Here is a 72,089-nt window from a genome sequence, read left to right on the forward strand (position 1 = left end):
AAATTTATATAACGAAATACAAATTTCAAGAAGAGCAAACACGGACCTCTAAAAAATAGAGATGAGGGCAGGTGCCTTTGAGGAGTTTACATCCCCTGTCGACAGTTTGTATCTGCAGTGTATTTATTGCCATGATCATGTTAAGATACAATTTGCCCTTTTATTTTTTATCCTTGGATGTCATCACTTCCGAACAATTCTTTAAAGTTGAATGACATCATACAACTTGCTGAAGACCAACGATTGCTCATTAGACATTATAACTATTTGTTCTCAATATTTCGATTGTTTTATTATTATGTTAAATTTTCAAAAATAGTCTTTATTTACACACCGTCAACATGTGGGCTTTTTCTTGCCATCGGGAGATTGTCAGGATGATGAAAGAAAAACAAATTTAAACCTTACTAAAACAAGTTATTATCGTTCTTATTTTGCATTGTTTGATTCTGCTTCTATATTTTTAATTTAAAAGAAAATTAAACCATAGCGTTAAAAGAAATCGGAATTGAATCACTTCAATTTTTGGATCCATATAAATCTCTATTCTTCACTAGTAGGTTAGGAAAGCACATTGGCAACCTGCGATCTTATCCTGACAGAAATATACACAATTGTAAGATGAATTTATTTTTTTAAACCAGACCAACAATTTGGTATTTTCCTCAACATATATGTATATATAATTGCTTTAAATTAACGTATTACATTTATACTACTTCGGTGCATTATCACGTGATAAATGAATAGCTTACGTATATTTCTCGACACAAAATGAGATAGAACAACACTACCCTGAGGTTTTATAAAACAATAAACATATCAAGTAAAGATAAAACATTTAAGTAAAAAAATACAGCTTAAATCCTTTATTTTCCTCGGTCAAAATTTATTCAGCCGGTTCTTTTGTGACGTCATATGTACTTTAAAATCATGTGACGGGCAAATCCGAATGTTGCAAATGATCTTTTTAGATTGTATCGGCGCAGGTAATTAATGACATTAAATCATAAATATTTTTAAGAAAAATCCTCTATCATGTCATATACTTTGAAGTTGTTGCTTGGGTTTGAAAAAGATATTTCGTTTATAAAGGTATTGTTGAAACATTCCACCACATCATCACAATAATGCACATTTTTACTAATCAAAAGCGATTTACAAAATATTGGGATAAATGGGTAGATTTCCCAAGCACGATTCAAATTGGTACTTATGTTTTCTACCAATTTTACGTAAAATATTCCAAAATTGTATTGATCTTTCACCTGCGCCAAGTTGGTTTTTACATGCAGTAACATTTCTTCATTCAGTTGTTTACACTTAGCAGGGAAAGTCCCCAAACCACTATATTATAAAAAGTCTTTTACTTAAAACGAAGCTTTTAAACTGCCGATTTTTTAAAAACTGGTTTTTAATATAAATGATTTCTGTAAGTCTAGCATCTATGTAAAGGAAACATGCGGTTTTATACTGGTTTGATATAATTCACATATAACGTTAAGATATTTTCCCTGAGAACTATCGACAGGTATGCAGATCATGACGTCAAAGTTACTTATGACGTCATATCGTATGAAGTACAGACAAGTGACATTCTACACATCGCTGTAAAATCAATCGGGAAACCTTAACATGCCCGCGCATCTATTTCATGATTCACTTGCTCAATTCCCAATAAATCTTTTTATTAAAATTCTCAGATTTCCTATATTTTAAATCTGCCTGTATAATGCTTACGGGTCAATTTTACATGACATTCAAGTCTCATGACATCATCTATGCGATAATGAACATAATGCAATCTAATTTATGAGAGAAACTGTTCAACTGTTGACTTTTTATGGGTAGTTGGTTTACGTCTTCTTTTCGTTGTCATACTTTTTATAAAGCTATACAGAAACTACGTTTTATTGTGCAGAATTACATATAACTTAAACACAGCATGCTTCAGTAACACCCCTATGTTTGTAATTTTGTGGTATTTTTCTATTATTCATTGACGTATCATCCATACCCCTAACTTTATCTACAGAACATGTGTTAAATTTTCTTCAAAGAATATATAAAAAAATATTTCTTATATTCAGTAGTGTATTCTCACTATATAACTCTGTATAGACGATTAATCAATAACTGTAATATTAGCTCGTCCAAAAAGTATTGACCGGTTAGGAATAATATTTAGGGAATAATCCTTCTATTCCAATTAATCGCTTCTGATTTGTTGATTCCTAAATGATGACTTAAAAGAACTCTTCGCGACTCCAAAACAAGGTGACGTCAGAATAGACAGCCAGTCAATGCAAGTTAACAATGGACGCGCAATGCAACAGTGTGCTATAATAACGGATATAAAGATTTACGAATTACTGTGAATTAAAATCCGGTAGAACATCTGTATGTTAATTCTAAGGGGCGGCTTAATATCACCAGTGACCGTTTGATGCTGAGGATATTTTGTATATGGACTTTGCACGAAATTGATTTCGTGAATTCTTTGTTGAGCTGAGAAAATCACGGAGATCTGTTTCGAAACTACTTTCTTAAATTTTGGTTTGTTTCTTCATGTAAAAAAAAAAATTGTTGACTGTGTTTTCGGGTCGGGTCCCTCAAGGGCTAATATAATCAATGTTGCCCTCAACACCAGTCAATATTTTTATATATAATTTTTGGAATAAATTTTACTTTTGCTTCACACAGGACATGAAATTGTTATTTTCTAAGCAACACTCTTTTAACGTTGCTTGTTTGTACAAATTACAACACAGGACAAATCGGAAGATTTCATATAGCACTTGCTTGTTTATGTTGGCATTTTGGTCGTGTAGAAAAGAAATCCTTTTATGAAATTTATATAAAATTGTTTGAATTATCACTATTCGTTAGTAATTTTGCAAGCAAATAATTCAAGAAAATAAACTAAATTCAAAATGGGAAAAGTAATAAAACCAGCCCAAAAAGAAATACATATGTACTTTATATTATGTTACATAGTAGCATGTTGTTATCAATACGGGACAAAATTCCCTTTTTAATTGCTAGAGAACTGTTACATTATAAAAAAGGAAAGTACAGTCCTGCTCTAGTATACACACATATGAAGAGGAAAAAATGCACACACATGTTGATATACATTTTGTTTGAATAAAATGCCAAGCGGATAATATAGACATAGACGCAAAACAACAATTTTATTTAAAGACTCATATTTAAAAGCCGTTTCCTGTTAATTGGAAAAAAGTATGTTGCGTGGTGTTTTAGTGCTTTGTTTTTTCTTTGGTTCTTTTCCTTGGTTTATGTGTGCATCTGTAATCAAAGTGAAATAATTTTATGCAAACAAATTATTTATATTTTGTTCCTTGCTCTCTTTCTCTCTTTTTCTCTCTTTCCATCTTTTTGTTTCTCTTTTTGTTTCTCTTTTTGTTTCTCTCTCTCTCTTCTCTCTCTCTCTCTCTCTCTCTCTCTCTCTCTCTCTCTGTCGTCTGACTCTTTTTTTCTTTCTTTCTTTTTTCTCTCTCTCTAATATATTAGTTTTGCACATTTAACACTTTTTGTCTCCATTATTCTTTTTTTGTAAAGAATGTTGAAAAAATTAAATATATATATATTTTCCTCTTCCTGATTGTATCACTTACCGCAAAACTGTTACATGTCTTCAGAGGAAGTTTTAGATTTGATATGGTGAACGTTTCCCTATATCGTACTTTAATGCGGATAGCCTCAGTTACAGAGCCATAGTTGGTACGTGCATATATGCGGCCATGAAAAGGACCAACGACATCTTGATTATACTGAAAAGTAAGAAACAGATAATTCGAATAATTAAATACATTAAATTAGATTGATATGCTTATTACCCATGAACAATTTATAACATTTTACTGAACTTGTTTTAAAATTAGTATGATTTTATGCATATATTTAACTAGTAATGTGTATGTTATAAAAAAGAATAAACTCCAAACTTCGTATGTATATATATTTTGCAAAATTCGATGCATTAAATTTAGAATGTCTTTTTTTCTTACAGAAAATAATATTTTGTTATATTCCAATTTATAATCTGAAAATTAAATTGGTAAACGTTACATTTTGATTGGTGCGTTCTATTTTGTAGGATACTGTACACAGGCAACACGCAATGCTGAATATACCATCGAACGTTTAACATACACGTACTAAAATTATCGTCTTGCTCAATAATATGCACCATTGACTATTTTCATCAATAAATATATATGTATATATACATAGATTTGTGATATTCAACATATATATCTGCGCGTATAATATGGTTTACGCAGCCCATGCACAAAAAAGATAATAAAATCAAGAAAAAGTGAAAAAATCTAACAAAAAGCAAACAGACATTAAGAAGGATTTTTTCAGTGAACAAGCAAAAACAACAAAATCACATATCATTTAAGCATAATACTAATTAGTTCTTGTGTAAAACTTACCTCAGTCTTTTCCATTTTGTCTGAGAGAAACAATACATCGAAATGTTCAGCTTTAACAATGGACATATGCAAGTAAGCTAGGTCGGATGCTTGCTTTGGCAACGCGATGTATATATACACCACCCGGAGCCGTCCTTTGGAAGGAAACGTGAGTCCGTCCGCCGAATATATAGCATTGTAGTCAGTACTAATAATTGTACTGTTTGGTGAAATACTAATTGATGCAGAAGCACTACAAACGACTGTTAAAGAAAAAAAAACAGTGTATGTATATTATATCTATACACCGACATAAAGTAAACACTTTTAAATTCGTTACAATGACCTAAAAACAAGTAATATAATAAAAAAAAGTTCAGATTATATTTTTCAACGTCCATAAGCATACATTAGTTCTTTTAGTTTTAACGACTTTATCAAAACAAATAAATATGAATTTTATTTAAATAAATTTATAGAAGAACGTTGCATTATCTAACCAATAACAACAAAGAACTATCAGGAAAGGAACAGCTTAAATAATATCGCCAATATAATCAAAATAATATCAAGAAGGTAGGGCCTTGATAAATGATGAATCTAACCAATATCATCAAAATACTATCAGTAAGGTAGAGCCTTGATGAATCTGACCAATATACACAAAATATTATCCGGAAAGTAGAGCCTTTATGAATCTTACCGATATAAACAAAATACTATCAGTAAGGTAGAGCCTTGATGAAATTACCCATTGTAATTGAAATACTATCAGGATGGTAGACCCTTCATGTATTTAACAAATCAAATCAAAATATTATCAGGAGGTAGAACCTTGATAAATCTTACCAATATACACAAAATACTATCAGTAAGGTAGAGCCTTGATGAATCTTACCAATATACACAAAATACTATCATTAAGGTAGAGCCTTGATGAATCTTACCAATATACACAAAATACTATCAGTAAGGTAGATCCTTGATGAATCTTACCAATATAAACAAAATACCATCAGTTAAGTAGAGCCTTGATGAATCTTACCAATATGATAAAAATACTATCAGAAAAATAGAGTCCTGACTTATAATTCGTATTAAAAAAAAGCTATGATTAAATGGAGCTGTTATCATCTAGCATCTTGAAATATCTTACCAATATAATCAAAATACTATCAGGAAGGTAGAGCCTTGATGAATCTTACCAATATAAACAAAATACTATCAGGAAGGTAGAGCCTTGATGAATCTTACCAATATAAACAAAATACTATCAGGAAGGTAGAGCCTTGATGAATCTTACCAATATAAACAAAATACTATCAGGATGGTAGACCCTTGATGAATTTAACCTATCAAATCAAAATATTATCAGGAAGATAGAACCTTAATGAATCTTACCAATCAAATCAAAATACTATCAGGAAGGTAGAACCTTGATGAATCTAACCAATATAAACAAAAACCATGGGGAAAATAGAACCTAAGATTAATAAACCAACAAAAACTATCATGAAAAGAGAGTCTTAAATTTTCTAGCCAATAAAAACCAAAGATATCTTTAAATTGGATCCTTGAATCATTAAGCAGGTATAAAACAATAATAAAGTAGAGTCTCCAATTATCTAACCAACATAAACAAAAAGAGGAAAGTAGTCGTCAATTAGCTAACAAATATAAACAAAGAGTTACAGGAAAAGTAAAACTTTGAATTATCCAACAAATATTTACTTAATAATATCAGTAAATAGAGCTTTAAAGAATCTAATCAATATAAAACACATAAATAAAAAGCAGAAAAAACTAAAATCATCTAATCTATATAAAAAAAATCGTTCAGGAAAGTAGAGCCTTGGATTTACAAATATAAAAAAGGACTATCATAAAAATATAACCATGAATAATCTAAATAATTTAAACTTAATACTATTAGGGGTAAAAATACACTTAAGGTTCACCTTAATTATAAAACCTTGATTTATTTAACTAACATCTCAAAGGACTATCAGGAAAGGAAAACCCTCATGCTAGATTTACCTTAGCTATGAACCTTTTTAACCGGTATCAGTAATATCTACAAGGGAAGTAACGTACGCTTGGTATATCTGTCCTGATTATGAACTATGTATTATCTAACCAATATAATTAAACATTAATCAAGAAACTGAACTACACGAGGCATGTTTACCCAAACTATGAACCCTCTATCATCTAATAATCTTGATTATTATTGACAAACTTGAATTTAAATAAATATTAACTATCAGGAAACTGACATCTGCTCTTACCAGGCTCACATTCAGTCCCTTGGTAGCCATGTTTGCATTTTTGACAGACCCCTGTACCTGGGTAACATTGTTCACAGTTAGATGAGCAGGGACGAGTACACTGTGGCTCGGCTTTCACAGGGGCAGGGCAACCTGGGATAAAATTTATTAAAATAACAAATATTTGTATTTTAGTAAATACATTCTAATTTCTTCCTCAAAGTTTTCATCTCCACTACGTTTTCTTAGATAATGACTAAATGATAACTCCAGGTTGGGGACAAATAGTTGAAAGGTCTACTTTTAAAAAGAAAATCAAAGCTTATTCACCTTAACAAGATGAAATAGACGGCTGAAAATCCTAAAGAGGTAACATATTGTCACTACTTTCATTATTTGTTTAGATGGTTCATGGTTTGTTATGATTATGTTTTCATTGACAGAAATAAAATATGTTTTTCATTTTTTTTCTATCAAAGACAACTATAGGCTGCACATGTACGTTATTTAGCATCGCTTTACAAAACAAAAAAATAAAAAAATAAAGGGCATCGGCATCATCAACAGTCCATATTCCTAATAAAACCATGAACTGTACTAAGTTAATGTTCCCTTATAATCCAAATGTAATGCAAACATACCGTAAACTTCAACTTCACACAAATCAGCAAAGGCATATCGGGAATAATTTGCAGGGTAGGCAACTCCTTCTTTTCGTTCATTGTAGTAGATGACGTGTCGACCTTTAAATGGGCAGCTGATGTTCATTACGTCAGGGAGATTGTAGATTGTGTGCGCATGCTCGTGATAACAAAGAACACCGTCGTGTCTATCCGTTGTGTTAGAAATATATAAGTAGAACCCCAGAGGCGACGCTCTTTCAGAGTTGTGCTCATCTGTACAATATTATTTTAAATTGTCACAAAAGATGTCGATAGAAATATTCAATATATGATTTGATATATAATGATCAGCTATCTCAGATGTGAGAAAAGCAAACAATGTTTCAAAACTGTTTGAGCAAATAACTTGCATGTTTTGGTATTGTGTTTAAAAAAAAATGACGTGCGTAAGAGAGTTTTTACATTCTCTTTTAAAGTCCAGACGATCAAAATAAGCAAAATAAGACAATTTTTCAGAATAGAAAACATCGCTAACTCATCTTACTCCATGTTTGGTTCTCTGTCCTGAAATATATCGTGATCTGATCTATCCAATAAAGATTTTTTAAATCAACTCGCCAATATGCTTGAGTTTTGTTGTTTAAAGTAGCTGAACATTGACCACTGCGAAACGTCCGATCAGATTTCTGGTTATCAACTGCCTTCTCTGAAGCGGAAGCGCCGGATCTCGTGGAAGACTGAAATGTTGGTTTCCAGAGAGCTAAATTTTCCTGATCTAACGAGAAAGACAAACATCAGTAATCATATTGAATAAAACTTTGTTGGGAATAATAGAGCATTTGTTTGATATGCAGTCAGCCGCTTTTTTGAGAAAAAAATAGTAATCAACACAAAATGACAATCACTAAGAACAAATCAAATGACTAAATAAGACCAATAGTAGCCTATTTTATTTAATACCAGTTGAATGAACATTTAAGATAAATGTTAGATAAAAAAGTAAACAGCAATAGGTCTTTAAACTGAAAAAAAATGAAATAACCTGCTTGAAAAAAAATCAATTCTAAAAGGTCTTACAATTTTTGCAGATAGAGAAGCAAGGGACAGCACAATGCGGACCGTCAAATCCCGGAATAGGACAACCTGGATACAGAGAAAGACAAAGTATCGCTAGTTTTATATTTAAAAATGCCACTTGGTCGACAACGTAAGAAAAATTGAAAATAATGCTACAAAAAACGAAAATTTAAACAATAACTACCATACACTTCGACTTCACACAGAGCTGACTGGGCGTATTGACTGTACCCAGCTGGGTATGTAGTGTTTGGGAGTCTTTCATTGAAATACGAGACATATTGACCAATCACAGGGCAGCTTATATCGAATGAGAAAGGTATAGTTGACCTTGTATGGTCTGTGTCTTTGTAGCAGACGACACCGTCGTTTTGATTGGTTGTGTTAGAAACTTTTAATGAAAAACCTAAAAGTATCCCTGTAAAATTGTTGTTCTCATCTACAAATAAAAAAGAACCATTCTTAGTTAACACTATTCCGTTCTGTTTACAAGACTACAATTGAATAATCCTAGAAAAAAAAGTGAATTTTCCAAACAAAGTTTGTTCCAAACAAAGTACTGGTTAATTTATTGAAACTAAAGGAAAGGTACGTATTTTCTAAGTGATTACTAGAACATGACTAAATTACTTCTAAAAAATGAGTAACTGAGTACTAAACATAAAGGCATTATCACTAGAACATGACTGAATAGATGCATTGAATTTATGATCCAAGAACAAAACTTATATTATTGGTTGATTGAATTATAAGGAGTTATTCGTACATCTAAACAAAAACTTACGTTTATGTCAATAAAACTCAAATTATTTTGAAGAGGAAAAAAACGTTATGCATACGTATAGTATTGTGGCGAATGACAGTTATGTGGTGCATATTTGAGTTTGTTAAGTTAATCATATCGCGTACCTAAATTATGCACATATATAAAAAACCATGGTACACAAAATCACTAACCCCATATCGAACTAGAAGTCAAGGCGTATACGGTTAACCTTTCAATTTTTCGCTTTTGTAAGAGGTCGACTCTCCAAAGAGCGTAGTTTTGGTGTTCTGCAGTCACAGCGCATTGACCCGAATACAAATTAAGGTCAGCCCTTTGACCATCAACAGCCTTCTTACTTTCGGTAGAAATGAAAAATTGCGATGATTGGAAGGTCGGTTTCTGCAGCGCCATATTTCCTAAAAGCAATTTGTAAAGATATATCAAAATTGTTTTGAATAAAAATTATTTGAAAACAATAGAGTTAAATTACTGATCTTTTCTCCACTTTATTCTATGAGTAAGGGTATAACATACATGGAATCAAATTCTGTGAATGTTACAAGCAATCATAAACAAAACTAGACTCTTGTTGCTATAGCAACAAAAAGGTCTTCCGTTCCTCATGTATTAATCTGTTAAGTCCATTTCTCATGTAAACAGAAAATGGATATAACATATACTGAAAAAGAATTCCAAAGAAATAAAAAAAAACAAAAAGACAAAATGTCAATTTTTGAGTACTTTTTGTGACGACCGGAAGCTACGCCGGATCATACAGTACATAGTAAACATATCTTCATACATTGTTTTGTCTTTCCTCGAGGTTTTGATGTTCAAGTTTTTGTAAGTTATAATATCTCTTTGAAAAAAGGTTTTTAGTTTCGGTACCGGAAACGAACAAACGGAAGTGATTTAAGAAATTAAAAGTAGATATTTTAGTACATTTACCTACGGTACGTTTCTGTTCATCAAATTAAGTAAAATATTAAAACAAATCTAAAGTTAAAAAAAAAAACTTCTATTCCTTGAACGCTTCAATTGAGAACCGGAAATGACGTACGACCAAATGAAACCCGTTAAACACATGTTCAATCAAATGTTAATTATACATATAAATTTTGTTTCTTGATCTCTCACAGTTTCTGAGATCTTGTGGGTACTTTGTTTTTTTAAACAGAAGGCTACCTGAGGTATTTGAGATGTCTCACCGGAAGTAGAACTTTTTGTTTTTTATTTATGATGTATATATGAACTTTTGTATTTCTATAGCTTAAATGTTACTTCCATGCTAATTAACCAAATATTTTTAAAAAATCAAAATTGGGTGTACTTCCTGTGACGACCGGAAGTTACGCCGAACAAAACAAACTAATGTGAACCCATGTACATACATAGATCTATCATCCCACAATGTTTGGTTGTTCAAATTGTTACCGTTTTTAAGATCTCGTCGAAATAAGGTTTTTTGTCTCGGGACAGGAAACGGACAGACGGAAGTGCGCATTGTAAATTGTATTAAATATTTCTTGTATACTTGCCTTTTGTACATAATTGTTCATTAAAATAAATTAAAATATCAAAAGAAAACAGTTAAACTTATAAACAGCTTGATTTATTTTAACTCTTCCTGTGTTGACCGGAAGTGACGGAAGACAAGATGAAACTGGTTAAACATATCTTCAATCAAATGTCTATCATTCATAAAAGTTTCATGATTTGATCATTTATAGTTTCTGAGATCTCGCGGGTACAAAAAGTGTTTTAAAAAAGCTACCTGAGATAATTGAGATATCTCACCGGAAGTAGAATTTTTTTGTTGATATAACATCGCATAGATAACTTATGTATAGAATTATAGTTCTATGTTTATTCTATGGAAAAGAAATTCAATGCGTAAAAATAATTTTTTTGAAGTGCTTCCGGTGACGACCGGAAGTTACGACGAACAAAACAAAACAGTTTAAACACATCTACAACTATAGGTCTATCATCGTACAAAGTTTGGTTGTTCAAGTCTTTACCGTTTTTGAGATCTCGAGGTGACAAGCTTTTTCGTTGCGGGACAGGAAACGGACGACCGGAAATGATTTTTGAAAAAATGAAAAAAACACCTAGAGATATTATCATTCTCTTTCATTCCAGAAAATTTCAAAAAAATCTATCCGGCCATCTCTGAGAAATCTTGTGGACAAAAAAAGGAAAAAAAAAAATAATAATAATAATAAAAAACCTTACAATCACTATAAGGTCTTCCGTTGGAAACGGAAGACCTTAATAATAACTAGACTCTTGTTGCTATAGCAACAAAAAGGTCTTCCGTTCCTCATGTATTAATCTGCACAAAAAATCCAGTTATCTTGTTAACAGAAAATGGATATCATATATTTATAAGCTTTGTGTCTTGATCTATCACAGTTTCTGAGATCTTATTTATACTTTGTTTTTAAAAAAGAAGGCTATCTTATATATGAGATGTCTCACCGGAAGTAGAACTTTTTTTTACCATGTGTAGATGACTTTTTGTATTTCTATAGCTAAAATGTTACTTCAATGCTAAATAACCAAAATATTTTTAAAAAATCAAAATTGGGTGTACTTCCTGTGATGACCGGAAGTTACGCCGGATGAAACAAAATAGTGTTAACACGTGTCCATACACAGGTCTATAATCCTACAAAGTTTGGTTGTTGAAGTCGTTACCGTTTTTGAGATCTCATCGATATAAGGTTTTTTGTCTCGGGACAGGAAACGGACAAACGGAAGTGTTCAACGTAAATTGTATTAAATATTTCTTGTATACTTGCCTTTTGTACATTATTTTTCATTTATCTAACTAAAAATATCAAAGGAAAACAGTTAAACTGATAAACAGCTTGATTTGTTTGAACTCTTCCAGTGTGGACCGGAAGTGACGGAAGACAAAATGAAACCGGTTAAACACATCTTCAATCAAATGTCCATCATCCATAAAAGTTTCGTGTCTTGATCACTTATAGGTTCTGAGATCTCGCGGGTACAAAATATGTTTTAAAAAAAGCTACCTGAGATGATTGAAATGTCTCACCGGAAGTAGAATTTTTTTGTTGATTTAACATCGCATAGATGACATAAGTAAGGATCTATACTAATATCTTTATTTTACGGAAAATAAATTAAATACGTAAAAACAAAAAAAATTGAGGTGCTTCCGGTGACGACCGGAAGTTACGCCGAACAAAACAAAAATGTTTAAACACATCTACAACTATAGGTCTATCATCCACCAAAGTTTGGATGTTCAAGTCTTTATCGTTTCTGACATCTCGATGTGACAAGCTTTTTCTCACGGGACAGGAAACGGACGAACGGAAGTGAATTTAGAAAATCTTTTACAAAAAACCTCTAGATGTTTATATTTTCAGTCATTCCTGAAAATTTTATAAGTATTCATCAAGACATCTCTGAGAAATTCATAAGACAAAAAGGGGAAAAAAATAATAATAATAATAAAAAGAAACATTACAATCACTATAAGGTCTTCCGTTGGAAACAGAAGACCTTAAAAATAAAACTTTGTAACAAAAGAAATACTTCTATCGTAATATTTGCACTTGTCTCCATAATATCCCGGGTTACAGGCTCCAATACATTCCCCGGTCTGCGGGTTACAGTAATGACATTTTTTCGGACATGGTTCGTTACAATTCCGTCCTTTAAAGCCAAGTTTTGGACATCCTTATTGAAATTAAGAATACATTTTCATATTTACTATTAATTTGATAAATGAGCAATATGTTTTGATTTTACTTAATACCATGAACGGTAAGTTTAAATGAAATATGGTGCATTTTTCACGCATGTTAATGACAAAAATTTTCACCCCAATTTATATGTAGTTAACACATTTTTGCAAAAGTCAGATATGATTATAGACAAAAGTGTTCGGTTATGAAAAAACTTGACATTTTTATGTGTATATCAACTTACCAAACACCTCAACTTCACACAGTTCAATATACGCTTCCTTTGAATAAGTGGGCTTCTGGGAGAGCTTGCCCTCTCTCGTGTTGTAATATATCACGTACCGGCCTACAACTTGACAGTCGATGTTTATAACGCTTTGTATGGAGCTGGCATCATTGTTTGCGTCATGATAACAGAGAAACCCGTTTCCTTTGTTTGTTGTGTTGGATACGTAAACAGAAAAACCCAGGAATCTGCTCGCATACTTGCTGGATTCTAGATCAATCAATTAAATATGTTTACCATAACTATTTGAAAATGTTTGTTTTTATTATAAGTACATACGCGATCTTATGTATCTAATAATACTTATGCTATTACAACTGATAATGATAACAATAATTATAACATCAGAAAACTCACTCCACGTTTTACCCTCTGTCCTGTAATATATCACGATGTTGTGTATAACTTGAATAGATTGGAGATCCACCATCCAAGTGGCGCCGTGTGGTGTCCCGTCAGAAATAGCACATTGGTTACCCGCCGCCGAGCGGTTGGACTTTAAATTATCTACCGCCCTATCTGGAGGATAAATGCTGATGCTTGGTATTTGCCAGGTTGGTTTTTTGTAGGCCAGGTTATCTACAATGATAAAAAGCAAAAATCGTGCATCTTAAAAACTAACTGTTGTTTTTTAACTTGATTATTATATCAAAAACTGTCGGTAAAAACACCAAACTGATTTCGTGTGAATGTAGAATTTCAAGCAATAAGTAATACTTACAAATGCATTCTGTCAATGAAATCAATGTTAGAACGAGGGTGAAAAATACAGTTGTCCGTGTACCCATCGTTTTGATATATTCAAAGAAAATGGCAAAACATCGACATTTACCTCAATCTTTCTAAATACATTTTTTTTCGTTATGAATATGGATGCAAAATATGTCTTGCTAGCTAACATTTTGTGAATTAAATTCTGATGTTTACCGTTTGAAGTTGTTTATTTCATTTTAACCAGTACGTGTTTACAACCTCCGAATTTAACGAACAATTTTATGAAAACCCTTCTCTTGTTTATGTTGTATTGATGTTGTTTTTACAGTTATTTTATTTCTATCTTTATATTCTAGGTGTCTTCGAGGCGCCACTATTTTATATTGAAACCATAATACCTAAAAATATTTTTTTTTGCCAACGCACTTCTTTTATTTCTATTTGAAATTTAAAAAAAACCCATTTCTTTAATCAAAAAAGATGTATCATATTGTGTCCTAACAACTGAACGATATAGGAAAATAATAGAAATCCGTATTTATATAGTCATATCCAAAGTAGCATATATATATATATACAACTTTTAGATGGGGGGGGGGGGGGGGACTTCATTGCTGGCACGGATCTAGAAAAATAAATCAGGATGAATCCGAGCGATATATAACCGTGACGTGTTATCTGGGGAGGGGGGGGGCGAAACTTAAACTATAAAATTTAATAAATCTTTTTACAATACATTAAACAAAAAGTGACAAAACAAAGTTCTGGGTTTTTTTCAAAGATGAAATATGCAAGATTCTGTTTAATATCAATATATGAATATTGCTGCATACCTAAATATACCATTAGCTAACAGATATAATAATCAAGGAATAAAGAACACTATGTTTGTTATGTTCTATTTAAAATTAATTAAACAAATAAAATCTTTGTACAGGCGAGATTTGTAAGCAAAATAAAAATAATACTTCATAAACCCTAACAGCACGTTTTGACAACATCACAATCAGTGAATTAACACTGTCAGAAATATATATGAAAAGGAAAATATTAATCTTATCAACAAAAACCGGCTATCTTAACCAATTGTCCATTTTTTAAAAATATAATTGAAATAGTATTATTTTACAACCATAATGTATCATTATTCTTTTGCAAATATCTGGATTATTTTCACGAAAACTATTTAAAACTATTTCAGTTTCAGTTTTCTATGTCGAAATGAAATTATACAATCTTTTTTTCTCTTACGTTTCTTCATAACACACGAAATTACTGTACCATTTTAAAGACTTTTTTCTTTTATATAGGTACCACATACCAACATAGTTCATAACAATATTTTTATTAGTAAACAACATATGAAAACAAACTACATGTATTTAAAATCATAGTTGTTTCGAATTTTAAAAAATTGACATGAAACGGACGCATGCTTTTTGAATATTCATGTGCACTTTAATATCAAACTTTCATGTAAACAACAACTCAGTACAAAAAAACATTAAATTATACATGTCCTTTTAACATATAATTGATGTCTGTTATCATGGTTTTTCTACCATTTTTTTTATTAAAAAATAATAAAGCAAATAGTAAACAAAATACTGATTTTGCACAATTTGAGAAAAAAAAAGTAAAAAACAACAAAGAACAACACTTGAAACGTGATAATAAATCAGCTGATCTTTTCGTATGTTATGGAAGATTATTTCTATTTCTTTTTTATAATGAGGTATATGCAAGTGCAATCTAGCACATTATTTCTTCTAATTGTTGTTTTGAAAAAAAAATATAATAAGGACACTTGCAAAACAAAATCATTGATCATCGATTTGCCAAAATAATTTTCATGAAAAAGTCTATGCAAGAGGCAATTCACACTCAAAAAGTTGTGATAATGAATCCATTTTGATTTTTTAAAACAATTACACAAATTTTACCGGAAACAGATGATTGCTTGATCAAATTCATTGAAAGGGCATGGTCAGGATTTTGGTAAAACATTATTTTTACTATTCTAATGTTTAGAATTCTTCACTAAGGCATGTTTCATAGTCAACCAAGAATTTAAGTGTATTTCGTTGGTTATAAGCGAGTTACAGAGCTTACAGTTCTTTGCTATATAAAGAAAGCTTTTGTTGACCTTTTGAGTGTTGAAGTGAAATTTCCAGTTTTATACTAAAATAAATGTGCTCAACATTACAAACTGTTCATTTATGCTTAAATTGAATAAAACGATATACAAAACAGCCTCAATAGATTTTTACTGGTATAATGTACATAATTTAACAAAAACAGGACACGAGCCTTCGTGGGCATGTCAAGGCTTCCCGATGGATTTTACAGCGATATGTAGAAAGTCACTTGTCTGTACTTCATACGATATGAAGTCATAATTAACTTCGACGTCACGATCTGCATTCCTGTCGATAGTTCTCAGAGAATGTATCTTAACATAAAAAATGAATTATATCAAACCAGTATAATACTGCATGTTCCCTTAACATAGATGATACCGTTAATGCTAGACGTGCAAAATTCATACATATTAAAAACCAGTATCAAATAATCGGAAGTTTTAAAGCTTCGTCTTAAGTAAATGACTATCTATAAACTATTGGTTTGGAGACTCCCCCTGGTACATGTAAACAACTGAATGAATAAATTTAAATGCACGTAAAACCAGCTTGGCACAGGTGAAAGATCAATACAATGTTCGAATATTTTACGCAAAATTGGTAGAGAGTATAAGTACCAATGTGAAAAGTGCTTAGGAAACCTACGGATTAACCCCAATGTTCTGTAAATCGCTTTTGATTAGTAAAAATGTACATTATTTTGATGATTTTGTGGAATGTTTCAACAATATCTTCAATAAACAAAATATATATTTCTTTCCCAAGCAAGAACTTCAAAGTATATAACTTAACAAAGGATTTTTCTTAAAATTATGTATGATTTAATGTCATTAATCACCTGCGCCGATGCGATTTAAATAGATCATTTGCAATATTAGGATTCGCCCGTCATGTGATTAAAAAGTACACATGGCGTCACAAAAATGCATCAAATATTATGCTTAACATCGGTGTCATAAATGTAACACAAATTTTAAGAAATACTCCCGGTCCAAGTATTTTTGCAATGATTCAAATAATATCGTTTTCCAGCAGTATTTTAGCATCGGGACGCCTTAACATTGCTGCGTTGTTTACATGACAAAGAATTATGCTCTTTGTATCTTGTATATAACTCTACGACTGACTCTCAAATTTAATTTGATCATTAGAAATGCATTCCTAAGACATTGTAGATAATAAAAACAGAAAATAAGAATTTGACCAAAATTTCATTTTATATATTTTGGAGATTGTGTTTAGTATGATTTATTGTTTTTTACTTATAAAGTAAAGACGATACAACAAATTGCGTATCATAATTTACAAATGCCACAAAGGGCAAAACTTGCTATTGTATCTACATTCTAAGCGTTACTGTAATTTACGCATAATTTATATTGTTGTTTCTTCATCAAAGCTCAAATATAGACGAGACCTGTTGCATACTAGTATATCAAATTGCTAATTGGTCTCGATGCATGCATGCTATTAGACGTTTTGTGTGTATTTCAAAAAGACAACATCAATGATTTATTGAATAAAATGAAATATTTAACATTAATCTTCCTTCCTGATTATGTGTATGTGTTATATAATTGATCTCCTGCATAAAGTTTTATTCTGAAATATCACATGCCCAACCCTCTATTTGTTAAAATTCATACTTTTCTGATTTAAGTGGTATACTCAACCTGATATATTGATATCATAGTCCAAGGTCTACGCTTAAATGTGTCTCGCTTCCATTTTATGAAAAGGGTGTGCATTCCAATTTAAATGATGAAAATCTCAATTCTACACAATTACCAATTATTGTGTTACATACATTTCTATTTTTATTAAATTTGTTTTACATAATATACCATCAAGTTTGTTATGATTTTTAACAGATGGAGGGTTGGGCATGTGATATTTCAGTGTGTTAAAAATCTTAAATATCTTTTATTCGGAGGATAAATGTACTGTCTTTCAAATATAAAGACTCTTTACTGAACATTTTTGGTAAAAAAAAGGATGTAAGAATAAAAAAAATATTATGCACAAATAAACAGACGCTGGCAAAAATGCTCAGACCCGCTGCTTTGTAGAAATCACTCAACTCAGTTTCCAATTCAAATTATTTAAAGAAAAATTAATAACTTTAATGGCAACACAATACTTGGGGATAAGGATTGACTTTATGAAACTTGCTGACATCGGGACAAGGTAAGCTAAAAACCATAAAGAGGAGTACTTTTCTTATCTGCACTTTTTAATGGAGTGTTTATCCATAAATATTGACTAAGGTGCATATTATACACTGTATATTAACAGAAGAGTGATAAAATATATAGCAGTGCAACTTTGTGCAATTTGAAAGCACTTTATGATAATATTGAACAATTACAAAAAACACATTAAAAATTATAAACTAATTTATATTTTTCTGATGATCAGTAAGGTTAATTAACCATAACTGCCATTTCAAACTATTTTATTTTAACCTTTTAAGTACGCTGAAAAATATAACTATTTTTATAATATAACTACTAGTCAATGTTAAACGCAACACTTTTGTCTCTTAGGACACAAGTTATCAATTGATGATAAATTGGTGCAATGCATAACAGACATAAAAAAATGACTGAAGAGCTTAATTCATTAAATGTTAGTTTTAATAGTTCTTCACATCGTATTTCCAGATAATATTATTGCTGTTCTCCATATTATGTTGTCGATTTTCTCCTTAATTCAGCCCATGGCTGTTCGTCTGTAATACAAAGAAACAGACACATTAGAATACATTTCTGTATCTTTCCAATTGTGTTTCTTAAATACTCTTTTTTAGCTCTTTTTTTTCTATATTTCTATTTTTGCTCTTGGTTTACAATTCTGAATCACCGATATATTGATCGTTTGGTTCACATACTTACCGTATTTAGATAACATGTTCGTAAATGAAGTTTCAGATCGGATATGGTTAACAACTGTTTGTATTGAACTTTTATGCGGATTGCGTGAGTTTTAGAGTTGAATTTAGCACGTGCAGTGAACCGTTCACGGAAAGGACCTACGACCGCCCGATCAAACTGCAAATAAGACAGAAATTAATGGTTAATATTTCAGAAGGCATTACTAACAAATTATGTACATATTACAAAATAAACTCATAAAACTACGCATGCAGTTCTGTTGCGTGGGGTAATATACACAAAATATGTGATTAAAAATCCTGCTAGGTAAAGGTGTAAAGACGAATAATTAATTGTTTCAAATCAATTGTAAATGTTCATAAAAAAACCCGTAACTTTTTTTTTGGCATAGAATCAATCGTTCTATTTAAAAAAACCCTATAATTGTGTTTATTACATATAATTAATCGTCAGGTCACCATAAATGGGTGCTATTAGGTTCACAAGAATGTGAGGGAGTATATTGAAAACTTGATATATCCAACTAATTCAAGTCATAAACTAAAACACGATATCTACTGGTAATAATACCTCATAAAATCGAAAGGTAAAACAATAAACAACAAGGTGTATATAACCCTACCTCAGTGTACCCCGTCTCGTCCGACAAAAACAACACACTGAATTTTACAGCATTAACAATGGACATATACAAGTAGGACAGATCTGAAGACTGTTCTGACAAAGAAAGATAGATAGACGCCACATGGAGCTCTCCGTCAGACGGTAGTGTTAGCCCTCCGGCTGAATATATGGCTCCGTTATTAGTACCGGTAACTACAGAGCTTGGAGATACTGTTATGGTTGCAGCAGCATGACACACTATTAAAAAAATGTTTTCATTTTTCAGTGTCTCTTTCTGTGATAACACAATAAATAGATTTTGTAATATTCAGTCCAATAAATTTAAATGACGTATTATCGGGTTGCAATTGGACTATTGCATATTAAAAATAAATGAAAATCACATTAATGTGCAATAGTCCAATATTTAATCGTATAAATGCTTAATTTTTAAGCATAAAAAAGGAATCATTCTTTGAATAATATTATAACCTCATAATGCTCAAAAAAGATTCTTCATTCCTTAAATACAGTTATTTATTTTACATTAGACTATCAAAGTTTGCTTGTTGTTTCCTTAATTAATAGCACTTTTTGGGATTGTAAACTGAAAAAAAAACTGGAGTATTTTGTTTATGTGTTAAAAAGATTGCTTTCTAGCCTAAGGTTTGATCATTCAAAAGTTGTTTTTTAAACCAAGCACCATGCCGAGCATCTGTATAGTTATATCATACGTTGGAAATCATGTGTCCACAGTCAGTTTTGCTCGACAAACAAAGTAAGAGATACATCAAAGATATCGGGTTTTACTTACCAAGTTGACACGCCATGCCTTTGTACCCTTCATGACATTTTTTGCAGACCCCTGTTTCTGGATAGCACTGTTCACAGTTTTCAGGTCAATTACGACTGCATTGCGGAAATTCGACGACCGGGGTAGGACAGCCTGATACTGAACAAAGTACATGTAAGCGTGGCTTTTTTTATCTTTAATCTTTATTTTTTTAATGAAATATGAAGTTTTTATATAGAAATAGTTTGATTATACTGTCTACCTTCACTATATTGTGGTTTGTTTGATATGGACTTAATTTTCATTAAAATACAGTTTTTCAAATGCACTCTGTCATTTGTAACAATAACTGAATCTTTTCAGTCCAAGTCTTTGTCTAATCACCTAATCAGGTCTACTATAGAAACGATGGGTCACCGGTCAAGGTAATATAATACAATGTGTGCGGGCTTTTTTATAAGACACTGCAAAGTTTGAAATAACAAAAAAGTTTTCATTTGAAGACAATGTTTTTTGTAGGTTCTGCGAAATTGACATTGACTAACCATGCCATATGTTGTTACCTACTTCGATTAATCACAAATATATCCCTTACCGTAAACTTCCACTTCACACAAGTCTGCAAGTGCATGCTCGGAGTAACTTGTAGGATAAGTAACCCCTGCTTTCCGTTCAACACGATAGATGATATATTGTCCATAGTACGGGCAGCTTACATTCATCACATCAGGAAGAGTGTGAATTGTGTGTGCATGTTCGTGGAAACATAGGACAGCGTTAAGTGTGCTGGAAGTGTTTGAGATGTATAAGTAGAAGCCAAGTGGCATACCTCGGAGTTCGTTGTGTTCATCTACAAAAGTGACACCCATTTCTATATGAATGCCGCATATTACATCCACCTCAGTCCTGTATTGATAAATTTTTACTATATTTCAAGTTTTCCTTAATTTAATCCTAACAATCACAATTACCTGCTACATTCATATTTGGTCAATAGTGTATTTGTTTCGGACTTATAAAATCATACAATAAATTGAATCTATAGCTTTTAATGTACATGTATTCCACGGGTCATTGCAATTGATATTAAGTCGGAAATTGGTAAGTTGTAATGTTTGTTACAAATCTTTACATAACAACTAACCCCAAGGCTTGTCATCTGTCCTAAAATAGATGAGAATGTGATCTATCCAATGCATTCCTCCCAGATTGACGCCCCACGAGGCTTCAGTCGACGGTAGAGTTGATGTACACTGGCCTCCGTCAGCGGTCCGTATAGTCTTCTTGTTATCAACCGCATTGCCTGACACTGAAGTAGGCAAGTTTATTAAAGACTGCCACGTAGGTTTTAAGACGGCAAGATTTTCCAGATCTGAATATCAACATCTAGACTCAGTATTATACTGGATTGTATTGTAGGTAAACAACAAAATCAACCTTTCTGAAACATGTCATAATTCCGCAGTAGCATGTTGCAATGCTAGGGTAGAACCATTTTTTTCATCCAAGGAAGAATAAATAATGTAATAGCCACTTATCTGCAAAATATTAACTTACAATTTCGGCACATCTTCAAGCAAGGCACATTACAACTCAGGCCGGTAAACTCGGGTATTGGACAACCTCCAAACAGAAGTAAATAACCAGACATATTACGCAAGGTTAGAAATAATGTGGCTGTACATTACTGCAATTTTTAATCATAAGTTTTGTTACAATTATTGGGGTTATTTTATCACGGTTTTTTTTTTGTTTGTTTGGTTTTTTGGTTGTTTTTCTCATAACCTGTATTGTCATATTCATAATTCTTAATGCCGTTGTTTTGCATTTTCAATAGTTTAAATAAAAAACCACTTAGCAACAATACATATATAATAGAAATATGAAAGATGATGCAATTTTTAAAAAATTTCCATCAATCAACCGAACGCAGCCAATTGGACATTTGAAAACATAAAATTTGTATAATAAACGCAGCTTAAAAGTATAAACATAGTTTTTGGTTAAATTGTAGACTCTGTGTCATTTTTACATGCAATGAATTTAAAAAAAAAATAAATTTGAGTACTGAGAAAAACAAAAAGAGCTCCTGTTTAAAATAATTAAAATGAAATTTACCATAAACTTCGATCTCACATACAGCAAACTGGGCATGCTGGCTGTAACCTGCTGGATATGTAGATCCTGGGAGTCGTTCGTTGTAGTACATAACATATTGACCAATCACAGGACACCTTATATCGAACGAAGCCGGTATTGTCCATTTTGTATGGTGCGTGTCTTTGTAGCAGACGACACCTTTGTTACGGTCTGTTGTGTTTGAAACTACCAAGGAGTATCCAAGAAGTTTCTCCGTGTTCGGGTTACTTTCAGCTATGATAAAACAAAGGAACAATAAGTTGTATGTTCATAATATACTCTTTCTTTATCAGTACATTTTTCATTTTTCGTTTCTAGTTTTATATTATATAATTTGCATTTATTTGTTTTATTACAACGTATGGTTGTAAAATATTTCATCGAATTTATTAACATTAGTCTTTTGAAATACACTGTATTGTTTTTCTTTAAAATAATGTATTTAAAACTAAAGGTATGGTATGTTTACTACAACTTGTTTATAATCGGCTTAAATTTTTATTCGAATTTATTTTTTAAAAATTCTAATTAACACTCATTGTACGTATTTGTTTTATATTCAGTTTGCTAACTCCAATTAAGGTTTGAAGTCATGGGGTAGAGGGTTATCCTCTCGATGTAACGTTGCTGCATTAAATCTACTCTCCATAAAGCGTAGGGTTGTAACAACGCGGTGTACGAACAGTGGCCTGAATCAGTGCTGGAGTCACTTTTGAGTCCGTCAACAGCGTTTTCACTTTTAGTTGAATGTACATAAGTCGACGATTGGTATGTTGGTTTATTAAGTGCCAGGTTTTCGAAGCAAAAACAGGTCAGAAACAAACAAAATAAATCATTAGGGCGGATAAGGTTAGGACGCAAGCGTTCTTAAATCAAATGAGAATTATGAATATCTTTATGAATTATTAACGTTTAGTGAGTGACAATGTATAGTCAGTTCTTTAAGGAAGAGAAACACGTATCTTAAAATAAAGCATGTTTACGATTTTGTGCAAAATTCATATATTTTTATTAATGTTTACAACGCTCGATTGATTAGTAAAAATGCATTACTAAAGCATTGTACATAATGAAAATAGAAGAAAAAACAACCGTGAACTTTCCCCTTTAAGGATATATTTCTTTAAAAAAGTATCTACTATATATGGTTCACACAAGTATCTACTATATATGGTTCACACATTATCTACATTGTAAAGAATAATCTTGTTAAACTAATATTAACTAGAAGAAACATGTAAACAGTTAAGATATTAAACAGTACCTTTTACCGCTTTTATTTAACAAGTGAACAGTACCATTTGTTATATATATATATATTTTTCAAAGTGCAGATAAATCTTACTTCTATTGTAGAATTTGCATTGGTTCCCATAAAAGCCTGGGTTGCAGGCTCCAAGACATTCCCCGCTATATAAGTGACAGTGTTGGCAGTTTTCTGGACAAGGTTCATTACACAATTGACCTTTGTAACCGAGAACCGGGCAACCTTATAGGATGAAAACAAAATAAATAAGTTTGCAACAGTTAAGAGGTATCGAGGATCAATATCATTTCTATGTTGTTTTGATCTCAATTGTAAGAGGGGCTTTGTATCTTCACCTTATTGTAAAATCGTTATTGTTGACAGCTATGTTCAGGGTCGTGATAATGTATTTTAAATTTTTCATCAAAATTGTTTTTATTTATATAACATAATGACCTAGTGCATTAGAAAAAAAGTCTTGTAAATATCATGGTTACTTAGGCTTTTTAGATATTATCTGTGTATGGATGAAAGAAGTAGACGATTTAACTTGAGTAATTGTGAATATGAACAATAAACAAACATATACCATGTTTTCGAAAACAATATTGTGTCATATCCTTTAAGAAAGAATTGTTTATAGAAGTATTACGACAAATATATTTGGTTTTTTCTCCTTCTTATTATTGAGAAATTGTTTTGCAATTATCTTATAGGGGTAAATTTAAACAGAAGTTTTTGAAAATTGAATGAATTCATGAACATTTTAAAGGTTTTTGTACTATTAAATATTCCTGTAGATTTTATGCTTATTGCCTTATTACAAAAATTGATACATAACAAACTTTGCGTAAATGAAATTTCTTTTACATCTGTTGTTTATGTAGTAATATTTCAGTTAAAACGCTGGAAACTGCTAATTAATTAGGGACCGTAAAATATCTACGCATGTATTAGTAAACTTGGTACAATTATAAAATAATAGTTGTCACTTCAGCTAAGCCTGATTTACAACATATACATCTGTGCCACGAACTCTTAGTTAGAAAACAAGTGTTCAAGAACAACATTTTACATACATGAGCTTACCATATACCTCCACCTCACAGAGTTCTATGTACGCCTCTGGGGAATAGGTCGGGATATGAGATATATTACCCTCCCTTGTGTTGTAGTATATCACGTAGCGCCCACTAACTGGACAACTGATATTCATAGAACTTGGTATGGATCCGGCATTATAAGCAGTATCATGGAAACAGAGGATTCCATCTTCTTTTTTCGTTGTGTTGGAGACATAGAGAGAAAACCCCAAGAATCTGCTTGCATAAACGCTGTTTTCTAAAAATAGAATTAGCACATTTAAACAAAATTTCACATAACGATATTGTTTATGCTTAATGATATTAATACAAACTGTTCGCACTACAAATTATTCCTAAAACGAAAGGAAAAACAGTTGGTGAAATTTTCACTTTGAAGGGGATCGAGTGTCACCACCTTAAGGGAATAGATCTCTTCAAACATATCTCGTCGTTTGGTTAAAATACATACGATCAAATTAAGAATAAACGAAGTATTACTCCATGTTATGTCTTCTGTCCTATAATAAATCATTACGTTGTTTATAACTTGAATAGACTGGAGGTCCACCATTCAAATGGCGCCGTGTGGTGTCCCGTCAGAAAAAGCACATTGGTTACCGGCCGCCGAGCGGTTAGACTTCTGATTATCTACGACTCTCTCTGAAGGATAGATGCTGATGCTTGGCATTTGCCATGTTGGTCTCTTGGAGGTGAGATTATCTGGAGAAATAATAAACAGACAAGCATATGTATTAAATGACGAGAATTATATTTCCTGTTGATAATGAGAGAATAAACTCATAAATCCTTGTGAGTCGATGCGTACTGAAAATATTTTGCTCATGTGACGATGAAGTTGGAAAATATGTATAAATCAAGCTCCACAGAACAACGCTAGCAGCTTTTTAACCGGTTGCAATTGCATTATTTTGTTTTCAAACGGGTCTTTTATGCGATATTTTTTTGAGTACGTTATATAACAAGAATATCTTGTGGAGTATACTGTGTTGTGTTTATTCACGACCGTTCATGTGGAATGTTTTGTATTGGAAGCACTTATGCTTTTGTTTATCATCTGTAAATAATATGGTAACGATACAATTTTTTCGGCCAATGATCAAATTTTGCAAAAATTACAACCGTTTGCCTGTAGTTAAAAGAAACAGGTTTGTAAATCTAAAAGTTCTAAACACTATCTAGTACATTACTATTACATTGTCGTTATTCAATAAAAAATTCCAACAAGAATGTTCTTTAGTTTACCATTTAAATTCTTTAAATTTAAAATCACTCAAATTCAGCCTGACCAGGTGTCGATGGGAACATAATCTTTAAATTTATAAATGTCTGATGGACTACTACTTGTTTTTACACCGTTGGGTGAGAAATTGTGCTATACTACGAGAAAAAGCAGCTCAGACAAAACTGATACTTACATATGCACTCGGTCATCGAGATCAATGGATTAACAAGGGAGAAAAACAGGGTCCCTTGGACTCCATTCATTTCGACTGCTTTCAAGAAATGTGCTATAATAAATTTCGCCTCTCCTTATGTACCAAACACTTTGTCATAAAACGTATCAATATTTTTAGTTGCAATGAAGCAAGAATAATTTGTTGTTTAATATATATATTTTTATATATATATATATATATATATATATATATATATATATATATATATATATATATATATATATATATATATATATATATATATCAACAACAATAATATTCAACTTGTAAAGATATCCAGGTTTGTTTTCAAAATTGATGAGTTTATGTTTCCAATCGATCTGTGTATTTGATATATTATAACTGTATATGGCTTTACCTGTATCAATTTTGCGCCATTTATTGAAATCAAACACGTGATGTATTTTCTACAATAAATTTTAATAGTCATTATTTGACTACCGAACATTTTATGGTTTATGTACAAGTGTACAGAGCTCCAGCAGGCCGCTGAAACGAAATGAAGTGATTTTTCAATGTTTATGAATTAAATAAGCCAAACAGTTATACAATGTGACAGCAAACCGGTTTATTTGTGTGAGCATTATCTATAATCCATTTGTCAACCCTGAATTGATTAACACTACCTTTCCAGGGAGATGGAAGTACTTAATGTGCAATACTTTGCCAAAAAATGACTAAGTTCAACAGTTAGTTTTGTTCATAAATTATCAGAAATCAAACCCTAGCAATATGCACACTTCTGACATATGTCCAATTAATCTGCAAAAGAACAACTGCCTACCTTGAAAACTGTAGGAGAATCTCATCCGCACAAAAGAGGTACCAAATATGCAATATTTCGCCAAACAATGACTAAGTTCAACAGCTGGTTTTTTTTATATTTATGACTCTTCAGAAATAAAATTCCTAGCAATATGCACACCTTTGATAAGTCCAATTGATCTGCAAAGGAACAACTTTTATTTTCACCATTTTGATAACCAGATTTTTCCGTTGGAAAACCCGCTTAAAAATGACGTGTTTAAAACAAACAGCTTCGTTAAATTCATTCTATAATTTCAACAATAGACAACACATCAGTGGTAGTTCTAAGGGGCAAATACTTCGTAAAAATTGACGTTTTTTTACAAGAAAAAAATGATTTCCCGAACTTATCTTACATTTTCAACAGTAGAAAAATCATCTCTTGGAATATGTTTAAGGAAGTCGTATAGATGTGCAATAAGTTTTTGAAATTGCAATTTTGTCCTGGGGGTCATTTAGAGGCCGAAAAATTACATTTTAAAACCCAATTTCAGGGTTAGGGTTAGGGTCAACATTTTTTTGCAGTACCTGTATGATCTACAAAATATGATTGGGGTGTGATTTTGATGTTTTATCAAGTTTCATTTTTTTACCACGGGGTTGGTGGTGTAAATTTAAACATAACGGAAAGATTATCATTTTATATCAACACAACATTCAGAAAGAAAATCCACCTTTAATTTGGGAAACAAACAAGTTTAGGGACGAAACTTTTTTTTTTTTCGTGCAGAAGGTTTTTTATACGAAAATGACAGAAACAAGCAATTTTATGAATGTTCAATATATTTTCTTTTTATTATACTTTAATCAGTATTCACAGCGAGCCTTGCTGCCGGGTAATGCGAATACTCTAGAGCACACCATGTGTACACATCATAGGCATGTTGTATCAATAAGGAGAGGGGGTGGCTGCCTCCCCCTATTTTTTTTGCAGCAAATACTTAGGAAAATAAGGATTTCTAGTTGAATCGAATAAGGATTTTGAGAGATTTTAGATTTCCCTTTTTTTAATTGCTTGTCAAGATGTTTTGGATAAAGCACCCCTAGCTCCCCCACAGACTTTTTAGATAACGATTGTAAGTGCTTGCATATCCTTATTTATATCCTTCGGTGGGAATATTGGACTTTGATTTGCATCTTAATATACAAAAATGCAATTATTATTTAAATATGCACGTTTCGTTTATGAAATTATCAACTGCAAAAATCATATTTCATTTGTTATAAGATTTGACAATTAAGCGGAGGTTTAATGACGCAGAAACCTTGCAAAGTTATCAGGTTGTCCCTGATATGCCCTTGCTTTGTACATCGCCATGATTACAGAGGTTGTCCTTGATATGCCCTTACTCTGTACATCGCCCTGATTACAGAAGATACATCAACGTGATTACAGAGATTACAGCACCGTGAACACAGAGGGTACATCACCGTGATTACAGAGAGTGTCATCGATATGCCCTTGTACTGTACATCGCCATGATTACAGAGTTTGTCTTTGATATGCCCTTGCTCTGTACATCGCCGTGATTACAGATATTGTCCTTGATATGCCCTTGGTTTGTACATTGCTGTGATTACGAAGGGTACATCACCGTGTTTACAGAGGTACATCACCGTGTTTACAGAGGGTACATCACCGTGATTACAGAGGTTGTCCCTGATATGCCCTTGCTCTGTACATCGCCATGATTACAGAGGGTACATTACCGTGATTTCAGAGGGACTATCACCGTGATTAAAGAGAGTACATCAACGTGATTACAAAGGGACCATCACCGTGATTACAGAGGGTACATCACCGTGATTACAGAGGGTGCATCACCATGGTTACAGAGGGGCCATCAACGTGGTTACAGAGGGTGCATCACCGTGGTTACAGAGGAACCATCAACGTGACTACAGAGGGTACTCACATTGATTACAGAGAGTACATCACCTTGATTACAGAGGGTACACACCCTGCTAACAGAGATTGTCCTTGATATGCCCTTGTACTTTACATCGCCATGATAATAGAGGTTGTCCTTGATATGCCCTTGCTCTGTACATCGCAATGATTACAGAAGGTACATTACCGTAGTTACAGAGAGTGTATCACCGTCATTACAGAGGGTACATCGACGTGATTACAGAGGGTAAATTACCGTTGTTACAGAGGGTATATCACCGTGTTTAAGGAGGGTATATTTACGTGGTTACAGATGATACATCACTTAGATTACAAAGGGACCATCACCATGATTACAGAGGGACCATCATCGTAATTACAAAAAGACAATCACCGTGATTACACAGGATACATTACCCGTGTTTACAGAAGGTAAATCACCTTGGTTACAGAGGGACCATCAACGTGATTACAGAGGGTCCACACCATGATTACAGAGAGTACATCACAATGATTAAAAAGGTTGTCCTTCTACGACCTTGATCTGTACATCGCGATGCTTTCAGAGGTTGTCCTTGATATGCCCTTGCTCTTTTTATCCCCATGATTACAGAGGTTATCATTGATATGCCCTTGCTCTGTACATGGCCGTTATTATAGAGGGTACATCATCGTATTTACACAGGGTCAATCACCGTGGTTACAAAGGGTAAATCATCGTGGATACAGGGGGTACATTAACGTGATTACAGAGGGAACATCACCGCGATTACAGAGGGTACATCACCGTAATTACAGAGGTTGTCCTTGATATTACCTTGTTCTGTACATCGCCGTGAATACAGAGGGTACGTCACTTTGATTACAGAGGGAAGCTCCCGTATCCTCTGGCATCACCTTGTTCTTGTTTCATAATCGACATTTATTGTTTGATTGAAGTCAATACTCATTTGGATGATGGGGAACCAGTGTAGGTTCTGTCTGATACTGTAACGGCACCATTGCTACAGGGTGTAACAAAGCGAAAGGGTTCGTTTTTCTTGCACGCCAAGGGGGTGGAAGTGTTTTTCGAGAAAGGGGGGGGGGGGTGAGAGGAATAGATTGTATTTGCCAAAAGGGGTCGGAATCCTTTGTTTCGGTTTTTCATTCGACTTTGATAGAAAGTGATGATCTTAAATCATTTCCCTGAGATACTTTATAATAAATTCAATGACTGTAAATGCACAATATCAACACATTTTGAGGAGGATTACTTTGCATTTATTTATTTGGTTTTAAATTTAAATGTATATATCTTGATAATCTCCCTGTGGTGATTTCTTTTTTTTTACCTTCTAAAAATTACAATTTTTATATACTGCATGTACACGTAATTGTTAGTTCAAACATCCTTAAAAGGCGTAAAAGAGTTCTGTTTGTTGATTTTTTTAAACAGGAAACGCAGTGATTTAGTAAGCAGTGATTTAAATGGGTCCATAGACACAGGGATATTTATTTAACACAAAGCCAGAGGTTTGTTTTGAGATCATTGTAGACATTTAATTCAAAAGGTCTGTATTTGGTTAAAACTATACACCTTTTAAATAAAATTAATCATACTCGGTAGATGGTAAATATGTGTTCATATTTTCACCCATTAATGATGATTTCCTTTGTTTCGTAAGGAAGTGTATTGTAATAAATCTGTAGAAATTGAAAGGACTTAAGTTTTCACGCCCAGTTTTATCGATTGATCAAAACCTTCAGCAATCAAGCAACAATCTCGGACTGCACGAAATGTTCATGATAATGTAAAACTCGAATTTCCATTGGAGGCGGTTTGGCCGGGTTTTTTTGTTAGCTAATGTACCGATGTACATCAACAGTTTATGTGATTTAGCTTATTTTACTGACATGTAGATATACTTTTTACAATACATTTCTAAATTTGTTAAAAGAAAGACGTAAATATTAAAAAAAAATTCTTTGTTTTTCTAATGATTCGGTGTGGTTTCATATAAAGTACCTAAAAAAGCATTTTATTGTTTAAATAATATTCTAATTGCGGAACCATAAGCTCCTGCGATAATCAACGGGACGTGAAAATATTAACTTTCAATCAGTCAACAAAATAAATACCAGATCAATAAAAAGGTAAGCTTTTCATTGAAATTTAATGTAAATGTTTAAAACTCTCCAGGTAAAATATAAAACAACATAATAAAACATAATATTTGCAAACTTGTTTGTTTAAAAAAAAAAAAAAAAAAAAAAACGTTGTACAATGTAATCCACTTAAAATTACAACATAGTAAAACGTTTTTGAAAAGAACTAATTTTTCATTCCATTAAGTATCTATACACAAGTTATGTCAGATGCAAAAATTGTATGATGCATCCTAAACGGCGGACGTAGTTTCTCAGACACAGGTAATGTCAGGCATGTACATGTTTTTTGAACACAGAAAATGGCAGACATGTATATGTTTCTTGAACGCATGTAATGGTGGACACGTACACGTTTCTATAACACAGGTAATGACGGACATGTACAAGTTTCTTGAACACAGGTTTTGGCGTACACATACAAGTTTCTTGAACAAAGGTAATGGCGTACACATACATGTTTCTTGAACAAAGGTATTTGCTAACACATAGACGTTTCTTGAACACAGGTAATGGCGGAAACATAGACGTTTTTTGAACGCAGGTAATGGCAGACACGTAGAAGTTTCTTGAACACAGGTTAATGGCGGACACGTACACGTTTCTTGAACACAGGTAATGACGGACACGTACAAGTTTCATTACCACATGTCATGTCAGACACATAAAAGATAAAAGTCAAATGCACTACCGGTTGTCTTATGCTGAACAAATAGGAATAGCAAATGACGATCCACTAATCCAGGTCTGCTTCAGCTATCGAAAGGTTTGAATCCGTCTTATCTCTGAAATAAATTAAGTTTTCATTAGATCTAACAAATAAAATATCAATATAACCAAAATTGCATTTTAGATAATCAAAAAAGTAAGTGCTAGTTATATTCTTTTATTTACATATAAAGTTTCCATTTTAATAATGCATAGGTATGCATAAATAAATATTCTGCAGACTTTTAAACACATCATTAAGGATGATTAAAATGTAAGCATTTCATTTCCAACAAAAAACTCAAAAATTGTTCCGAACTATTTTATTAAAGTATACGTACACACAAGTGTGATATTACTCCACCTATTACAAAATAAATGTGCATGAAATGTTATTATTTTTATTTATGCACAAATCTGTTCAGTGAAAAATAAACCAACCTACACCGTGATGAGATTTGAGACTCACGTAGTGAAGCCTTGTTTTAGATCGATCTGTAAAGAAAATTATCTATAGTACATGTATATCATCTGTCATTTTCTCTCTTTATATTCAATACTCATCTATTTTTGCATGGTATACATGTTTCTATTGCGTAATCATACTACGGCTACATACATACAACAAGAATAGTATGGCGTAGTATATTATTAAGGGAATCAACAGTGTCCTATTTGGATAGGTAACCTCTCCAGAGAATGTCGGTACTCATGTAGGTCATTTATTCCTTTTTTCTGTAACAGAATTATTAAAAAGAAATACTAAATATATGCAATATTTAAACTTTGCAAATTAAATATGCTTGCAAATATGTATAAAATACATTATAATTTGTGAAATACATGTAAAAAAAAAAACCAGTTTGGTATTAAAGGCGATATATTTACATGCTAAAATGTACTCACGTTTTAAACTAAACTCCGTTGAGCAGGGGGTGTCTATTATGAATTAAATCCAAATATAAATATTTATATATAGGAGAAATAACCTGAAGTTATAGAAAAACAAAACATGACGGAAGTAATACATGATACCACCTTATTATATGCAAACAGTGTTTTAAAAACAATCATAATTTTAAAAAAAAACTATTAATCTTACAAATAATCTAACACATATATTCCGCACCATCGAAGCATGATGACCTGGCTCTTCGTCTGTTAACCGTTAAAGTGTTTAACTTAACTAATGGGCACGCCACATTTAAACTCAAGATTTTGAAGATTAGTGAAAATATGTTTCAAAAAAATATAATTATTGTTTTATTATTTGAAGAAAATAATTATATGGCATATTGCTTCAGAAACTAAAACATCGGGCTTATATTTTATAATAACTTTTTTAATGAGTGTTCCAATGGTTACTGTCCTTGAATTTAGGAGATATTAATCTTCAAATTAATTTACTTTTTTTGTTTTTGTTTTTGTTGTTGTTTTTTTTTTCAAACCATTATCACAATCATTGTTTTCAAGATTTGAACAGCAATTCAAACGTCTGAAAATTCGTAAAAGAGAAAAAAAATTATTTTAAAATTATTAGGAACACTTAAGGTTTAACAATCACGGTACAGATTTAATTCTTCAACATTGACTAAGTTTGTTAAATAGATAATTGCAACTGAATAGTTACACATATTAAATCTGTAGGATTTTTAAATTTGAGAGATGAAACATTTACTTTATAACTAAATACGAAATGGTCTTGGTTCATATATTCCACAGACAAAGTTTCAACACTTACCCATGATGCATCGCGTGTATTATTTCCTGTTGTTTCATACATACCAGAACTCTCCATAAAATAACGCGATGTCGCACATAAAAATGCGCATGCAATGCGCATACATATAAGTTTCAAAATTATAAATGGTTATTCGAATTTTTCGTCTAATATTCGTTTTCATATTTTTGAAAAAGCTGCTGCAGATGTATACACCTACTTAATATTTCAAGGTCATGTAATGCATCATACATAAAAATAAAAACTCCACCACACTGGCATTGTTTTATTATAACATTTTAGCCCGATAAATATTTATTTTCACGCAAATTCAGAGTGTGTTCCTTGAATGTTATATGATTATAATAATGTATCGTTTGTAATTTGTTAGTCTGTTTGTGTTTGTCTCCCTTGTAAAATAAAATAAAATGTAAACACTTACCTAAGAACATATTATTGGCTTCTGATGTACTCAATTCACTAACGTCTAGGTACAGTTGTTTTTAATTTAACCATTAGCATTTTTAAACAATATAAATAACCTATTAAAGTTTGTCCCCCCATAAAATTAATAAAAAAAATAACAAATAATACAATAAAAAAAAATCTTAGTTTTTTCGTCTTCTATGAAATTCATGTTTTCCTATCTGTTAAAAATAATAATGGATGATACTCTTTTTTTCCAATCTCAAAATTAAATGAAAATATGTGTGTATGTAAGATTCCTACTTTTTTGACAGAAGTATCCTATCCAGCCAGGACGGCAGCCATAATCACATGAACCACTGACATCGTTACATCCATCACATGTGTAACTGTTGATACATGTCTCCGAACAGTCTTCTCCAAAATATCCAACGGGGCAAGCTGACATGGACAGAATTTATAATATCAGTACCTACTAAATCATTTTAATTACATGTAAAATACAGGTATTATATATCTATTTTTTCTATGCTATATTTAATACATATCTACTCACGAGTTTTACACAAGTCTCCTTGATAGTCAGCATCACATCCTGTCGAACACGTCCCATTAATATTGGAACAATGGTCTACGTCACGACAATGTCCACATGTTTCATTGCATTCAGAACCATACGACCCTCTGTCACATGCTGCGAAAAAGCATTCAATCACAAAAGGTTTATGGGTTAAGAATTGCTATTCAATTTAAATGTTTTAAAATCATAAAAGCATATTTGCTTTCCAAACACAGTAAAAAAAACAAACAAACAAACAAACGTCTTCTTCTTTAGTTCGATAAAACAGCAGTAATATGTATTCAGAAAATTTATAGTGTTGATCTAGAAATCAGATTACACGGCAACATTATTATTATTATGTTAAGGTAATGACAGCTATGTTTTTCTTTATTTAAATGTATATCATACGACAAAACACTTACATGTTTTACACAAGTCTCCTTGATAACCAGGGTCACATCCCGTCAGACACCATCCATTGACGTTGGAACACTGGCTTACGTCACGACAATGTCCACATGTTTCTTTGCAGGAGTAGCCATACGACCCTCTGTCACAAGCTAAAAATCAATTCAGTTTAATATGTAAAAATAATTGTATTAATACATTTTTTCTAATGTGAAGTTAAAGAGTTTTTAAACTTATAAACACATCATTTTATACAACTTCGTGTGGTTAATTTATTAGAACGACAATCTTATCCAAATAGCTAGGACATGTCAAATTGACAGAATCATTCAATCAATTCATTTTAAAACATTGAGGCACCCGGTCTCTTCTTCTGGACACAAAAAGATAGTTGTATGAAATGGAAATAAACAGAACAAAAGCTTTCACTTTAGCTTTAATTATTAAAGGAACTATACAAAAACAGCTGGTATGTTATGCACAGCTTTCTTTCAAAAGTTTTGAAAGGTGTAGGTCGTGAGTTTATTAGCTCTATGTAAATAAATCGACATGATAATTTCTATGTGATTTCAATATCATTCTGACATGAAAAACACTTGATATGAGTATGATATGTGGCGAGATCGCCTATGAAGTTGACAATAGTGCATCTTATGTGCAGTTCCTGCTACGCTCTCCCTATCAGTATACTACTCCTTAAAACACATTGGTTTACTTAATGTGTTGATCTATCTTCACACTTACCTGTTTTACACAAGTCTTCTTTAAAACCAGCATCACACCCAGTTAAGCAAGTCCCATTGTTGATGGAGCACTGGTTTCCGTCACGACAGCGTCCACATGTTTCTTTGCAACCAGCACCATAGGTTCCCCTTTCACAAGCTATCAATACAAACCCATTTCATATTGAACATGATCAACCTAACTTTTTTTAATTTTAAAACGTTACTGTATTCTAACCTGTAAAACAAATACAAAGATATATAATAATATGATATAGCTTTGTTCATTAGAATGTTACTGTAGTTATACAACATATGAAAAGCACTTAATATGAGTATGATTTGTGGCTAGATCGCCTATGAAGTTGACAATAATGAATCTAATGTACAGTTCATGCTACGCTCTCCATATCAGTCTACTACTCCTTAAAACACATTCGTTTACTTAATGTGTTTATCTATCCTCACACTTACTAGTTTTACACACGTCTCCTTTAAAACCAGCATCACACCCAGTTAAGCAAGTCCCATTGTTGATGGAGCACTGGTTTACATCACGACAATGTCCACATGTTTCTTTGCAGTCGTAGCCATACGACCCTCTGTCACAAGCTATAAAATCAATTCAGTTTAATATGTAAAAATAAATGTATTAATACATTTTTTCTAATCTGAAGTTAAAGAGTTTTTAAACTTATAAACATATCATTTTATACAACTTCGTGTGGTTAATTTATTAGAACGACAATCTTATCCAAATAGCTAGGACATGTCAAATTAACAGAATCATTTAATCAATTCATTCTAAAAAATTGAGGTACCCGGTCTCTTTTTCTGGACACAAAAAGATAGTTGCATGGAATGGAAATAACCAAAACAAAAGCTTTCACTTTAGCTTTAATTATTAAAGGAACTATACAAAAACAGCTGGCATGTTATGCACAGTTTTCTTTCAACAGTTTTGAAAGGTGTAGGTCGTGAGTTTTATAGCTCTATGTAAATAAATCGACATGATAATTTTTATGTGATTTCAAATATCATTCTGATATGAAAAGCACTTAATATGAGTATGATATGTTGCGAGATCGCCTATGAACTTGACAATAGTGTATCTTATGTGCAGTTCCTGCTACGCTCTCCCTATCAGTATACTACTCCTTAAAACACATTCGTTTACTTAATGTGTTGATCTATCTTCACACTTACCCGTTTTACACAAGTCTCCTTTAAAACCAGCATCACATCCAGTTAAGCAAGTCCCATTGTTGATGGAGCACTGGTTTACGTCACGGCAGTGTCCACATGTTTCTTTGCAGCCAGCAGCATACGTTCCCCTTTCACAAGCTATCGATACAAACCAATTTTATATTGAACATGATCAACCTGACCTTTTTTTTATTTTACAAATTTACTGTATTCTTACCCAGACTGTAAAAACTAACACAAAGATTTATAATATGATGTAGTTATGTTCATTAGAATGTAACTGTAGCTATACGACATCTTAATCCATTTTCCCGTAAAATTTCAGATCTGTAGCCTTACTGATTTCACATCGGTGACCTTTGTATCCAGGTTTACAGCCCTGACAGGTGCCCGTCTCTATGTGACAGTACTGACAGTTGACGTCTGTACAGGGAACGGAACAGTTGGACCCAAAATATCCGGTAGCAGGACATCCTTCAATTTATGCAATGGTACTGACTTAGTTATACTTCTAAAAAGTTCTTAATTACTTCATGAGTAGAATGGCATACTTTGCTTATGCATAACTAGGCATGTGTTTCATCATGGTAATTTAATAATGCATATGCATCGAGTACTAATTATCTATGTTGATATGGTTCATGTTAAACTTGTATGTAGCAATGAGTGAGGACACTATTGGGGAAAACACAATCATCATATGTAAATGGCATCATTGTCCAATTTATCTACAATTAAATCAAATTGTTTGAAATAATGGTAATTGTAGCATGAAAATTAACACGCTTATATCGATCAAAAACACAGCATACAAGTCACATACTAAAGTTAGTCAATTTAAAAGATGTTGGCAGAACCACGGTACCGTGTACTATGTTTTAATTACAGATATTGAATTGAAAATAAAGTACACCCACCGTACACCTCCACTTCACAGAGGTATATACACCAGTCACATACTAAAGTTAAGATCAATATTAAAGATGTTGTATACTATGTTTTAATTGCACATATTGAATTGAAGATAAGGTACACTCACCATACACCTCCACTTCACAGAGGGCAGTGTAAACAGTGTCAGAGTAATCCCTAGGGTAGGTAACTCCTGGTAGTCTCTCGTTGTAGTAGATGACGTACTGTCCGTGTACAGGACAGGTGGTGGTGAAGACAGCAGGTATGGTGTCTAGTGTAAAGTTGTCGTCCTTGTAACACAGTGTTCCCTGTAGTCTGTCTGTTGTATTGGAGACGTACACCGAGAATCCAAGGAAATTCTTAGTGCGCCAATTAGAAGGACCTGTATCGTAATAATAAGAAAATTAATATGAAGGCCATAAGAAGTTAGTTAGATAAAAATAGAGAACCAATAAATGATTCCCAACATGTAATGGTCAACAAATATATATGGATGACATTTAATGTATTAACGCACAAATGAAGCGGGCATGTAGACATAATTCATGTCAAATAAATAATGGTGATGTCAGTACATAGTAGATAACAATGTTTTACAACAGTGTATATATATGTAGATAAGTATTTTGTTAAAGGGCCAACAATGAAACAAAAAAAAACCGTATATACAAACAAAAAAGTTTCGTTAGTGTATTCCTGCCAATAATACAAAAGTTCACTTGTTGCCCCTACACCCTATATACTGTAGAAGGGATTCACCTGATAGTTCTGTCTAGTTGAAAAGTGTGCTGTCGCCTAAACTTACGGCAGCGTTAGTGAATACCTGAACGTTTGCAAGTGTGTGAGCGGGGGGGGGGGGGGGGGTGACAGAGTTCCTTTCACCTGTGTTGAGTTCTCGTCAGATCCTGGATATGGAGTGGACAGACACAATCTCTATCTTGTTTTACAGGGCATGAAGGATTCTCGATAAATGAAACTTCAACTAAAGGTTTCTTTATCGTGCCAACACCGACCACGACGCTTGGCCTAATGTAATGACAAACAGTTATGATTTGTCTCTGGATCTTTAATTTATTTAATACCATAAATATTATTTTGAAAATCTCAAATCTGTTCACTCTTTTAAAACTCTACTGTAGAAGGGATTTACCAGATAGTTCTGTCTAGTTGAAAAGTGTGCTGTCGCCTAAACTTATGGTAGCGTTAGTGAATGCCTGAACGTTTGCAAGTGTGTGAGCGGAAGGGGGGGGGGGGTGACAGAGTTCCTTTCACCCGTGTTGACACAGTTCGTGTTGAGTTGTCGTCAGATCCTGGTTAAGGAGTGGGCAGACACAGTATCTATCTTTTTTACAGGGCATTAAGGATTCACGATTAAAAAAAATCACATCTCAAAATAAAACGCATATTTCAACTAAAGGTTTCCTTATCGTGCCAACACCGACCGCGACGCTTGGCCCTATCTAATGACACACAGTCACGATTTGTCTCTGGAGCTTTCATTTATTTAATACTTTGTGCAACCATACATTTTATAATGTTAATCTCCAATATGTTCACTCTTTTAATAAAAAATAAGCAATATGACAACGTTTCTGTAATAAACGTTGTTATTAAACGCCTTATTCATACCTGTTTTGTTATTTAAATTTTGTTCACCAGTTGATAGGGATTAAACTTCACATATATTTTTTGCAAAAAAAATTCTTGCTCAGAACAAAACACTGGTAAACTTGTTACTTTGTTTTGTATTCTGAAAAAAAAAAATCGGAAATAGTTCCCTACTCAGTCTCATTATAAATAAAATCAACGGAATTTATGTTTACATGAGATGATCGGAAAAATGTGACTATATCCCACTGATATATTATACCTGCCCCATAAACAGTTTCATAACAAATAATACCAACAACGGAATTTACGTTTAACAGAACCTTATCAATAACGATAATCAGTAAATGTGACTATACCCAATGGTTGATTGTTCGTCACGAAGTAGATGGTGGTGTGGTGGATGCTGTGGATGGTGGTCAGGTTCACCCACCAGGTGGCGGTTTGTCTCCTATCTGATACAGCACATTGATCTCCAACACCACTCAGGTCTGATTTACGTCCGTCTACAGCGTTACTGGCGTCATATCTGTCGTAATCTCCGTATGGGTACTGTAGGTACGCTGGTTTGTTGAGGGCGACATTAACTGTGAAGATAAACACACATGTTCTAACAACATTACTATTGTGATGATGTTAACTCGTGGTTTTAATAGTTTATAAAACATGTATGCATGTATTGAACATTCAAATGCAGTTGTTAAAACGATTTGAAAGTATCAATTTTCTCAAGCAAAACCTTTAAATATATAAAAATCAAATGTAGTTCAATCGATGAACGAACCTTAGTAACTAATGTTATAATTATTATAAATAAAAAATTCATTTCTAATAGAATTTTAATATACAAATAATACGAATATAAATTTAATCTCTAATACAATAACATTGAAGTTGAAAAAAAGAAGAAATTCCTATGAATATATTAATGCTACATGAGTTTGTTTTAATGTAAATTGTGTATACTGTGTATATATCTATATTTTATACAATGAACTATTAGTGTCTTAAGATAAACCCCCCCCCCCCCCCCCCCCCCCCGCCCCGGAAGACAAGTGTACTATCGATCTCATACATGAAATGAAATGCATTCGATAAACGCTTTAAACATATATTTTTTTCTAGTAAGTCTGTATATAATTCAAATGAAGTACAATCAGGGAAAGTACTTACACATAAAATATAAAAGTTGCAGCATTAAGTCATGAATCATGGTAGGTGCCAGCACGATAAAGAACCCTTACTTGTCATTGTTCCTAACTACCGAACCATTGACCTTTTCCCGACATCAAGTTACATTAGAAACTTGATATTTCCTTTTTCAATATATTTCTTTGAAGTACGTTAAGTATATAGCCTTTAAAATATTTGTAGTTAATATGTTAATGCTCTTTGAGTGTGGAGATTGGTTTTATAATGTAGTATTGCTACTGTTATTTTAACAATAATTTCTGGGAAATTCAATAAAATGCCCTTATTTTTTTTTTACATTTTATTCTTTTAAATTACCAACTAATGGTTTGATTCAGTCCTTGTAAAGTATCCCAAACCAACCTCATTTGAAAAATATCATGATTTTTAGAAATGTACTTAAAGTAGACTCACCGTACGCCTGGGATACTGTCAGCAGACATAACCACACAGCGAGGACATCGTGGGGATACACAGAGTTTCCGGACAGGGACATCATGGTGTTGTCAATCAGGTCAAACTATATAACTCTATGAGTATAGATGTGTATGCCTAACAGATATAACAAAGCAAATGTAACGTATTCATTCGACTGAGAAGACAGATGTAGACAGACTGTATATGTATTTGCTTAGAAGTTTAAGTAGAAGAGGGGTGTGTGTGTGGCGTAGTGAAGGCGGAGACTCAATGATCACGTGACGAGGAAGTAAAACAAGAAATATTAAGAGCTTAGCGCGATGTTCAATGACTAGCTGTCGATCATTATTACAACAGAGATAATGTTATAGCAATCGAATTGAATATCATATTTATATAATAGTGTTGTGTTGTTCATGTACTATGCCTAAATAGTAGTCAGGGTTTGATACATAGTGCACGAGCCGGCCTAAATAGTAGTCAGGGTTTGATACATAGTGCACGAGCCGGAGGCGAGTGTACTATGTATCAAACCCTGACTACTATTTAGGCATAGTACATGCACAACACAACACTATTGTTATTATTATGCCGACTGTTGAATATACTGACGTGCTTTGCTATCAGTAGCTGTGACGTTCGAGTGTTGGCAAGTCCTTTGTTTTTCTTCTTCAAATTAATCAATTGATTTGATTGTTTATTTAATCAACAAGTTGTTGTACAATAAAAAGTCAACAAAGGTTTGTTCTTTTCAAGATATGAGAGACGTTTGGCCTTACCGAGAAAACTCGAAATGTTTAGCAGACGAAATCTCATTGAATTTTTTTCTTGTACATTCTTTATGAAGCGTCGATTAAAAAAGCGTTTTTGTGATTCTCATGTAGAATGTCTTTGAAAAATGTTCAATCAATTTGTTCAAAAGTTTATAAGAAACTTAAACTTTAAAATTACCGCCAATAATTAAGTGTTTTTGGAAAAATGAATAATTTTAATTGCTTGATGTCAGTTGTGTATATCTATACGTTTTATATATATAAATACCGTTAGATATAATAACGGCGAATATAGCGTAGCGGTAACGAGTTGGGCTTCAAGCTGGAATGATTTTAGCGTCGTGAGTTCGAATTCCGCAGTCGGCGCTTGAAAGATTTTCGTTGAAAATATTTGCCGTGCTCTATTTCGGCATAGTATGCTTACGCTATATAAATCCTTTGATACTATGCGAAAATAGATGAGTATTGAATATATAGTGACTAACTGACAGAAGGCATAATAATTTGATATAATACACACATGGTTGATGAAGTCGAGTTATTGCACACGTACGTTACTCGGTCTATGGCTGAGTAAGTACTATGTTAACATGGCTGAATTAATACTTTACATGTGCGGATCAAGATTTGTCCAGGGGAGAGGGATCCGATGCATATATGTATTATTTTTATAATGTAATTTAAAGAAAGTTGAATTTAACAGGAAGGGGGGGGGGGGTCCGCACTTCTCTACCCCCCCCCCCTCTCTCTTCTAGATCCGCGCATGCCTTATAAAGTAAACACAACTTTGTCTGTTAAAATTCATAATGAACGATATCTTGAGCATATTGAGTTGTATACGGAAATGGATTCATAACTGCATAGATTAACCCTTTCGCTGCCACGTCAAAAAAGATGTTATTACGCTTCAGTGCCAAGCATGACGTTATCAGATTCATGTTTTGACGTAACAATCTGACACAACGCGCCGTACTATTTTTTTTAGCTTTGCGGGATGCAGTTTTGTGTCTAATTGATAAGTTCTAATGTTATTATCGAAAACAATGGCTTTTTATCTTTTTCTCTTTCATTTCAAATAAGAAGTTACGCCATTCTTTTTTTTTTCTCTTTTTTTGCGTCGCCAAATGAAAAAGAAATGTAGAAAAATATGAATTACTTCGTTAATGATGCATGTTCCCAAGCTTTAACAAATACGTTCAGTTTTTAAAATGATCACTTTCTTATCCTGTCAATCCTTTATTATGATCCACGCATACATGTTAATTTTTTTAATCATTGAAATTGTAATTAGTTCTATAAGATCTAACGCATATATCTCTTATTTTTAAGTTTATATATATATATATATATATATATATATATATATATATATATATATATATATATATATATATATATATATATATATATATATTATTACTTATTAGGTTAGTTACTGACTCACTACGGAAATATATTGGGTTGATCAATCTCATAGATGGTGAGGCGAAGCCGAGCCGTCTATGAGATTGATCAACCCAATATATTTCCGTAGTGAGTCAGTAACTAACCTAATAAGTGTTTTGTTTTCCCGAGGACTATTAAGCGACATATTTATTCACAAATAGCGATGATCATGGCACAGCCATGTACAAGATACCTAACATCTCGTCGAATTTAACTCTTTTAAACTCCTCAAAATTTTCAATCTCACCTTTCAAATACTCTTTAAAAATCTTTGCTTCACCCATGTTTACTTACAATGTTTTGTTGCTATTCTTTTTAAATGTTTTCTCCCTTTTCTCTGCGGAGATTTGAGCAAATTTCGACGCTGCCATTTTGTTCTGCTCCAGACAAAACAATGTGACGTCAATATTCTAAGGGCAACTACTCTAATTTTAAAGAATTTCAAAGGGCAACTACTCCTAAAACTTAAAGAACTTACGGCATGCGGTTTATGTATTAAATACTATGAAATGTCGAAATGAGTAAGCGAAGCGTTGACCAATGACGGCCATATTGCTTAATATTAATTCTCACAGAACAAATATAGAGATATATGAGGCAATCACGTGCTATGTTTAAACCAATGAAAATGTGACATTTCAGTCCAAGGGAAACAAATATATATATGAGACATAAATTTCACAATAAAAAATCTTATTCCTGAGAGAGAGAGAGAGAGAGAGAGAGAGAGAAAGAGAGAGAGAGAGAGTTTAAGTAGGTTGACTTAAAAAAATCTTAAATTATCGGATTTCTTTTTTGCTAACCTTATGACATGCAATGCAAACTTAATCATGTTTTTTCACACCAGAGTTTCCCTCAAAGCGTGAAAAATGGAACTAAAAATCTTCAGTTGATGGGGCGGGATTATTAAATAGTTATGACGAAAGTAAATGGTCTAAATAGCAATAACTAAGTTTTTCTCCCGAATAATGTGGACATTTTTTTTAAAAACATCTTCATTCGGTCTCGCACAGTATGGGATTTACTGACCATGTACAAACCATATTAGATCAACAGTAAACTATATGTGTAATTAAGCAAAACACCAAATGTTTTAAAGCGATTTTATATAACATTGTTTTAGAGCATGTATGCATCATCAATACGATATTTTTGTAACAATCATTGTCATCAATAGCGGATAGTTTTCAAAAACTAATTAATTAGTATAACGCAAATATGTTAGTGTTCAAGAGGCGGGTATTGCTGGCTGCAGCTGTAAAGGTTTATCATGATGCAGTTTAAAGCAATATATGAGCTGTATTTTTTAGAATTTTATTTTTCTGCAAAAATACTAGCATGGTTAGTCTGCATGTAACTTAAACCCTTATGATAAAAATAATTTGAAAGAATCACTAATTTCGTCAGAAGAAAGATTTTTCTACGACGGATTATACCGCGGATCAAGTTTTGTACAGGACGACAATAATTCAAATTTGCTTCAATTGAGGCTTCTTTACGGCTTTCCAATAAAGATATGGCTAACAAAACTTTAAAAAGCATGATATTTTTGTCAATTTAGTAGAAAATAACACTTTCGTAAAAAAAATATTTCAGCATGAAAATCGCAGCTCATATTGCTTTAAGAAATTTGCAAAAAGGAATTGATTTGTCATGTGTGTTAGATAGGCAGACAGACAAACAGACAAAGAATGACAGTGCTAGATTGGTTAGCAATTTCTTGTTCGTTTTATAAAATAATCATTTCTATGAAATCACGCAAGCAAAAACGTCCATCCAAGTTTATGCTCGTACAGTCATTTGGGGGTATTTCGAATCACCCCGCGTTCCGTGTTTTTAGGAAGTTTGATGTATCGCACTGCAATGTACAAAACATGAACAAATTAAACTCTCCAACAGTCACCACCTGCAATGTTATTTACATAGGCGTCAGAATCGGGGGAGGGGGGGGGGCTAAGGGAGGCCCCCATCCCACTTTTTTTTTTGCAAAGATAGACCAAACCATTAGGCACATAGCATCATTGAGCCCCCCCTCCCCCCCCCCCCACATTTTTTTCTCGCAGGAAACATAATTGTTCCGAAATTTAAATTGAAACGATTAAAATGTTAACAAGTTGGGGTCATAGGCAGTCTATTCCTCCCCCACCCTCGGATTAGGAATTTCATGATGTGGAAAAAATATAATATTTGTTGTAAGGGAGGTATAGGTATACTACCCCCCCCCCCCACGGATTAGGAGTTTCATGATCTAAAAAAAAAAAATTGTTCGAAGTATACGTCCCCCCCCCCACACACACACACGGATTAGGATTTTCATGGTTTTGGGAATTAGTCTTTTATTTTTTTTTTACTTGTCAATATTTCTGAGGATTAGTCTTTCAATTTGCTTCCGACGCCAGTGATTTATATATAGAGACTTTAAAGAAGAAATGACATACATTAATAAATTATTTTCTGATTAAAATCTTCTCGCTAACCTCAGTAAAGGGAATTTGTGTGATGAAAACGCTGCTAAATATTCATTTCTCATTACACTGTATGATATTTCTTTATTAAGCGAGAAAATTGATACAGTGTATGTTTGTTACCGCATGCAAGGATCCAGAAAACTTTTCCAGGGGGCGTCCGAGGGATAATTTTGTTTTCTGAAGTTGGAGAGAGGGTTTGAGGCTTATTTCGGGAATTTTGCTATGTAATCTTATTAATTTTGAATTTTCCAAGAGGTGGGAGGAGTAGTCCATGCACTCCCTTCTAGGTCCGCACATGAACGATTATGATCTTTCTGTTGGACCAAAACAACGAAGTGTATTAAACATGCGTTTTTACACATATTTTACAATCAAGTTGAACAAAAAGTGTTATTCAAAATACCCCAAATGACTGTATTAATGATTTTGTAAACAGAAAAATGTATAGGTGTCACAATTGCATTCAAATTGTATACTAGGTTCTTAACACATTTCACCAATCTGGTAAAAGGATGGTCCTTGTAAGTCAAACAAAACAAAATTTACAAAACAAACACAATTTATTTACAAATATACAATAATTAGGAGGTTGTTGACATCAGTTCTATCGGATGGACTAGATGGCATTCGACAAGACGTCTCACATAAGGTAAGTTCCGTAGGACTGGGAAAGCATAAGTTTTTGGTTTGGATATTAATTGTCCCACCATAAGTCCTTCCACGGATATAACATGGTCCACCACGTGCACGTGCCCACTCCGTGGTCACCTATTTAAATATCGAACAACGTGGCGTAATAAGTTTTCTTATACACCTATTTGAAATTAGATACATATACTGACTCATTAAACACACCGCTGCAGTATATTACAATTCTGGGCTACCGTAACATAACAGCTATTAAAATTACAATTTCACATACCTGTAGTCTAACTCTACTCACAATGCAGAATTAATATCAACCATAAAAATAGAAATAATGTAACACTTACTGGGTTGTATCTCTCTCACACAAATAAGCCCACACAGGGATGCCGTTCCCAAGATCACACAGCATGGGAAACGCCCAAGATATCTCACCAAGAGTACAGACACGTCCACACATTTCAAACAAAATTCAGATACTAGAACTCAACCAAAAGTATGGGAGTATGGTTGGAACATAATTGTGACAATAGGCTTATCGTGAAATTTTTAAAACTGCTATGCCCGATTTCATTAAAAAAAATTGTTCGCTTTTATACGATGGCTATGCTAAGTATATGTATCATAATAGACATTGCAGTAGTTTTCCAGGTCAATTAAGTCATATTTTAATGAAAAAGTGATGTACACAATTTATTTACAAAAACAAACAACATAAATTGTATTCATATCTTTCGTCTCATAATAAAATTCGCTGCTGAGGTCAAGGCGGATATGGTTGTATAACGACTTTGAAAAACATTCAAATCAAAAATAAAACATCCGGTACATTTTATTCACTAATATTTGGAGAAGTGTTTTGTATACAATCGATACATCACATGCGGGTTGAATAAACCCAATTATTCGGGAACGAAACTAAACGGTTCCCGTTTCTGAACATTCCAAGATGGAGTTGGTTTGTTTGTTTGTTTTGTTTATTGTGTTCTCATACAAAAATTTTTTATGTACATGTACTTTAAATAATTCAAACTTTGAAGGGAGACGGATTTTGCTTGTGTAAATAGGCATCTTTTTAATAAATTTGGTCCGTATAGAAAATATTTGATACTCTCGAAGCCAAAAAAATCATACTATGTAGCTTTAAATTATCTGTATGTTTTAGAATCTTCCTTTTCTCGGACAGGTGAACACTAATTTAATTTTTACATTTTATTCCATACAAAGTAAAAACTTTTACCACATCATACGTGTAATATTGACAATCACGATCGTCAGTTGTAAATGTTTGAACTCTCGAATTTTTTTTTTTATAATTTTGTTCTTAATGTCCTCTAAAATCTTATCATTATTTATAGATACAACTACGATTGTGATTTACATTATAGTTCAAATAGTCAAAGATTTAAAAACAATATAGACCTAAGAAAGAACGATTACACATAGTTCATCATCATACGATGAAATATGACAGTTATGATATGCAAAACATTTACGATTCTATATCTCGATTGGAGCTAAGGAGTGTTTTTTTTTACCAACTTGTGGTCTTACAGTTTGTTTTGGTGATTAAATCCGCTTGACCAACTGAGTTGTCTAAAATATGATAATGATAACATTTTGTGGTTAAAACATTGATATATTTTATATACTAAAATTAAACATAAACTGAAAGAATAAAAAGTATTTTCATAAAGTATATTACACTCCTTGAAATATGTCCTTCGTTTACCGCTATATTTTTGCCTGTACACACAGTAGATGCTTTTTGTGACCATAAAACAGGTAATGACTTAAAAGTCCGTGCGGAGAGAACCATCTGTGTGAAAATGTCTATGATGTGCGGTGTCCAATTTTAGAGACACGGTTGAAATTTAGTTTTAAGAAAGAATGTCTCTGTTTGAAATGCTCTGAAGAAAGGACATAAGATACGAAAAAGGTATCAATAGGACTTGAAGCGCGTACGCAGGGGGTAGGGGTGCGGGTGTGGACTGAATTCCTGATCTCGAACACTGACGAAGAAGCATCACCATCATCTCCAAATAAGTTATTACATGCATTTCTTGTTTTTCTGTCCAAAGATTCAGTTTTGTTCTTTCATATGCATAGAAACTTCAGTAAAATGTCACCAGATGGAATTTTTTTAATGTTGATCATCTGGCTAAAATTTTGTTCTAGGATCATATCAAAGTACATGTAATTTTTTCAGTGCCCCATTCCTCCTTATTTGGCAAATTGCAGTTTAAATTGCCGTTCATTAATTAACTCTGAATGAAAAAAAAAATAAATATAAAGTACATGCTTCATTTCGTGCTCTGTCAATATTTCAATTCAAAGAAAAAAAAAGACACACGGTCTCCTTCAAGCGATTCATATTATCTCAATTTCTTGCATATTATACAATACAAGAGAACGATGCTGTATGTAGTAGCTTTTTACCCGATTTATGTTTTAAATTTAAAAAAAACGTATGTATATTACCGATGTGTTTTATTTGTTCTTCTTTAATCAGCACTAACTGCAGCATGAAAATAAAAAAAAAGTCGCGCACGCTCAAATTATACTCGGCCTTCGGTGGTGGACTAAAGTATTAGCTCTCGCCATGTTTAAGTTGGACTTAAGACCTGTATTTTGACAGTGTTTAAGATTATCCTAATATATGACAAATTTATGAGCTATGGTGAGATCTTATGAAAATGTGTTGGACTTAAGATTTTAGTCAAAATTCAGTCATGTTAAACGAGCCCCATGTTTATATGGCAGAATAGGAAAAAGTAAGATTGGTCTTGCTCTTGTGGGGGAGGGGGCATTTCCTTTGGTACAGGTTGTGCATTAGGACAGGTATTATTTTCCGGTTCTGACGGAAAAGTCCTGGGGATCTATTCACAAAAACCATACGCCAGCCATGGTAAAAGGCAGACAACGAGTTGGCGCTGTGTGACGTAGTGACGTCATTATTATGTCATTTTTTACGTTGTGACGTTATCCGCAGTATTTCACTAATCACATAGATCATACGATATTTATTTTTTTTTTATTATAATATATATTTTTTCAAATTGCCATAGGCCCAAATAGACCCTGTGACACTTAACGTAAATATTCAAATAGGCCCTGTGGCACAAAAATTGTTAAGTAAGGGGCCTGAAAAAGGGGAGGGGGTGCTGGGGATAAATGAATCGTTCTGAGAAATTCTAGAGCTTTGACGTTACATAAGCGTGTTTAGGTAGCTTCGCCTAATAAAAACGAGTTGTGTTTACTCCCGGGGCTTCATTTAAAATGTGTCTTCCTTTAGCACCTCTCATTTTAAATTAGTTTATTATATTCATTTAAAATACCACACACAAATACATTTGAACGGATGTCTTATATTAATGACTTGAAAAAATACTCGTGAAAAGTGTTTGAGAATGTGCATGTTTAAAGCTGCATGGTCCGATTTTTTTATTAGGGGGGGGGGGGGTTACGGTATCACATTATTTTCAATACAAACCAATTATCTCAGTTAAACACGTTCGCCTGTTTACTCTAGCCGAATCGGTCTCCTTTCAAAGTTTATGTTCGTTTAATTTTTGGAGTTGGCATTGCCTTCAATTGTAAATTTTTTAAAGAAATTTAAGAAGACTTGATTTTTGGCACTGCTTATTATGACAAAAGTCAATAATCCTTGTTTAAGAAAACTTTATGAAGCGTACCTTATATTTGTTTTGTTTACAAAATGTTGATTATGTAAAGATTTATTTTTGTAATTGAATTCTATGATAGTGCTATGCAATAAAACAAAAGTGGCCATATAATTCTGCCCGTTGAACTATTTTGTGTAATACATGTATGCTCTTGTAGATAACACCCAAACATATGGACTAAATCATCTTCATCTGTTTATCTGCAATTTTTTTGTTAAATTTCAGTATGAGACCAATCATCTACATTTTAGACATCATCCACAGAGACACCGTTTCTTAAAGCTTTACTTGTACTTGCCCCCATGCTGAATGGGCTTTATATTAAGTAGTATCTATGCCAGCAAAGGACATAATCCATCTTGAAACTGTTTGAATTGTGTATTCACCCTTTGCATTACATTATCAATAAGTATGCAGATTGAGTCATTACATAAACAAACATAATTAAATAGAACAATGTTATTACGAAGGAAGTGTATGCTTGCCGTTTTTCGACCATCTGTTTCAAAAGTAATCTGTATGCAATTATAGTTCTCAGCTGTAAAAACAAAATCATCTCTTACTGACCATCTTTACTTAAACTACTTAATCAAAGGACGATTTAGGAACATCTAAAAACAGCTTTCTTTGGGTGTTTTTAAATTTATATCAATATAAGGAAGTTTTTTTTATTAACGACGAAAAGAATCAATTTCCCTCGTCAAGTGGTTGAAATTTGTTTGGAAACAAATTCCGCTAAGATAAATACTAAAATAGATAACACAAGTGTTTCTTCCTAAAGGCCTTTTTGGAGTTTATGTTTAAAGCTCAATATGTCACGGCTTTGATAAAACACTCTTGTGTATGTGCATGTGTCATTATTAACAACAATGAACAATAAAGTTGAGACATCATTAACACATGAGAGGTCTATCATTGCCTGACGTCGTCAGACAATATCTAAGGTCTGAAAGTTGCCTCCTCCGAAACAATGCAGACAAAGGGAACAAACAATATCAAGATTTTTTTTTTACAAAAAAGATTAACGTACCGATGCATGTTTAACAATTCAGCGTTTACATTCACAATTGTTGAAAATGTTATATAGGATGGAATAACATCAGTGAGCAGGAGTTTTCAAGTAAAATGGCTGCTCACCATGCACTTGTGTACACCTGATTTTAAAAAAAAGATTAGCCATATTTGAACGGTGGGAAAAAGGGTGGGGGTCATTGCAACAAGTTGTTACATTGTCTATTAATGTGCAATGTAAGTAAAGATTGGTGTTGGATTTTCATCATTACCAAAGAATCATCAGTCTGGATTTAAACAAATATATGCATTCCTATAGCTAGAATGTTTACTGAAGGAACTAAATCGCCAAAGTGGGGTGTGACCCGATTTTCGATCAGTTAGGCGATTTCATTCATTTAGAAAAGGGCACACTCGCGTATCTTACGAAGGTACATTATTACTTTTTTAATCACTTGCTAGTCAAGTGTGTTAATTCGATAGCTTTCATCCAAAACATTCGATCCAAAGTATATGTAGTTGTTACAAAACAAATGTCAAAAAATTTATTCATGGATCTATGCCAATCGATGAGTTCATTTAAACCATTAGATCGAGATCTCAGCCTTTGCGTGAATGGTAAAGCAGGACTTTGCGCCCAAAAATGTCTCATTTATAGTTTCTGCGCGCCGATTCGTGGCCGAGTCTAAATTTAGATAACAGAAGAATACTCCAGAGCACACTGTGTGTACACATTACGGGCACGTAGCATCATGGGTGGGGGTTGGGGGCGGGGGAGGGGGCTGCTTCCCCACTTTTTTTTGCAGCAGACACGTTTCTTAACTTTACATTTATAACAAACATCCTGCGAGTATTGCATAAGTAATACACGCCCCCTACCGGACAGATTGTGTGCGTTTTTAATTTGTAGAAAACAAAATAATTGTTTTTGAGTTTACTTTTGAAGCTTACCTCTTTTGACTTGATTTAAAAAATGATATTGTAGAGTTTTGTTTTGATTTAATTAAATTCCGAAATAGTGTTTTGTGATAAAAGGAATAGAATTACAATAACGTTCTGCAAGTATTCCTATTACTGCGTTAAATATGTATGTACTAATGAAGAACATAATTAAATTTAGAATAATCACTATATTTTACTACATGTTATTTTTGTCCGTATTTAATACTTTGTTTCTACAAATTGAAACGCTTTCCATATGCTTTGCATTATCGAGTTGTATGCAGATTAACTCATTACATAAACAAAAAAGGCAACACGTAGGAAATGCATGTTTGACGTTTTCCGACCACCTGTTTCAAAATTATGTTGTATACAATTATAATTTTCACCTTAGAAAACAAAAACATCTCTTCCATTTAAACTTATAATATTAATTCGAAAGAAGATAAACATCCTTTTTGTGTTTTTGATTTATATCTGAACGGGGAAGTTTTTTCTTAAAGACAAAGATAATAAAGTTTCCTCGCCAAGTGGTTGACATGTGTTCGGAAACAAATTCGGCCAAGATAAGTACTAAAATAGATAACACAAGTGAGTGCACGTGCTGCCATCAATGTTTCTTCCTTGAAGCCTTTTTAAAGTGTGTTTGTAAATCTCAATATGCCATGGCTTTAATAAAGCAGTCTTGTGTATGTATATGGGTCATTATTAACAACACTTGACCATACAGCTGAAACCTCATTAACACATGAGAGGCCTATCATGAAAGCACTGCTCGTGAAGAATATAATGACATCTAAAATAATCACTGTATTATTCAATAACTAATGTTTAAGTCGATAAAACGCATTTGATTGATTAGATGTTTCAAAAAGATATAAAAAGGATTTTAATGCACTATTAATTTAAAGCATGACGATTTCGATTATAATTTTGAATTTCTTCTTTTGACTTTTTTAAGTGTAAGTGTAGAGATTTGTTTTGATTTCTTTTAATCACACCCTAAATGTGTGTGTTTACCCATGAAGAATATTATGACATCTAAAATAACCACTGCATTATTAAAATTTTAAAACTCTCATTATTTTATTATTCTTTCGATATTTGTACTTTATAGTTGGTGGTTTATTTGAGTCTCACGATTTTAATATTCATTTGCTAACTACTAAAGTTAAAGTCAGAAATTATTTGATCTGCAGACAATTACATAATCTTTAACTCTACAAGATCTACTGAAAATTGACTACTTGACCGGCTTTCTCTTTCCAGAATGCATTATAAATTATTCGATAAAAATTAAGTGATATACATATTTTTAAAAATTGTTAATTTATGAATTTTCATATCTTAAAAAAATACAGACTTCTTGTAAAGTTTCGAAAAGCTTGCTGGATAACGCAATAAGGTATTCAATTTGGTCGGCCAGGTATCATATCATGGTCCTATAGTTACTGAAGTGTAAATTGTTTTTAACGTCAACCCATTCACATTGTCATAAAGACAGCTACATGAGCTGGCCTCTTCAACACCCTCTACCATTGTTAGGTTTTCTATTTATAGGCTTGTGTGAAGTATATTAAACCTAGCGAGCACTTCAGTTTTGTCTAGAGTAAGTTGGAACAAATCATAAAAGTATTGTAAAAGGCATTTGCAATAAACAACAGGTAATTCTTAAAGCAATGACTTGAAAAAACAAAAGAATCTCTTTGAAAAATTGTCGATGGCTTCGTGGTATTATCTAATTCTATTTTAACGTATATCAAAAGTATAATAATACGTTTTTGTCTACTAGTTTATTCTTCGTCTTTTTTTTCTATTTATCTCGGGGTGACTTTTTTGTTATTAGATTTATCCTAACAATTTAAATTTTATGTAATTATTCATTTAAAGTTATGGTACCAAATGACCCACAAGAAATTACAGAGTTATTTCCCTTTGAGTAGGAAATGCATGTTATCTCTACTCCTCCGAAACCATAAGAGATAGAAACATAAAACTTTTTCCAATGTCCTCAGAACACTTAGAGTGTTTTTCAATTTATAAATACCAAAAGAATTCGAGGCCACCTTCTAGCAGTTATTGCCTCTGAAAGTATTTAAATTTTCATTAAATCACATCGAACTATTTAAATATATACTGTAAAACGAGAAAATTTAGCGCATACGTATTTTAGCGCAAACGCAAGTGCCAGTACATTAGCGCAATTATATTTTAGCGCATGCATCTTTTCTTTAAAAAAAAATACAAAAATTGTTGTTGTTTGATAAACGATCACGCCCAAAATTTAGTGTTGTGTTCACTCAAGCAAGTGAACACAACGACTTTGATTTCTATCTCGCATTCACGGTAAACTGTCGTTGAGAACAATACACTTACTTTTGTGTAAATCGTCAGTAGATAGATATGGAGACTTCATTTATTGGCGATGGTGTGTAATTTTTGTTGGTAAACAAATTTGAGTTATCGGACTTTGAATTTAACGTGTCGACTTGGATAACACTAGAAAAGTCCCGAAACTAAAAGTGAAATCGAATGCTACATTTACCATAAGTTTCGATCACCATGAGATAATCTTTTTCACAGTAATTTTACATTAACAAAAAATAGGTATCGTCTTGTTAACTTTATATCCACTAATCAGGGATCAAAGAAATTATGATCAATCATGTATTGTCAGCGTTAACGATCGCCGCGCTTAATCACATTTTCACATCGAGGCGCTAAATGGAAGTGGCATGAGGAGAACCCAATTTTCAAGGTGCTAATGAGAAATATTAAAAAGCAATTAAAATTGAATTGATTAATCCATGTTTAGGCACTTATACCCGATAACCCATACCGTTTACCTGTGTAATTGTTTAACTCTTTGCCCCTTTCGATCATTGCGACGTTACAGCAACTTTACGTCAACTTTTGTTATATGACGTTTCCATTTTCCCCACAGCGCGCTCGCGATAACGTAGAAAAAACGTTATTTTTCAAGGGAAGTGTGTCGTGGTTTTTTAACCAATTCATTCGATATATATAAGTGATCTTTATAGCTCGCAGTCTTTCAGATCATCTAGAACTTGAATTTGAGTTAATAAAGTGTTCATGTGATACTAAAACATAAATCTTTCATTCCCTTATCGTTATTGCTCGAAGCGTTTACGGCAGTTTATAACTAATAAAATTGAAAGGCATAATTTTACATGTAGTTGTATTTATAAACCATATAACTACGTGTAATCAACATCTAATAGTTAATAATAAATAAAATTGAATACATATAAATCAAGTCGTCAACAGGAAGTAACTTGTAAAAACAAAAATGTATTTTACACTAGAAACGGATCAATGTGCAAGTATCTGATCAAGCATTGTAAAACTTCCAAAAGAGAACCCCTCCCTAGGAAAACAATGTTTTCCTCGAATTATACTACATCCCAGATAAATATCTGCATCAACGCAAGAACTATCTATAAACAACCTCCCCTTCATGATTCCTTGTACGTTACAACCTATAATTTTCGGCAGTTAAAAAAATATTCTATAAATTGTTATTCCCTGTACGCAGTAAAAGATATTTCTCCGAAACCTTTTAACGCGAATTCTCTATTATCCACGCAAATTAATCGTCATTTTGTTTTTTAAGTCTTTGTAAATTAAACTTGAATAACATTATTATTAGCTTAAAGTTCCGACTTTGAAATCAAAAGTATTTTAATTAACATTATTTTACGTTATCAAAAGCTGAAGCTTAAATGACTTAAATATTTTTATGGAGTATTTCTGTCAAACAAATGCCTTCGTTACCCAGTTTTAATAAATAACTGTGCTTACAATAAATTACGCGCGTGCACTAATTTTAAAATTTACTGGGAATAAACATGGAAATAAGCGTGCGTATAATTGAATAGATGTACCTCATTATAATAATTTGTAGTTTCCATGTCTGTGTCAGTAATACCAACATCGTAAATGATAGCTAACATTTTTGACAATAAAGCATGGGATATGTTTTTTTTTAAGTCAGGAAATAATGTTTAAGATCAATTATATGTAAGAATCAAAGATTTATAAAAGGGTCAGGCCACGCATAGTCACCAATTTTCCATATATTTCATACATGGACACATCTTGGTGTAAAACGTTAAAAACCACTACAAGTTGGTTGCTAGGGGTAACCGTTGCCATAGTAATCGAGGCTAACGATGGAAAAATAGCAAAACTTACCTACCTTGAAGCCATATTAGAAGGTTTTGCCCACTAATGTAAACTATCAAAGACACAAAACAGCCTTTCTCCTATTTTCAATTATTTAATTATATCATAAAATTGATGGAGAAACCAATGCTTTTAAAATTTTACCATAGAAACCGTTACGAATATTTGAAATCAGTTTTTCTGCGGTTTTTTAATAAGCCGAAATGGGAAACTGTTCAATTTTTACATCCATATCATTGTCCATGCTATATATATTTTATTATGAAAAATGACATCCGTTGCTATGGCAACAAGGCCCACAAATAGGAAAAACTGAGAAACTGAAGATGATTTGATATACTTTAATTCCCGATTTTAGAAATATTTTGCAATTGTTTTAGATGGAATTTGTAAAAATATATCAAAATTTTCATTATCTACCACAGAAAGCTTTGTTATGCAACAGAGAATTGTTGTTGCTATGGAAAATTAAGTTGTGTAAAAAATCACACAGAAATACTTGCATTTCGAAAAGTCCATAGCAACGGCAGTTATTTTTAGAAAATTTCAGATTTTTATCAAGTGTCATTAAAGTTAAGGATTTACTTTATTTTTTCTCATCATTTGATTTTATATATTTATTAATTATAAGTGAATAATATCCATTCAAAGATGCCTAAAAATATTACAATTTTTCTTATTTTTCAGCTTGTTACCATAGCAACAGTTTTCAATTTTCATATCTAAATTTTTAATTGCACAATCATAATAGTGCTTACCTAAAAATCCGAGATTTGCACTTTTTATTCAAATTAAATGAAGAAAAAAGATTTTAAAATTTCTGTTTAGTAACAATGGACACGCTCTAAAAATATGCGTTTCTCCATGAAATTTTTTCTTTCTTTTGAAAAATGACAACTTTTCCAAATATTATATTCTACCCTGGGGTTGGAAACCCCAAGTTCTGTACATTACTCACAAAATGTTCTCAAATGAGCATTAAAATGCCATTCTTACATCTTTACCCTCGGTTACCATGGCAACGGGACCACATAGCAACAAACAAATGGTGTTAGGCTTTTTTACTCACCAAAGTCTATGAAATTGTCAAGTATGAAAAAAATCCATGACTATGCGTGGCCACCGAATTTTGATTCTTACATAGAATTGATCTTAAGTCCTCGTTGAATAAAATTGCGTCAAATCAATTCATGCATGGAAACTCTGCAAATATTGTTCCCGTATGAATTATCTTACATGTATTTATTATTGTCTCAAACCACGGCCAATATATACGATCCTCTCACTTTGTACGCACACAATGACATAAGACAGTTCTACAAAAAGACTGTTGGATTTATTTTGCGTTAAAGCGTGCAATACATAGATTTCAAATTTCATGATTTGATTACTTTTGAAAAATATTTACGATGATCCTGGTGTGACCTGCCATATGTGGCCTTACTGTATTTTATGCAGACATTTTACTTAGAGTAAAAAAAAAATATGTACACAGTTTGAGTAATCGAACTAATGAATTTTCAATCAACTAATAAATAATAAGGTAATATAAGCTGTAAAAAAAAATCAATCTATAATAAAAAAAATTTTTAAATTATCAAACTTTAGTACTGCACTTCAATAATAATTGTAATGTGTAGAATTAAAGCCGTTAAACAAATTTAAGCACTATAAATTCCAATCGCTGGTTGTGTCCTAAACGGATAATGGTCGGCCGAAGAATTATAAAGTAATTACCAAACCTTTCATGGTCAATATACTATAATTGCTTTGGCACCGTGACATCTGAGATTAGTACGAAAGCCGAGAAGGATCATTCGAGATTCGAGATTCGAAATACGAGATTCGAAATACGAGATTCGAGATTCGAAATTCGAGATTCAATATCTAAATTAACCAATCAAATCATGGATCTGAAACCTGTATCCTAGCAACATCAAACTGTTCTAAATAAAGATCAGTCGTACATGCTCTTTCCTACAAATAAATGTCTTAATAGCTCTTATATAGTGGTTATAAAATGGTTAAATTAACATTGATGAATTAACCCCACACAGTATAAACAATTAAATTAGAAATAACACTGTTGGCTTTGCGAATCTAAGTGGTTTTGTTTGCCCTGTATGTATTTCCCCCCGAACAATTTTAACCCGAAGTGTATTCGCCCCAACTGTGTAAAAATCGGCTCGCGAAGAAAGATCTAATCTAAATGTTTTAGCTATGAAACGAAACTCAATGAAATAATCGACATGTCAAATTATAGGTTATGATAAAGTTTTAAACCATAGAAGATACAATGATTTACAACCTCAAAGACAAAAATCCAGATAAGAATAGTGTATTGTAGGGTATGGCAATGCCATTGTCGATATGAGAGAGAGAGAGAGAGAGAGAGAGAGAGAGAGAGAGAGAGAGAGAGAGAGAGAGAGAGAGAGAGAGAGACAGACAGACAGACAGACAGACAGACAGACAGACAGACAGACAGACAGACAGACAGACAGACAGACAGACAGACAGACAGACACAGAGAGAGTTTTGTAGTGTCAAATTCAGTTTTGATTTAGAATTTGAAATTGATTTGATTTGTTACAAGCATATATAGACAATAATTTAGCCTCTAAAACGAGAAAAGAGAGGAGGTAGCTAGGGTAGGGCAGACCAACTAGCAAGCTTTAATTTTAACGGTGTTAGCGCACCTGTGATTTACATCGATCGACTCTCTCTCTCTCTCTCTCTCTCTCTCTCTCTCTCTCTCTCTCTCTCTCTCTCTCTCTCTCTCATCACCTAGCATTTCCTTTTCCGTGAGGGGGTTTGGGGTATTTGTGATGTCTTACATTAGCTAGCGAAAATGATAAAACAAAACCATGAAATTCTGTGCGGATGTTGTACGCCAATAATCTGTTTTCAGTATATACATTTCAAGAGGGGGGGGGGGGGGGCTATATAGTCCTAATTAATTTGTCAGTTATTCTGTCCCCACTTTGTTTTCTCTTCGTTTTCCTGGGTTTTTTTTTTATTTGGCTCGGCAAATTAATATAAAACTTTCTGTGTAGCTCCATAACGATGCACTGTAGATAAATTATGAGTAGTTTTACTTTTGATAAACAGGTACATATCCGTACTTGATTTTTAATTTTACTCTTATAATCGGATTTAATATTCCAATTATTATAGGGTAGGAAAGAGTAGACGGGCCTTTTTTGCGCATATCCTACTGTGCCATTCATTCAACACAGGTATTAGCACTCATCGAGTTCGACTTGCTTTCCTTTTCTTTCATCCACTGGATTTAAAGCTATTAATTTTTTAAAATATTTTGACTTTATGGCCTGATTATATATAAATTAGAGCTGCGCTGGTGCATATATTTACCCAAATGGACCAAAATATACCCAAATGAATCTAAAAATTTTGACAAAATTAGTTTTAAACCTACGACTCTTTTTCAATTCTAATCGGGTATGTCCTTTAGAAAAATCTTGAACCAAACACATTTTAGCAAATAAAACGACAATTGTTTCATTTTTTTATGGGGAGGGAGGTGGTGCCGGTAAAGGGCATGTATTGCTTGTGGCAGTTGTGCTATACTCTCATTTGTTATTGTAGGTACCGTAATACTACATATTGATATAAAATGAAAGTTTCCAATTACACTGTACATAGCTTCTATCACGCATTTTGACCCGTGCGATAGTTTAAAACAATTTTCAAAGCATTTAATGTAATTCAACCGATCATTTTTGAAATTTAATTTTCTGGATCCCCGCCTGATACGTTCGCCTTCTTGTATATTAGAATTACATGTACGTTGACCATATGTACACATTAACTTAATCGGCTATGTTATGGGACGATAACATTTTTTATCAATGTTTTTGCAGGATATGTAACAAATAACAGCCTATTTGTGGGTTTTTGCACTGATTATTTGAGATAATTTGCCGCCATCTTTTATGCATTCCACACACCACTCACAGTTTCTTTATTTGGTGTTCTGTGTGTATGGCGACAAATTGGTAAATTTGCACCACTCACTCCTTGTAACTTCATCCTGATTACATTTTATCAGGCTAAGTGTTAATGTAGTAGTATATTAAATACACACATCTTTGTTTGCAGTGCTTATTTACATCTTTAGAGATTTACTTACAAAAAAGTAAACATTTGTATGACTTATATGTATTTATTGTCAATTTTGGTGCGGTGGGGGGGGGGGGGGGATGGGGTAGGAAAATACAGAGAAACTTAACTTGGCTGTGAAACAAATGCTTTTATTCTTTCTTGTCGATATATCAATGAATGAATTATAACAAAATATATGTACAACAATTTATTTTGAAATATTCATGCACAATCAAATAAAAGGTTTTACTGTTCTCTGCACAAGAAATCGGCAATGTGAACAAATTGGCACCCTATCATCCCTACCTTTAATTGTAGAGAGTAGGTATCCTTCTATATTGAAAACAATTCTAAAAGTAAGACTCATAATAAGTTGTTTACTGAGGAAAAGGGAAAATAATTGTATTTATTAATAATTCCGTATGATGTGATAATATCTCAATGATTTGTTTATAATCATAGTACTAGTCTAGAGTATCACTGTATGCATACATAAAAACGATAAGTAATGCTTATATTTATTAGTGAAACAGGACAGATTATTTATATTTAGATACAAGTACTAATCTTCATGCGGGGATCTAGAAAGGAGGGGGTCAGGGGATCTGGACCCCCTCCTCGGGAAAATTGGAGCTTATTAAATTTACATAGTAATTTTTTTTAAAATTGGCCTAGGACCCCCTACAGAAAAAATTAGCTACGCTTATGAAGTTCTCTACCATAACCGCATTTTTACACAAAAGGGGTGAATAAACCCGGGTTTTAAACTATTACTGGTGGTGGAATACCTTAGGGTTCAAACGCATCAGGTGGAAATGTACCAGGGCAAACAGAATCACTTAGATCCGCGAAGCACACTGCATTATTACTAGTCTACTTAGATATTCTGTGTAAAAGTAAATACAAATAATTATTTAGTTAGGTAGGGAGAAGTGAACATAGCATTTATTTGTATATAAGAGCATGTACGTATGGTTTTTATTTAGAACAGTTTGATGTCGCTAGGATACATATTTTCAGATCCTTGATTTGATTGGTTAATTTAGATATTGAATCTCGAATTTCGAATCTCGAATCTCGTATTTCGAATCTCGTATTTCGAATCTCGAATCTCGAATGATCCTTCTCGGCTTTCGTAGATTAGCCATGTTGCAGCAACAACTCGTACACGCCCAACAAAGGCCCATTGCTGAATTGCTAAACATATACGGATATTCAAGCTGTAATCGGCTGATGTATTTAACATCGTTCGTAAATTGGTGAACCACGTTCGTATATCGGAAGTACATCGGCCGACTATGGGCTAATGTTAGGTCAATAATCAGCCGATGTTTGTTATTACACCTCTAATGGCACCAGACTCAAATGGCACCAGACAATGATCGGCCATACCTCGGCCGATTCTTAAATGGTGTGTTAATGATGTATTGCCGATGAAAAGCGATGGAACATGGAGACATCGCTGAATTTTAACAACAACCTATTTTCTCCTGATGACTTCCACTGATGTGATCGATGACCTCAGTCACCGTCCGATTACTGTGGGTTTCCGGCTGGCATTCACGCCATTTGAATTTAAAAATGCATCGATAGCACATCGTTTACCCCATCGCTAGGTAATATGACTGTACTTAACGTTGTATATGGGAGGTTTAATTTAATTAAAATAATCAACTTCACTTGCCGACATTGAACATTTTGTCGCGCAAAGCTTGCGAAATAATCGGGAAACTTTGACATTTCCAGAATTAAAAAAAAAATGGCCAAAGATTATGAAATTTAATGACATAAATGTATTATGTTAATCTTTTACAATGATACCATCAATATATTTTGATAAATAAAACAATAAATTACCTGTTATCGGAGCCGTAACAGTCAACAAAGAAAAGTGCGTTAAAGTGCGTGATTGCGGGGAAAAGGTATATGCGTCAAAATGCGTGATTGTGGGGCAACGGTATATGCGTTAAAGTGCGTTACTGCGAGGAAGGGGGTTAAACAAACAGAACCGACAGCATCTGATATTTTATATACTATATACTTCTATATAGCCTTAAAAATGGACTGACGTTATTGTTTTGCAACTTGAAGAAATTTAATACATATGGAAAATCGTTGGCGCACTATTGATTTTAGCGCTCAGAGACAACTGCGCCAAAGGCGCTAAAATGTGTAGTGCGCCATATTTTCTCATTTTACAGTATCATAGATACTTCTGACCACCTTGGATACGAGCGTCTATATTGGCCGATGAAAATGACATTAAGGATAATGGTCAAGGTGAATTGAGAATCTCTTCATGAGTTTTTATATTTCATTTGTTAAGGGTGAGATATAAAACTTTTTCATAGATGTAGTAGGACATTATAACACATTTTAGTCCCCTACCGGTTTCATCTGAGGGGACTTAAGCTTTCCTCTGCGTCCGTCAGTCCGCCTGTCTGTCTTTCCCACTTCAGTTTCTTCTGAACAGCTTTAAACTGTCAAAATACATATCAAGTTTACACTTTTGTAGCGTCTGGTTGACATATTTCCGAGAAAATTAATCCTTTATATTCCGTTTTTTCAATGTTTGGATTCGTTATCGGGTTCTGTTTGTATTGGATATACGAGGCCAGTATGTGGTCAGTATTGATATCTTGCGTTACTAGTTCATTCCTTTTATCATTTCTAAAAAACAAATAAATTATGTAAAATAGTGTCAAACATTGTGTTGTTACTTTAATCGGCACATTTGTTTTTGGATTATTACAATGTGTTTCATTATCGGGTTGAATAAAGCAGAACATCTCGTTTATAACAGTTCTAAAATAGGTGTATGCACCGAAGCTTCCACAGTATAGTACAAATCAGTAAGGGACGTGTATTTCTCTCGGAATGTTTGTAAATATAGCCCTACGGCTCCTACCTTAAAATAATTGCACAGGTATTGCCCTATTGTACGAAATACTTGTTATCGCTACTCCCCAGAAACCATAAGAGATAGAGACTTAGAACTTTTACCAATGTCTTCATTACACATACAGGGTTCTTCATTCTATTATACCGAAAGGATCTGAGGCCCCCTTTTAGTAGTTATTTCCCCTGAAAGTATTAAAATATCAATAACATTGTTTCAAACTGTTTAATATATATCAAAAGGACTTTGGGCCGTTTGGAATGGGAGCGTCTACCCTGGTCGAACAAAAAGACATAAAAGTTAAAAGTCTCGGTCTTTTTTTAAATCTTCATATCGTGAGAAATATATAATTTTTGTAAAGTGTTCAATAGCTTGTTGGTCTGCGCCATAATGTATTTAATTTGGTCAGTCAGGTATCACATCATGGTCCTGTGGTTACTCAGGTGTAAATTGTTTTGACAGTCAACCCATTCATATTGTACAAAGACAGATAGCCTCTAAAACACTCTCGTTTATCGTTAGATTTTATATTTATAGCCATGTGAAAAGAATGTTCACCTTGGGAGCACATCAGTTTTGTTCAAAGTAAGTGAGAACAAATCAGAAAAGTAATCGAAAGACATTTACGATAAACAACAGGGAGTTCTCAAAGCAATGGTTTGAAAAAAAATTCTCGTTAATTGAAAAATGACAATATTGTAACAAACCGTGAATCGTCTCAAAAATCCATAAAACGAAATACAAATTCAAAGCAGAGCAACACGGACTTAGATAGAGGTAGGATGAGGTGCCAATGAGGAGTGAGCATCCTCTGCCGACCGGTCACATCCGCCGTCTGCTCTTTGTCGTAATCGGGAAAAAATGTAAATATTAGAATGAAAAACGTCAGTCAGCATGCAACCCAGTGGAAAATTGTAGTTGCTGACAAGGTCGTTGTATCGACCATAAAAACTTACAAAAAGATGACTTCAAGCGAGACTGCTGATAGTCCTGTTTAATCAACTTGTTTGTTTAAAAAATTGTCGATGGATTTGTAGTTAGTTTCTCAATTTCTATTACGACATATATTACAAGTATATTACTTATTAGGTTTGTTACTGACTGTTTACATATTTGTGTAGGTTCGGTAAAGTCCCTTGAAGGCGAGGCTGAGTCTATGGACTTTACTGACCCAAAAAATAGAAAACAATCAGAAAAAAATACCTAAGAAGTTTTTGTTTTGTGCAGTACCGAAAGTTTGATATGTTTACAAAAACCTTCTACGTCATTCGTCTGTGCAAACCTGGATGCCATTGTAGGACCGTAATATTACGTTAGGGCTAAAGGGGTTCACTTTAAATATTTTGGGGCTTAACAATTATATGTAAAGGTATGGTTGAACTTTGAATATAAAATCAGCTCAAATAACGCGAGGTCGGGCATGTTGCTGTTTAAATTTTGACGGTCGTCGTGTTAAGAAATTTTTAAGACTATCACGTGGCATGATTCATCCAATGACGTCGATTCATTCTAGGCCAAGGCAAATTGATAAGTCTTTATATACCTTATTAAACGTTTTAGCAAGTGATTAAAAATATTATGGTGGGAAGACCTCTAATTGTTCAAGAACAATTAGTATACTAGTTTTTCTTGTGACGCTTACACATATTTGAGCTCCATATTATCTTAATCAAATGTTACTTGTTCGATTTTAAGTAATTGTCAGAGCCTAACCAGCAATAAAAGATTAATAATAAAAAAACAGAAAAAGCATTGACAAAAGCATTGATACGATTACATTTCTTGAGTATACAAACATCTAATCCAATAAATATATGCTTAAAAGAAAACTATTCTCCACAAGAATTATTAGCCGCTTTAATAAATACCCCAGGGACGCCGACGGACCAAACGAGAAAAGAAACTTTTGTATTCGTCTATAGCCCAACAACTGCAGCGTAAAGAAAAAAATAAATAAAATGTTTGAATTTAATTCACTTTATTACGAGTAATGGATTAGAAAAATTTTAGAAGATTGTTGGTGTAATCCCGGGATTTTTTAGTTTTCGAGCAATTGATGACACCCTTATTAAAATCATCAAAGGAACGCGCAGATCTAAGACGCACTTTCAAGCGTTTTTTTTCAATCTAGTGCATGTACATGAAAATAACTTAAAATCAAATACTTGCATGCAAGTTGAAAAGCAGAAGGTACACATTTAAAATTTATTTTGTATTTGTTACATTAAGATGTAAAAAAGGTGCGATTTTTTTTTTAATTTATGGTGATATCAAAACAACAAATATTATAAAAAGATAATATGTGTTTTTTTAAAACTCTACTTATTTTTCATTTTATCAGAGTAATTCGATATGTTAAATCATGTTATTTTTTAGTTTGCCATGCCCTGGCTAGTACCACCATTTTACCCTCAAGTACGTTTAATGCATCGATATATGATGCCTTGACTTCGAGAAACGGATTATCTGTTTCAGAAGCAGACGAAGATAGTTTCGTATATATCAATCTGTATTTATCAGGAACGTCTACAAACCTTGCTAACATATCGTTTAAAATAAATAAGACAAACAACGTCACTGTGTTTTTGTTTAATACAGAAGCTCATGAAATCAAACTGGTGAGTAAATATTCTTTTTCAAGTGGATCCTCTTTTAAATCGTTAAAAATAAATAATAAGAGATTGAAACAGACATTCTGATCTCGTGTTATGAAGTGTTTGTGAAAACGTATGGCGATTTTAATTCATTTTTTTTTAAATAGAATGATACACATAGGACACAGGCACCTGACGTCATATATTTTTCTCATAATAAAAATAATACACCGCTTACCTAATAATACACAAGGTACCCATCCCCGCCATCTTGGATTTTTTTAAAACTGTCACATCGCCGTGAATTTTCGCTTATAACTCAGCGGTAACATTTTTCTGCGATCATCTCCGCCGTCCGATCGGTCACTCGATTTATTAGCTTACTGCTGATTCAACCAAAACGGCCCATAACATCGTTTATTAATAAAAATATCTCCTCATTCTGCATCTACTGCTGCTGATTTGCGACAAAAGGCTAAAGGGTGGACGGAAGTTGACATCTTTGCGTCATCTTTTGGGATATCCCTTTTCTGATTGGTGCATTTTTTCCCTAATAAAATACTGCAAAAAATGCACCAATCAGAAAAGGGATATCCCAAAAGATGACGCAAAGATGTCAACTTCCGTCCACCCTTTAGCCTTTTGTCGCAAATCAGCAGCAGTAGATGCAGAATGAGGAGATATTTTTATTAATAAACGATGTTATGGGCCGTTTTGGTTGAATCAGCAGTAAGCTAATAAATCGAGTGACCGATCGGACGGCGGAGATGATCGCAGAAAAATGTTACCGCTGAGTTATAAGCGAAAATTCACGGCGATGTGACAGTTTTAAAAAAATCCAAGATGGCGGGGATGGGTACCTTGTGTATTATTAGGTAAGCGGTGTATTATTTTTATTATGAGAAAAATATATGACGTCAGGTGCCTGTGACATAGGATTATTGTGAAGACATTAGATAAGATTTTTCACCTTTTAATTCACATATATCAACTATAAAGAGAGTTTTTTTAATAATATTGTTTTTCTTGTTTTCGCAATTGACCGTTTGTGTTTGTCCGTCTGTCTGTCTGTTAGATTTTTTTTTTGGGTGCATTTTTTTTATCCCCATAACCAATGAGTAAAATTAACTCAAACTTTACGTAAATTATTTTTATGGGTGGTTGTTTTTAAAACTTTAAAGCTAAGTAGAATCCGTTTCTTTAAGTTGATAATTAAGCCTGTAGGTTAAGGCAACTCCAAGGTTAATGATCGTCAATTTGAATTTTCTTTTTAACAATTGTTTATTTTTCTTATGAAAACAATTCTGAATATTAATATGAAGTGAATGTGTTCTTTAAAAAAAAACTATAATTTTACTTGTGAATGAAGTCTTTCTATTAAACTTTCCTTTCATTGCATCACTTGAAAGTAAAACATATACTACTATTTTACCTTAACAAAAAATCAAATGTGTAAAACTGGTCTGAAATCATTTTATCCATGATACACTATTTTTTTTTATCGACAATTAGTTCTTGTTTAATATTTACACTTTTAGAATGAAATTGTTAATCCCTATAAATAAACAATATCATTATTTATCACAAGCTCTCTCAAATTTTGCAGTTTTATTAAAAATGCCACGTTATATTAATTAACAACAAGTCAAATGTTTTTAGTACGAACATTCTTAGTGCTATACGTCATTAGATTTTTCTTTCATAATACTCGGGACAGTGTTACATTTTTTGTCTTTTTTTTTGTTTTACACTTTTGTAAATCTGAGGAAGTTGTATTGGGTAAGATGCTTGTGACGTCATCAATATGATACGAAATACTAGTACATGTAAATCAAAAATATACTCAGCTAGACTAGTTTCTAACAACATTTTATGTACTTTACATAATTTTGAGAATAGATAACAATAAAGAAAACAGGTTTATTTGGTAAAAAAAAAACATGCTGCTTATTGTATCGTCAGATTGAACAATGAAATTTTACTGTGTTCTGCTTCCGCGAAATTAAATCAAGTCTGCAGACTATTTGAGGTCCCCATTTTACGACTTGCGTATCTGAGGCAGGCCCCCAGTTTGGCAGAACCACACACGCACACCCACACCCACACCTATATATATATATATATATATATATATATATATATATATATATATATATATATATATATATATATATATATATATATATATATATATACAGAGTTTCAACATTAGGGACACCGGCTGTAAATTTATATACATGTTAAGGGGACCTGTAGAATAAGGGGACACCAAACCGGGTTCCCTAATATTCATGCTTAATTTGTATGCCAAAGCAACCTTGATTAATAGTAAATTGTTAATTGCCTAATAATTAAAGACATATCCTTACTGTGGCCTGTTAACATTTTTTGTTCTGTTGCATTTTAAAGATTTAAAAGGTGCCACAATCATTGACCACATATATGTCAAAATACATAAAAATACGCAACAAGGGTACCGCGGAAATTCGACGATTTCTCCCAATTTTGCCATGTATGTAGTTAAAATTTTTAAATCATAAGTCACAGTGGTCATTTTGGAAGGTTTTTGGATGGTTTATTTCGTAATATGAAAACACATAAAAAATCGAATTTTTACCTCACCGTGAAGAATTCAATTTTGTCTACGGACATTATCATCCGGGTACTTCGTACATAATCCGGGGATTTCCAAAGAAAAATGGCATCTTGCATTTTCAATGTCACCGGTCACAAGGTGAGTAAATGTTGCTTTATTCTTTAAATTTGTTTATTCGTAGGGAAAACTACCTCAAACAACAATAAAGTTAATAGCCGACGATATTTTAATGTACAATGCACATCGCATCCAACGCCGCTACATGTACAATACACACAGCCTTCTTACAAATTTCATACAGTGTTCTGTCTGTATAATAATTATTTCAACTTTCCGATGAGTGGTTTTTTTTTTATAAAATTTAATTTGCAATATAGAATATCTAACGTTGTATGACTCGCGTTGTGTGTGTGTTGGGGGGGGGGGGGGGGTCCGGAGTTCACAAGTTTACCAAGGACTGCTGGGCTCAATTTGTCGTCGATAGATTTGATATTAATGAATTAAATCAAATTACTGATTCAAATAATTATTGTCGATCGATTAAGGTCTCGTACTCGCACAGTTTATATTGCTTGCTTGCTTGTGTTTGGGTTTTAAAACAGAATTCGAATTCATTGATGTACGAGTTATTGAAATACCGTCAAAGAAATGGTAGACCACCATGAGCCTTTTAGTTTTGGGAACTTTCAACGGATCCTGGTAAGATATTTCAATTTATTTCATACTCTTTCAAACAATAACAAAGAGATAAAATGTTAACGCTGCGACCGTTGATATATGATTAAATTCACCCACAGGTTATTGATAAATAATGACTTTATCATAACGTCATCTGTCAATTTTTTACTTTAAAAAAAGTACTGGTACCAAGATTTCTATCATGGGAATCCATATATTGTTCCAAAATAAAGAGATTCTAAAGAGTTAGAACCCATAATAATGCCAAATCTTTAAAGAAAATTGACACCCGGTTACTAATAGATGCGGTAGAACCATCCACCAGGCAATGCCATATTTTCCCCAGATCAAATGTCTACATCGGTGCACCACTTGCATTCTCTATTAAGTCGGACCAAAACAACGTCGAACAATAACATAGTAGATCTCACACCGATGTTTAAAAATCTCGGTAGCAAATATTTGGAATTTGTAAAAAAAAATATTAACACGTTGCTTTCAGTGGTAGTATGGTATTTAAAATTTCAGTAGCCCAACAGTACAACCTTTATGACCTGTTTGGTAGCCTTACCACAAGTTTCAGTTGTCCCCAGGCAAGCGGGCTACCGTTAGATTCAAACCTGCTACATAGTATATAGATGGCAATAAATAACTTGAGCAAATAAAAATCTCACTACAGTACTGTGACATCCTCTAAAGAAATTTATGCATGTTAGATTATGTTGAAAAGCGTATTTTAGCATGTTAAATTATAGCAAGGTCAGCCACTACTTGCGCCTTATAAAGTGTGTATACATGAAGTTAAACAACCATATATTGCGTCATAAACAATTTTTCATTGAGTTTTAGTTATTGTGAGTAATATTGTGAATTCGATGTTCGTAACAATCGCTCATTTTACATGCGAGATAAATTTGTGCGAAGATAATACGGTCTGTTATCCCTAAGAACCACATTGGCTATAAAATTACCACGGCATTTGCAAAAATTATACATACATATTATTTTTGTGGACATTAAAACTATGTTCATTCACCGGAAAACATTCATCAATGTAATACACGCAGTGGTGAAGTTTTCTGGTCAATTTTTGCATTGATATGTCGACCAAAGAAAGATTATTAAATAAATTTCTTAAAGGAAGAAAACAGTGCATCAAAAAATAGGTGTTTTATTGACAATTTTCTATGGTAACTGTTACCCCCAGGTCGCCAAAAAGTTCATTTTCCCCGTTTATCAAATAAAGATGTCCCAACATAAAAACTGAACAAATATTAGCTTTATTTAGATTTCTACAACTATCTGTTCTTAGGCTTTTTTTCTAATAAAAAATACTAAATCCACTCACCAAATGTTAATTAAATGTCCAGAATATCCGTTGAGAAAGAGCAGTGTGAACAGTTTTCAATCTTTTAGTATTACTATTACCAGAGTTGGCGAAATGTGCTGGATTGCAGGTGATCTGTGGTTGTTTTTATGTTTGTCCGGTAAATGTTAGAACTCCGTTGGACATTGTGTCTGGTAAATTTTGAAACGCAGTATAGAAAACAAAATTTAATTGAGTAACTCAAAGATTGGTTGTTTGATATTTGGGGGTTTCCTCCATTTATCAATTTAATAAGACGTTCGTATCAAGTTCAGAGGAAGTTAAAAGTAGTAAACATAAATGACCAACAACCATTTAATGATCGAGTTAACTTTATTAAAAAAATGGCGTCCGATATGGCGGCGCCAATGAGATGGAAGAGATGCTTGATGATAGTAACCCTAATTCAACTTCTATTTTTGAAAATGATTTTCTCATATAGGTATGTGTTACCTTTATATAAGCCTTGCTAGGCTCAGTATTTAAGGGTATTCTAACTTATTTTTAAACATCAGCAGTATATATGATTATAAAGCCTCTAGACTTTACCAAGATTCTACATAACATGAGAAGGCATTACAAAATTTGGACAAAACTGCAGCGAAACAAACACTGCAGAACCATTTTAGAACTGTTCATATTGAAGTACGGTAAACAGAATTCAAGCAGAGTGGCATTAAATATAAACAATGAAAATGTTTTCGCATATTAAACGTGTATTTTTGTCATTTTATTTACTTGTCTGAATAATTTTCAAGATGTCTGGCAAATTTTGAAAATTTATAGGACACAATGTCTGGTGGATTTCTAGGCCATTTCTCCAACTCTGTATAACTATTAGATGGTGTAAATTAACATGTTAATGTTATTAAAAACACTTTTATATGGATTAAGATAATTAATAACTTAACTCGTCGTAAGTTTATTAAACTGATATTGAATGTTGCAATTACTTTATTAACTTGTGAAAATTGTAACTTCCACGACAGCATAGTGAATGAGTGATTCACACAAGAATTTATTTTAACAAATTGTCCTAATTGAGTCAAATAAATTAAAACTTCTTAAAGTAGAACATGAAACGTAGCCAGTACTCTTGGTTTGTCAACATGTTGTTTACAGTTCGCATTTCACTAAATGGGTCATTTCGGTTTGAGGAGAATCATGTACAGTCACTAATAACTGGAATTTAAGGAAATCAATGGAATCCTCAAAATCTTATTTCACCAAATGTAGTCATTCAAATAAAGGCAGGTTACAAACACCTATCCAACTCTGAAGAAATGTCCTCATTTGATAACTGTTGTGAGATTTGTAGATTCGATAATTCAGAGAGATTTCGGTGTAAATTCAAATTACTGTTCATTACAGTTAGAGTTATTTCCTTTTATAAAAAGTTATTGAGTAGTCAGAGTTTATGTTGGTTTAGTGTCCTCTGGCTTTTTAAAAACTCTCCTGAGAATTGCCCACGAGAAGAATATTGTTGTATTTCCTTTAAAAGCATGATGTTGATGTTAAGTCGCTTTCTGATGCTTTGTCAACATTTAAAGCAAGAGAGAGAGAGAGAGAGAGAGAGAGAGAGAGAGAGAGAGAGAGGGTTTGTTGGTCTTTACTGCACAATATGCATATTACAGGCTTGGGGCGAATTACATTGTAAA

The 72,089-nt window shown here is 32.8% G+C and overlaps 2 protein-coding genes, 1 long non-coding RNA gene and 1 pseudogene across 3 annotated transcripts; all 4 read right to left on the reverse strand.

Annotated features, from left to right (window-relative positions):
• Positions 1–3,172: 3,172 nt before the first annotated feature.
• On the reverse strand, positions 3,173–13,971 carry LOC128169299 (uncharacterized). The gene is made up of 13 exons (XM_052835453.1): positions 13,968–13,971; positions 13,541–13,762; positions 13,142–13,393; positions 12,746–12,889; positions 9,367–9,591; positions 8,594–8,848; positions 8,410–8,475; positions 7,877–8,107; positions 7,351–7,605; positions 6,731–6,862; positions 4,464–4,483; positions 3,639–3,794; positions 3,173–3,309 (listed from the first exon to the last, which is right to left on the reverse strand). Exons 1-13 carry the CDS (start codon positions 13,969–13,971, stop codon positions 3,298–3,300), a joined length of 1,974 nt encoding a protein of 657 aa, XP_052691413.1. The 3' UTR covers positions 3,173–3,297.
• A 4,685-nt stretch (positions 13,972–18,656) lies between these two features.
• Positions 18,657–24,929, reverse strand: LOC128169287 (uncharacterized; annotated as a pseudogene).
• Positions 24,930–31,209: 6,280 nt separating this feature from the next.
• LOC128169290 (cell death abnormality protein 1-like) lies at positions 31,210–41,200 on the reverse strand. Its single transcript, XM_052835446.1, has 13 exons — positions 40,997–41,200; positions 39,751–39,978; positions 37,911–38,165; positions 37,211–37,345; positions 36,872–37,009; positions 36,140–36,277; positions 35,688–35,825; positions 34,958–35,095; positions 34,530–34,667; positions 32,734–34,414; positions 32,447–32,562; positions 32,269–32,322; positions 31,210–31,904 (listed from the first exon to the last, which is right to left on the reverse strand). Exons 1-10 carry the CDS (start codon positions 41,079–41,081, stop codon positions 34,242–34,244), a joined length of 1,566 nt encoding a protein of 521 aa, XP_052691406.1. The 5' UTR covers positions 41,082–41,200; the 3' UTR covers positions 31,210–31,904; positions 32,269–32,322; positions 32,447–32,562; positions 32,734–34,241.
• A 5,027-nt stretch (positions 41,201–46,227) lies between these two features.
• Positions 46,228–46,790, reverse strand: LOC128169292 (uncharacterized). The gene is made up of 2 exons (XR_008241518.1): positions 46,679–46,790; positions 46,228–46,454 (listed from the first exon to the last, which is right to left on the reverse strand). It is a non-coding gene; the product is annotated as an uncharacterized LOC128169292 (long non-coding RNA).
• Between the last annotated feature and the right edge of the window lie 25,299 nt (positions 46,791–72,089).

The sequence above is a fragment of the Crassostrea angulata genome, unplaced genomic scaffold (genome assembly GCF_025612915.1).
Source record: "Crassostrea angulata isolate pt1a10 unplaced genomic scaffold, ASM2561291v2 HiC_scaffold_114, whole genome shotgun sequence".
NCBI lineage: Eukaryota > Metazoa > Mollusca > Bivalvia > Ostreida > Ostreidae > Magallana > Magallana angulata.

Excerpts from the sequence above, each read along its gene's own strand:
- LOC128169299 (XM_052835453.1), bottom strand. Across the intron at positions 9,592-12,745 it reads GTGCAAATATTACGATAGAA|GAAATATGGCGCTGCAGAAA; the intron begins GTATTTCTTTTG and ends AATTGCTTTTAG. Across the intron at positions 6,863-7,350 it reads GTGTGAAGTTGAAGTTTACG|GTTGCCCTGCCCCTGTGAAA; the intron begins GTATGTTTGCAT and ends ATTTTATCCCAG.
- LOC128169290 (XM_052835446.1), bottom strand. The coding sequence starts at position 41,081 with ATGATGTCCCTGTCCGGAAACTCTGTGTATCCCCACGATGTCCTCGCT. Across the intron at positions 35,826-36,139 it reads AGGAGACGTGTGTAAAACTA|CTTGTGAAAGGGGAACCTAT; the intron begins GTAAGTGTGAGG and ends TTGTATTGATAG. Across the intron at positions 34,668-34,957 it reads AGGAGACTTGTGTAAAACAT|CATGTGACAGAGGGTCGTAT; the intron begins GTAAGTGTTTTG and ends GCTTTTTCGCAG.